The sequence below is a fragment of the Megalobrama amblycephala genome, linkage group LG2, assembly GCF_018812025.1.
Source record: "Megalobrama amblycephala isolate DHTTF-2021 linkage group LG2, ASM1881202v1, whole genome shotgun sequence".
Lineage (NCBI taxonomy): Eukaryota > Metazoa > Chordata > Actinopteri > Cypriniformes > Xenocyprididae > Megalobrama > Megalobrama amblycephala.
The window spans coordinates 24,681,055-24,753,143 of NC_063045.1; the positions used below are offsets into that span (position 1 = coordinate 24,681,055).

The 72,089-nt window shown below is 37.6% G+C and overlaps 3 protein-coding genes across 3 annotated transcripts in view; 1 reads left to right on the plus strand and 2 right to left on the minus strand.

Moving 5' to 3' along the window:
* Positions 1–12,937: 12,937 nt before the first annotated feature.
* On the minus strand, positions 12,938–22,153 carry LOC125253599. Its single transcript, XM_048167636.1, has 14 exons — positions 21,919–22,153; positions 21,687–21,828; positions 21,275–21,395; positions 20,346–20,515; positions 20,147–20,247; positions 19,566–19,707; positions 19,335–19,470; positions 19,109–19,260; positions 18,842–18,972; positions 17,395–17,584; positions 17,192–17,297; positions 17,048–17,114; positions 14,124–14,212; positions 12,938–14,009 (listed from the first exon to the last, which is right to left on the minus strand). The coding sequence occupies exons 1-14, from the start codon at positions 21,919–21,921 to the stop codon at positions 13,607–13,609; spliced, it is 1,953 nt and encodes a 650-aa protein (XP_048023593.1). The 5' UTR covers positions 21,922–22,153; the 3' UTR covers positions 12,938–13,606.
* Positions 22,154–24,867: 2,714 nt separating this feature from the next.
* On the minus strand, positions 24,868–51,768 carry ncf4 (neutrophil cytosolic factor 4). Its single transcript, XM_048167665.1, has 10 exons — positions 51,528–51,768; positions 50,791–50,875; positions 49,524–49,677; positions 44,232–44,302; positions 43,541–43,668; positions 41,910–41,958; positions 31,652–31,750; positions 28,533–28,708; positions 28,253–28,318; positions 24,868–25,919 (listed from the first exon to the last, which is right to left on the minus strand). Exons 1-10 carry the CDS (start codon positions 51,557–51,559, stop codon positions 25,712–25,714), a joined length of 1,068 nt encoding a protein of 355 aa, XP_048023622.1. The 5' UTR covers positions 51,560–51,768; the 3' UTR covers positions 24,868–25,711.
* A 17,117-nt stretch (positions 51,769–68,885) lies between these two features.
* The window catches only part of pvalb7 (parvalbumin 7), a 6,543-nt gene continuing 3,339 nt past the window's right edge, over positions 68,886–72,089 (plus strand). Inside the window, exons 1-2 of the mRNA XM_048167671.1 lie at positions 68,886–69,028; positions 71,497–71,574. Of these exons, the coding sequence (XP_048023628.1) occupies positions 71,514–71,574 (61 nt within the window). The 5' untranslated portion in view covers positions 68,886–69,028; positions 71,497–71,513. The remainder of the gene's footprint in view (positions 69,029–71,496; positions 71,575–72,089) is intronic.

Here is a 72,089-nt window from a genome sequence, read left to right on the forward strand (position 1 = left end):
TGGAAGGCACAATCATTTTGTGGGGTTCTTAAGATGAAATAAAATTTGCTTGTATAGTCGAAAGTAAGAAGGCCACCTACATTTCCTTCTCATTTTAAAGTTTGGAGAAGTTAAAAGACATCAGCTGCCTCTACTCTTCCTTTCATCCTGCCATCAAAACTTCTTTAGAAAACGAAGGAGAAGCCCAATCACGCAGTAAACATGTTCTGTATGTGGAAAAAAGCGGAACGTCTCCTAATAAAAGCCATGGGTCTCTGTGAAAGTCTTTCGAAATGTGAATTGTGAAACGTTGTGTTGTCCCTCCGGTCCTCGACTGTTGTTTTATTTAGATTCCGGTTGCCATAGAGGTGTCTGGTGTTAAAATCCGCTGATGGTTTGAGATATTTTAACCCGTCTCAGTGCTGAGAGGCTGGTGTTAATTAGATCCTTGACCTTTGACCTTCTCTTACACTCCCTGGCTTTCTACGTCTCTCGGTTTTCGTTTTGTCTCCCAAAACCCCTTAACACAACTCTATATAATCCTGAGCTGTCAACGCTACTTCCTGTTAGCAGCAACATTAGGCTTTAATTCACTCTCCTGTCGTCTCTTTCAGTTAGTAGGCCCTTTCTCTCCATTTCCCTTGTTCCCATTTGATCATGCTGGGATATTTCTGGTTTATGTGTGTGTACGTGTGCTGTGCCATACCCTCCTCAGACGCTGATTATGTGTGGAAGTCTGCTAGTGTGAGTACTTCATCAGGCCGCCGTCCACAGTCCAGTGACTCAGCCCAACAGAGCTGACTAATGAAGTGTCTGCTCCACGGCGCATTTATGACGGCAGTGCAATAACAGCCATATATATACACAACTGACACACCACGCGGGGACCTGTAAACATCAGACAAAGAATACTGGAAGTGTTTTATACACATGCTTATTTTAGCCATTAGTAAAGGTTGTGTGCAAAGAAAAAGATCAAGAATCAAGAAGAACTACACTACCTGTTAATTTGTCAATTGTAAGTTACCTTACCAAATATAGCAGAATACTTCTGTTTAACAAGACAATACATGACAATTTAAACTCAAATAAAGTATGTTTTTAGCAATTTTCCAAAAAAAAAAAAAACCATTACCTGTAAAATATACTCACTTATATCTTGTGATGCGTTATAAACTACATCTCGCGACATGTTTTTTTATAGAAAACTTATAGGAAACACAGCTGTCATTTTTTTTTAATTTATTGAAAAATAATTAAAAATAGATGAACTACACAGTAAAAGTGGTTATTAAGAGAGAGAAAATCATTTAAAAATGTTAATTAGTTAAATAGTGAAGTAATTATATTATTAGCAGCAAGAAAATATATTAAATTTAAACTATTGTAAAATGGATACATTTTTAGCATTTTTCATATTACATTATTAGCAACATACTTTATCAATATGTTGAAATATCTAATTAATTACCTTGCAAATATACCTACTTAAATTATATCCAGCAATGGTTAACGCAACACTTAAATGTTTATTTTTACTGTAAACTAAAATAGATGAACTACACTGTAAAGATAGATAGATAGATAGATAGATAGATAGATAGATAGATAGATAGATAGATAGATAGATAGATAGATAGATAGATAGATAGATAGATAGATAGATAGATAGATAGATAGATAGATAGATAGATAGATAGATAGATAGATAGATAGATAGATAGATAGATAGATAGATAGATAGATAGATGTAGAATCAAAATAAAAAATGCAATTGTATTCCCAAAGGATCTCTTGAAGTTCTTTTCTTTTGAAAAGATTGCTTGACTGATTGATTACAGCTCTTTGAAAATTCATAATAGTTAAGCAACCAAGGATTTATGACCGATGACTAAACATTTCTGAAGATTTGATTTGGAGCCCAGGCTTGAAGACATGATCACACTGAAATGGCATCAGCGTTGTGTAAGAAACAACAAGACAGTGGAAACAACAACAGCAAAGCTGAATTGAAAGCACTTGGAGGAGAGTTACGCAAGAACACAGGTGCTACTGTTCAACACCCTTATCTAATGTGCGCTCACACACACACACACACACACACACACACACACACACACACTTCTCCTGGCCCGTCTGCATCACATATTTACACCAACTTTAGAAAAACAGGAACATTGTGCTCATGAAAATATCTGCTTCCCTTTTCTCCATCCCCTCCAGCACAAGACAAAGGCATTTTTCATGAGTGAGCATGAAGGATGTGTACTCAGACATTTGGGGAACTCAGATCCGATGGGAGAGCTTGAATGTTACCCGACAAAATGAAAAACAAAGTTATGGGTGACCCCATTTGTGACCGCGAGGGTCACAGTGCCACAACGCACCATAAAACTTGTTTTGTGGTGTGTTTGTGAGTGCATGCGTGTGTGTACGTGAATATTTTGTGACTGGGTCCCGTGTTTTCCGTTTCTTGGACAGGAAATGGTACCTAGCGACAAGATGAAAACACAGGAAGTGCAAGCTACGTTCCTCACATTCCAGCATTGTGTCGGTGTGTGGACACACACACACACTTGTAAACTACAGAACAAAAGCAGACACATGTAGCAGCTGTATGATGATAAACATCAATATATATATATATATATATATATATATATATATATATATATATATATCAGCATCTCTGATTTACTCTAATAGAAATCTTGAATTTGCATATCATTAATATAGTATTAGCATACAGTCCTTATTATAATAATCCCTCTAGATCTCTGTGTTTTAATCAAGTTGACCCTGAGTCTGTCTTGCCACACAAACACACACACATACACTCATGCATTTCTGCTCATTTTAATGGAGATCAAATCTCTGCGGACTTGCATAAGCCTCTGATCTCTCTCTATCTCTCTCTTCTGAGTACTGTGAGTGATGTTATTTTCTTAGAAAGCCTCCAGTGAAGCATCTGTTCTTTCCTCATTAATTTCACCTTTTCTTTCTGTGACTTACAGTAATTCCTTATAAATTTTGCAAAGGACATTCAAATCAGGGCACCTTTGGGTTGTTTATATGTTGATAACCATTTTAAAAACTTTTTAAGAAGGATCAGTGTACTGAGATTGCCTTAGGTCAGTATCACTAATTCTATACGTTCATACTTAGTGTTAGTGATTTGAACAAAACCCCTAACGTTAAGGATCAAAGCTTTAAAAGTAAAAGTACCGTTTGCACTGTGGATATGACCGCTACATCAAATTTGTGGCCAGAACACCTTAGCAACTAAGCATGTGATAAAAAACAAAAAAAAAAAAAGCCCTACTTGCACTTGCATTCCATCATGCTAAAAAAAACACTAAAGGGCTTTCCACACTTGAAATGGGTAACCTTGGGTCATTCTAAAACAATTCTAAACGGAATCATCTGAGTCATCTTGTTTCTCGTTTTACATTGCTCAAAATTAGCGGGGTTAACAATTAATCCTTTGTATTCATATGCTACCGTTTCACACTGTACATTCCTAACCCACTAGTGTTTTCGCTCTTATTTGTTTATTTGTGTCATCCTCACATTACACATTGTAGTACACAAGTTTATCTTGAGTGGATTTTTCGGACTAAAAGGTAAAAATGAAAAAGTTTCTTCTTCACTCCAATTCATGTGTTTTCCGTCGCTGTTTGACATTTTTACTATCAAACGCCACATGAATATGAGGCATATGATTGGTTGTCGGTTGCTAAGTGTCTAGTCTAGTGTCTAGTAACATTCTATCACCGAATCGTTTCACACGTTTGGCACCACAAAAGGAGCAGGGCTCAAATAACCCTGGCTATACTGGGGCTCTTGAATGTTTGAATCTAATTGGTTGACAAATGTTCTAAGGTGTGCAATTATTTTCATGGAAACGCACGGCTAAAGTAGTTCCAGGCAGGTCTTGACCACATTACAGTTCCATATTACTTCGCCAAATTATTTCAGTTATTTCACAGGTTCTTACCGCCTTCAACAGCTGTGGGTTTTGTTTATTTTAAACAAAACCCACAATGAAACTGACCATGCAAATAAATATAATAAACAATAGGAAAAAAAGACAAATTATTTCCATGTTTTTTGCCAAAAAAGTATGTTATTTTTTTATTATGTACGGAAAGCACATACCTGTACTCCCACTCTCTTCTCTTCCACTCAAACACACAGTACGGACACATACTTGCACAGAAACATGTCAGCACTGCTCTGATGATTTTATCAGAAAAATAGTTTAGCAACTTAAAAGCTACATGATATTTCTCACTAGTGAGGTAATAACGGCACAGCTCTTGAAGCAGATAAACTTACAGTTTCGCTATTAGACGCTGCTGCCAAACACTGTTGAGAGACGCACAGACTCGGGTAATTCACACACGCTTAATCTCTCTCTCTCTCTCTCTCTCTCTCCCTCTGTAACTGCATTAATAACTGCATTATTCTGCTATCAATGGCTCAAGCCTTACTAGCTCTAAAATTACATTTTGGAATTAACAATGGAGGCGTGGGATGAGATATGTAAGAAATTAGTCAAGAGAGTTTCAATGACAAAAACCTGACAAATGTCTTGAAATACAACATCTGAACAATGTCTTGAGGTGTGGTAACCATAGTATAAGCAGAATAATTGACTCTGGTCCGTTGAATTATTAGAAAATAATGCACACTCCAATCATGGCCACATTACCACCTCAGGTATGAATTATTTCCTAATAATTCAACGGCTTGTCGTCAGTTATTCCTTACATAAAAAGCGTTGTAAACCCCGCTTTTGAATCACAAGGGTAAAACATTGCTTTACCAGTTTAGAACGACGATAACATGGGGTTAAGCACAGTATGAAAAACCCTTTATAGTGAAAGACTGTAGCAACAACTTAGCAACCAACCAGAATAACCTTGAAACTGCAGATCAACATGTTAAAAATCACTTTAAGACATGCTTTTACAGCACAGAAACGTGCTAAAAACCACTTAGAACACTTTAGCAACCACATAACACCCTGGCAACCACCACTCAGAACATTTTTGCAGCTGCATTGTAACACCTTGGCGACCACTCATCACAACATCGATACTGCATAGCAATGGGCTAAAAACCGCTTAGAAGACCCTGGAAACCGCATAACACCCTGGCAACCACCCAGAACAACCTAGAAACCACATAGTAATGTGTTCAAAACCAGTTAGAACATATTAAATGTAACTGCAAACATAGCAACACTTCGGCAACCACTCATCACAATATAGAAACTGCATAACAATAGGCTAAAAAATCACTGAGAACATCTTAACAGCCCCAGAACACCTCAGCAACTGCTTTGCAACATGCTAAAAAACACTCAGAATGTATAAAAACATATAACAAAACCCTGGCAACCACTCATAACACTCTAGCAAACATAGAGCAGCGTGCTAAAAACCACTCAGTAGACCACTGCAACTGCATAGCAACATGCTAAAAATGCTTAAAACTCGTTAAACCACGTAACAAACCTTGGAAACCACCCAGAACACCCTAGCAACTGAATAGCAGAGTGCTAAAAAACACTTATCATACTTTAGCAAACCACATATCAACACCTTAGCAACTGCATAGCAATGTGCTAAAAAAAACAACACATAGAATACCTTGGTATTCACATACCAATACCCTGGCAACCACCACAAACACCGTAGTAACCACAGAGCAATGTTTTAATAAACACTTAGAATACCTTAGTAACCACCAAGAGAGAAAGAACCATTCGAAACCCATTCCCAACTGCATAACAATACTCTGGCAACCGTCTTGAACACCCTAGCAACCATGTAACAACTCTGCAAAAAACACATAGCAACCCTAGCAACCACATAACAACTCTGCAAAAAACACATAGCAACCCTTGCAACCACATAGCAACACCCTGGCAACCACCCAAATACCCTACCATTGAAGTGCATTTTACATATAGGGTTTTTGTACAGAGCCTGATGCCTGACACCATGATAACACTAGCTGGAGAGATCATTAAGTCATTAGTCTCATGGCTAATTGTGTCTTTCCGTGGCAAATGGACCCATTTACATGATGAATCACATGAACACACTCACAGTACGGAGGTCTTGGAGCACCAGACGACCCTCATCAGTCGTTCTGCAGCTATATAAAGAGCTGTAGTCCATCACCATGATGGAAAGTGAGCATTCATGAATACTGCATGCACACTAACTTTAGCACTGAGCACAGCTAGAAGCTACAAGGAGAGTCCGACCTCAAATTTAGCTACAAGCACAACAACATCAAAAACAACAAAACCATTAACAAGAATCACAGACAAAACAACAGTTACATATATTTTCATGAATGTAGCCTTTCATGCCAAAAAGACAATCCGAGACTGATGCTAATTGGCTAATGTTAACTTAACATGTTGTACAGACATTTGTGCAGTTAGTTGAGGAGATGTGCTGTTACTTTTCAAAATGATCAGATGATCAAACAGGTGAAATAATACCAACATTAAAGAAGGGACACCTTTAACCACCTGCAACATCCAAGCAACTGCATAGTAACATGCTAAAACACTATAGAATACCTTAGCAACCGTATAATGACACCCTGGCAACCACCCAGAACCCCCTTGAAAATGCATAGTAACATGCTAAAAAAGACTCAGAACAACTCCCTAGCAACTATCCAACTGTAGCAACACCCTGGAAACGATCCAGAACACCTTAACAACTGCATAGTAACATGCTAAAAAATACTGTAGAACACCGTAGTAACCACATAATGACACCATGGCAACCAAACAATAGAACACCTTAGCAACCTTATAACACCTTGGCAACCACCAAGAATTGCATAGCATCATGCTAAAAAAAAAACAACTACCTTGCAACTGCATAGCAATGTACTAAAAAAAACATTCAGAACAACTTAGCAACCCCCTGGCAACTAAGCAGAACACTAACAACAGCATAGCAATGTGATGAATCGTTACATTTTAAATATTATAATTTACAGCCATTTATTCAGCATTTAAACTACTTAGAATACCTCAGCAACCACATAATTACACCCTAGCAACCAAACAGTACATCTTAGAATATGCATAGCATTGTGGTTAAAAAAACAAACAAACAAACACTCAGTACAACTTAGCAACACCCTGACAACCAATTCTGGCACCTGCATAGCAATGATAAAAACCACTCAGAACAACTTAGCAACACCCGGGAAACTAACCAGAACACTCTATTACATTGATTATGTTATAATTTACATCTCTTCATTCAGCATATAAACTACTTATAATACCTTAGCAACCTCATAACAACACTGTGGCAACCAGCTAATACTCTAACAACAACCACAGTACAATGTGTGCTAAAAACACTTAGGACATGTTAGCAACTGCATAACACCCTGGCAACCACCTAGTCGTTACGGTGGCGGTTGTTAAATTCCCACCCTGATGTCAACCAGTCATCACTAAAACAAAAGCAGGCTCTCAGAAAACAGTGAAAGGAATGCAAACTGAGTTGAATGGAGGCCCGTAAAGGTACATCAGAAGATATTCTGACTGTCACTACATGCTTGAGTTTGGAGGTCAGCCAAACTTAAAAAGATAGAGCATAGAGGAATGTATCGCTGAAGGGAAATTTACACTCATCATTTCTTCTTTCTTCTGATGGCCAGTTTAAGCCAGGGATGGAGGGCGAGAGTGAAGAAAGGCCATGTGCTAGACACAGTGAGGTTCATTTATAATGTTAGACATGGTTTCTTGCACCATACATTTATATCTCAGTTTTATGATCGATTTCACCCATTCCCTTAAAATTAAACACACTTTTGCTATTGTACCTTTAGGATTTAAATATGTAAATGACCTCAGTTGTGACAGACTAACCTCAGTGTTCCAGCTTCACGTTTTCAGTCACACTGCCAGGAGAAGCTAAGTTGCAAAAAGTGTAACGTATGATTCTTCAATTCTGAGAACTTTTCTGCCCTGTATGGTGATTTTAAAGTTGTTGTTGTTGTTGTTGTTTTTCATAAAAATGATTCATTTTTAAACAGTCATTCTTTTTAAGGATAGATTATTACAGAGCCCCTAAAGGAACAAATATGAAAAAAAATATGAAATGGGAGGAAAAATTATTTGGCAATGATTTTGCGTTCACTCACAAAGAACACAAAAGTTTTGTGAGCAAACCCAAAACATTTGCTTTCCCTTTAAGCGACTACACCGTATGCGACACCAACCGGATGTGATGTATTCCAATGTATTCCGATTAGATCGGTGTGAGAATTATTAATACTTTTTGTTTAACTTTATTCAAAACACTTGCTACATTTATTTATTTATTTTTTAAATGCATGGTTACTGATAAATAAGTAATCAATTAATAATTTAATTAAAAAAAAAATTATTCTGTCTGGCACCATATTTTCACTCAAAGTATTGGTGGGTATTTGTCCTATATATGAATATAGCTGTTTATTGTTTGTATTCATTTATTCATTCCACCATGGTGAAAGTTCAGAGGGTAAAGGCTAAGGGTAAAACACTACCCAACTTGAGTATCACTGTTTAGTGCAAGAGATGCACCTTAAGGCCCCGATATACTTCAAACAAAATTGAAGAACAAACTGATGTGACATAATATCGAACAAAATCAGGCCAAAACAAAGTTTGAAATAGCTTGCCAAAGTAAACAAACACCTACGTACTACATTTGGTCCATGACAATAATGTAAAAGGAGGTGTGTGGTGAGGCTCCGCCTTCTTTCACACGATTAGGACATCCGCGACATGCACACTTACGCACCATTTTAAAAAATATAGCAATACCAAAATACAAACAATGTAGAATAGCTTGAATACAGCGTGCGTCTCCCTCAGACTGTAAACGAAGCTTGGGCACACTAGATAACACGTCAGCAGCGTCACTGTCCGGAGCAGAAGGGGGCGGTAATGCACCAATAAGCTGGATGCCAACCGCCGTAAAACAGGAAAGAAGAAGAAGAAGCAGCGTCACTGTGGAGTGAAAGCGGATATACAACAGAACCGGAAGAGAAGACAATGCTGAATAAAGTCGTAGTTTTTGTTATTTTTGGACCAAAATGTATTTTAGTTGCTTCAAAAACTTCTAACTGACCCACTGATGTCACATGGACTATTTTGATGATGTTTTTATTACCTTTCTGGACATGGACAGTATACCGTACATACATTTTCAATGGAGGGACAGAAAGCTCTCGGACTAAATCTAAAATATCTTAAACTGTGTTCAGAAGATGAACGGAGGTCTTACGGGTTTGGAACAACATGAGGGTGAGTCATTAATGACATCATTTTCATTTTTGGGTCAACTAACCCTTTAACATCTTGTGCATGCGCTGTTGTACTCGCATAATCCACACAGACACAAAAATTGGGCTGCACATAAGAAGTGTGCGTAGATGTCCGCAGACCCTCCTGATGACGAAAATTGCATCAAGCAGACAGTGTGCAGACTGTCGGGAAACTCAGACAGCTGAAGTATACTTTGGACTTAAGTAAGCTTCCTTTTTAAGATTTCAAATCAAATAGTGCCTCTAATTGAAGAATCAATCATAAAGGTGGTCTAATATCCTCATAACCACAGCCATTTCTGCAGCTTGTTTTACAATAAAATGGTGAATTGGGGTGAGATCTTAACATTGTGAAAATCTTGTTTTTCATGAAATCGCTGTAAAAAGCTTCAGGTGGCACAACACAAAGAAAGAAATGGAAAAAGTCAAAATGGATGGTGGTTGATGAAAACAGGGTGACAGGGGAAGGGTGTGGAAAAACAGCAAAAGGAAAGACAGGAGAGGGCAAAACAGATGGGATGATGGTGGTGGTAGAGTTCAAGAGGCAGTTGTGAGTGACAGATCTGAAACAGGTCGTGAGAGGCATATAGGGGGACGGGTGGAAATTAAAGGAAGGTACGATGAGGGCCGAGACTTCGGGAGATCAAGAAACAGAGATTAAAGAAGAAGAGGTGCATGAAAAGGTGAAAGTGTAAGTGTAGGAAGCGAAATAGTTGGAAGAGGATGCACCTGATGGAGGAGAGGAACGAGGACGAGTGAAGGTGTAGAGAGCTGGGCCATAAATCCTGAGGAGGCCGTGGCAGACACAGCTGTTTCCGAACAAGCCAGATGTGAAAGAAGTACAAAAGGGATTTGAACTTTGGCACGTAACTTCTCCTGCACTGTCATTTACAGACATGAATTTTACCACAAATCAAACTCACTAGTGATCTACAGTAGTGTGAAAAAAAGTGTGTATTTTGGCCCACAGCCAGGTGTGGAAGATACAGGTGAGATGTCAGATGAGGTGACACACACACACACACACACATCCATCAGATTAGGAGACACATGAACCCCACATTTAAAGATTATTTTCATTGAACTCAACCTAGTTTTGAAAGTGAATCTCAGTTCTGTCTTTCAATTTTAAGGAGCGTGACGGCATATGTCTCCTTATCTCTACCTCTTTCTTTCGTGCAGTCGCTCCGTTGCTGAAATGACAGCTGTTTCCTTTGACAAGCAGACCTTCCCTGCCTGAAGAAACATATACACTCACACATAACATCTTGAAATAAGGGGGTGAATGGTAATTACTCATTCTTAAGAGTCAAACAGCTGTTTGCTGCACGCGTCTACAGTCATTCAGAAAACATACAATGAAAACAGCCGCAAGGGTGACAGCACAAAATGTGCTCTTCACAGTGGAGGAGTGAGATGTTTAAAAATCAAATGAGTTAGAAAATACAAACATAAAATTTTATCCAAGAATCAATATATTTACTAGCTCAATGCTCTATCATTTGAGCTAAAGAAGCAAAGACAGCTACAGGGCTGAAGTATACCACAATTTCATAGTTCATATTGAAAGCAATGACCTTATAATAGCAAATCTGACCACAATTTGAGACAATGTTGAGATCTCTTCCGAAACTCAGTGGTTTTCGACCAGTGGGCCTTAAAATGCTTCCAAGGGGGTCTCAAGATGCAAAGAGGAGCTATTATGCTTTTTTACATTTTCAACATTCTTTAGTGTGTAATGTTGCTGTTTGAGCATGAAAAAGATCTGAAAAGTTACAAAGCACAAAGTCACTCCAAAGGGAGTTATTCTCTACATCAGTGCTCACTGTTTCTGAACTCCCTGAAATGCCTTGATTTTAGTGTTGGGTTTTCTTTTCGGGAAAGATCACATCACAATATCCTTCATTTAAATAATTCCTGCCTAAGGCATAAGGGCCGGGGCCTGGTTGAGTTGAATAGGTAGTGTGTTGAAACTCATGGTTATGTTAAGGGGTGTGACATTTCTGAAACATGCTAGAAATGATAGACCAATCACACCACACTGATCCAACCGACCAATCAGAGCACTTTGTGCTTTTCAGAAGGAGGGGCTTCATAGAGACGGGAACTAAACAGAGTGTTACTGACAGACTGAGAAGAGAGGTGCTGCAACAATGTCAAGCATGTGGAAAATTAATGTGTTTGTGATCATTCATGCATGAAAACAGTATATTTGAGGTAGCTTTATTTTAAAAGTTTGATTTCTAGTACTGAAAAAAATGGTAAAACTCCATTAGCATTTTTATAATGATTACACATTTTTCTAGTTATACCAAGTTCTGAAATATTTCGTCACCTTGGAATTATAAGGTTCTATCTGACATTTTTGTCAAAATTGAGTTATTCACATATTCTTATTCTGACAACTTATTTACATTTTTTTAAAGGTGCCCTAGAACTTATTTTTAAAAGATGTAATATAAGTCTAAGGTGTCCCCTGAATGTGTCTGTGAAGTTTCAGCTCAAAATACCCCATAGATTTTTTTAAATTTATTTTTTTAACTGCCTATTTTGGGGCATCATTAACTATGCACCGATATATAGGTTGCGGCCCCTTTAATTCTCGTGCTCCCCCTCCCCCGGAGCTTGTGCTTACCTTGAACAGCATAAACACAGTTTACACAGCTAATATAACCCTCAAAATGGATCTTTACAAGATGTTCATCATGCATGCTGCATGCATACATCGGATCATGTAAGTATAGTATTTATTTCGATGTATTACATTTGATTCTGAATGAGTTTGAGGCTATGCTGCGTGGCTAAAGCTAACATTACACACTGATGGAGAGATTTATAAAGAATGAAGTTATGTTTATGAATTATACAGACTGCAAGTGTTTAAAAATGAAAATAGCGACGGCTCTCTTGTCTCCGTGAATACAGTAATAAACTATGGTAACTTTAACCACATTTAACAGTACATTAGCAACATGCTAACGAAACATTTAGAAAGACAATTTACAAATATCACTAAAAATATCATGTTATCATGGATCATTTCAGTTATTATTGCTCCATCTGCCATTTTTCGCTATTGTCCTTGCTTGCTTACCTAGTCTGATGATTCAGCTGTGCACAGATCCAGACGTTAATACTGGCTGCCCTTGTCTAATGTCTCGATCATGAGCTGGCATATGCAAATATTGGGGGCGTACACCCCGACTGTTACGTAACAGTCGGTGTTATGTTGAGATTCGCCTGTTCTTCGGAGGTCTTTTAAACAAATGAGATTTATATAAGAAGGAGGAAACAATGGATTTTGAAACTCAGTGTATGTCATTTCCATGTACTGAACTCTTGTTATTCAACTATGCCAATATAAATTCAATATTTAATTCTAGGGCACCTTTAAAGTACATTTTGGGAAAATTTTTTTTGGAAAACAAAAAGGTTCTATCTACAAAGGAGTATGAAACGCAAAAAAAATAAAATAAAAAAATAAATAAAGCTCATCTCAAAACTGCTCAGAATGCAGAACCTTATATTCCAAGGTGGCGATTTTATAGCGTAATTGTGAGTAAAAATATTTTTATAAAAAATAATTTTCCTTAATCCTTATCCTGTAAATAAACAACAATGGATAATGGATTTAAACAACTGTCAAAAGTAAAAGGGAATTTTATTGTGAACAGTGGGGGGCCTTGGACTCAAAAAGGTTGAGAACCACTGCTTTAGATGAGACAAAATTAAGAATAAGCAAAGTATTTTTCTCAGGAGAAAAATCAGGAGAAAAACAGGAGATGTCATGTGCTCTTCATTTAATATCATTGCTGTCTATGAGAAATAATATCAAATTTGTGATCTTACTGTCATACAGGTACTGAGGGAAACATTTAGTAGTTAAAAAACCCACCATATCAAAGATTAAAATGACTAATTTGTGACTGCAAACAACTACATTTCAATGAGTGAAACATTAATGCGCACCAAGGCTAATGGGGTGTCCAATCATGCTCCTCGAATACTTTTAGCTCCAATGTGCATTCACACACTTGGAGGCTCCTAGTAATTCACAAGGACTGTGGCCCTCCAAGAGCCGGATTGGACACCTCTGGCTTCACCCAAAGTCTCAAAATATAGTAGATAATGTAGTACTATACTACCCTCTGGTGGTCACTGTGGAAACAGCAGCCAAGAGTGTCTGTAATTTCCTTTAATTAATGTCCTTATACATGTTTGTATTCTTTAAGATGAATTAAAAAATATGCAGAATAATCACTCATAGTCTTCCTGGAGCACTTCCTGGAGAAGGTAGACAGAAAACATTTGTGTTTAAATCTGATGAATGGACCAAATGAGGATTTATCCTTCTGTTTAAATCAGGCTCAGGGCAATTAATGTAACCATCATCCATTTCTACATTCAGAGAGCAATCCTCTTGCAAAGCATTCTGGTTAGTGTTGACAGAAGTTGCAGGATTCGGCAAGTATCCCTCTGAACATGGGAGGACTGGGTCATTGAAGTTGGAGGTACAAGGCTGGAATGTACCATCTATTCCCAACACATTGCCAGAGGAACACAAGGACTCAAGGCATGGATCGTCAACATGCAAAACCACTCGATGACCCTCGATTTCTAGGCAACGGTCGTTTCCATCAGCAGTCAAGGTATTTTTTGATTCACTGCATGGAAAAAAATCATATTCATGTTCTGAATTTCCCTAATTATCACTTACTTAAGAATTTTAGGACTTCACATTCCAGAGATTCCAGGAATAAAGTCTACAGTTGACTTACAATGAGGACAACTGCTGATGGACATCCACACTCTGAGCATTGCTGATTTCTGGATCCTTCAGTTCTGTACAGCAGGGTAAGTGGTCCATCTAAGGATGTTAGTGGAAAGCAGGATGTTCACACAGCTCAGCTTATGACTGAGTACTGATTTCAGAAGATTATTGGCCTCATTTACACCTGGTATTATTGATTTGACAAGAAGAAATCGATAAATACAAGTGTCCAACAAAAATCTTGCTCAATCAATGAAACTGCATTCGGAAGTAGTCAGAAACCACATTGCATTTTTAGTGTAAATCTAATGCCACAAGTAGAAGGGCCGCCCACTTGCCTGTCAATCATCTTTTGCACCAAAACTTTGTTGGTTACGTGCAGCTTTAAAAAAAAAAAAATTATAATAATAATAAAAAGCAAGCAGGCATGAAATCACTGACAAAATCGAAGAAAGAAGTGGTCAAAGGAAATGCATTTGAGCTGGCATGATTTGGTCAATGCATATTAAGCCCAAAGTATATTTTAGCCAACAGTCCATGACAGTTTGGGTCAGTTTGCAACAGCACAAGTGGGAAGTGCGAGTGACTTGAGAACAAGGCCCTTTCCCAAATGGCACACTTCATGTGCACTTTCGGTCTTGTCGACTTACAATGGCCGCTGTATGCGTGTGTCCGTTAAGTCCACGAGACAGTAGAGTGTCCCATTCATCATTTTAGCTTTCAGAAGGGTGCTCGCAAGTGCTATGCGCCCTCGATGCACACTTCTGCTGAGCCCACAAATCTGCCTGGCAGTCAAAGCGGCATTATGTCACGAAAGTGTGGACTCAGAGGAAGACCGTGAGGGTTTAAGGTGCCGTTTGGGATAGGGCCCAAGTGGCCTGAAAAGAAAGTTCACTAAATAGTGCGCACGAATGCAGTCCGAACGCGTCTTTCCACGCTCACGGCCAAAGAAGTGTAGGCCCATTTTGAAAGGCTCACACACAAGATGAAACGTGGAAAATAGGTTGTTTGCAATCACGTGGTCCTGGTGACGCGCGAAATACCGGTGGAGGGCAAGCAGTGAAAATTAGAATGGAAGAGATGGAGAAAATTCCTTTCTGTGTTGGTTTAGAAAGATATAAACAGAAAATCACAACATTGGACGTGATCTTTATGTTATGAAGATGAGCTACTTTCCCAATGAATTGAAAGACTTTCCTGCCATCGAGGAGGTAGATTTAGAGAATGTAAAGCTGCCGTCACGCCGCGTTCAGTTCTAGTCTGGGTTTGTTTATCGCGGTGCCTTTTTACTAGTGAAGTTAGGGCAGTATTTTTGATTTTCTGTCGCGATTGTGAAAAATGTCGCCATTGTAGGTCATTTATGCTGAATCGAGAATTGCAACAGGAGCTCACATCATCGTTCAAAGAAAAAACTGGACAGTGAAATACAATTTTTACACTGCCTTTTATACGTGTAATAACACACTGGGAAGCAGGTTGAGGAAGTGACGGAAAGACGCCGTATATCAAATCTAATAATGTCACTGATTTAACCCACTCCCTCACTCAATAAAATAATCACATAGCTGAATGTTTTTGAAAGCGTTGTCTTTGTTGAATCGACGTCTGTCAGCTTGTTAAACATTTATTTATTTGGACGTTTTCTACCATATGATAGCTGAAGCAGCAGCGCGTGACACTGTTCTCATGGTAACCAGATCAACATTTGAACGAAATACTACAAAACTGAAGTGAAAACACCAAATTACCATTCAGTGGGATAAAACAGCTTCTCTTCCCTGCAGAAATACCATGAAGAATGTGGATATTTAACCAAGTCAAAAACAAATAAGGTAAGCAGGTATCCATATTCATTTCAGTATTAGCAGACGCAAAACGCTATTAAAGGCGACAACTTTTAAAGTTAAAAAACGATATAAGTTATAAAAAACAGTAGGCTATAAGTTATGTAAATGATATAAACACCTTCTGGGTTCTTGATTTTATCGATTTGAGCAACCATAAACGACGCAAAACATACGAATTTTGAGTTTTTGATAGGATTCCTATATAGAAAATACACTCCCTGCCCTCCAAACTCAATCGCGCTGCTGCTGTGACGTCATGTGCAAACAACCTATTAAGTATACCCGGGTCCTAACAGAAGATATTGTGAATGTATACGTTTTTTTTTTTTTTTTTACTTTTTTGACATAATTTTTTATTTAACACAATCTTCCAGTGAAACGACAGACTCCTCTCTGGTGACGCATGTCGAACTTCTTTTCGATCATTTTGTCAGTTTAAACCTTGCCCCTTTATTACGACAAGCTTGCATTCAGATCTACCTCCATGCAATCAAAAATAGAACAAAGTCCCCACCGGATGAACACTTAAAGGTGGAGTAAGTAGTTTTTCAAAAACACTGTTTGGAAGTTAGTCGGGCGACGCCAACAACAAATGTGTAACCAATCAGCATTAGGGGACGTATGCCGCTTTAATTTTTTGTGAAGCGTATTGTGCGTCAGCTGTGATAAACAGACATCTACTCGCATTGCATGTATAACAGTGGCCAGATAGTGAGAGTTGTGCAGGTAAACCACTGCACACTGACGACCGCTAGAGAATGCTTTGTTTAGCCTCATTTATTGTTAGTGCACTCGCCTCGCCTGCCAGCAGCCATCGGGCCATGGTTTCGAGACCAGCTCGGAGCAGGGTGGTTAGGATTGGAGGTGGAGCAATGAAGAGAGGAGTGGGTTTGTTTGGGTTGATTTCAAATATCAAAAATGTCCAACAGCGTTTTTGACAATCTATGTATCTCACCATTAAATGAACACTCATTGCACTCAGATGAAAATATCTGTTGCTACTTCCATTTCATCACGGTTTTGATACCAGATGTAAAGAGCGCCATAGTGATATGGTCTAAGTTACCAGGGCAACCTACTGTACCTGTGACACCTCTGAGACTTTGCTGTGGACAGGAGAGGGAAGAGACATGTCCCATTCTCTCAGTCTTCTGAAGAGAGAAGAAAGAATTCCACTTTCTGTCTTTGCAATTCATGAATTGAAAGGAATTAACAAAAAAAAAATTACCTCTGAAGAACAACTAGAAAGATGAAAACTGTGATAGAGACAGCTGACGCGAGGGTCGCAATGAGGAAATACAGGAGAAATGCAACCAGATTTGGTGCAAGAGGCTCTGAAACAAAAACATACATTGATAAGGTTTATATAATGTATCATGATATCTTGTAATGTAAAACTCAAGATATGTAGGTGGTGGGGTGGGCTCAGACCAGGCCGTGTGGTCCAGTAGATGGGGTCGGTCCACTCTGAGGGATATCCAGTGTAACGCCATCCTGAACGTCTGGTTGCACTCACATTACAGCGAACTTGAGCCTGGTACTCCGATGAACCCTTGAGAGAACGCTCTGATATAGCAAACACCATCTTTTCATCAGAGAGAAAGATGCTCTTTACATCCTCCTACAGACAAAGAGGCAGTTAACATACGCACTGGAAAATGAAAGTGGGTGTTTATTCAGCTACAGCACTTTTGACCTTTTGGACTTTTAGAAGATAAACTCTCTTTTAAAACACTTTAGACACAATTCTGCTAATAATGTCCAACAGTGGATATACTTTACATACATATATAATTCTGTCTTTTTCCCCATTTTTGGGGGGAAAGTTGAGAACATTTCTACCACAGTGCCAATTTCACAACATCTCAAATACGTTTTTGTGTTTAACTTATTCCTAGCCATTTACGGAATTCTCCAAGCATGTCCGACTCCATCCCACAGTACTACAAACCATGCCCCTACAAATTACGCCCCCTACAATGAAACAGCCAATTAGCACCTCTTTCTAGAATCACTGATGTCGAGTACTGCTCTTCAATTTCACTTTCCTTGCTTTTTAAGCTTCACTATCACTACCTAATGATAAGACATACAGACTGTATTGCATTTATTAGCAGATACCGTACATCATCCTGTGTGGGGTGCGACAGACCCTTCTCGAATTTTCCGGCAATCCATGTTTTCACTGTTATACGGTAGGGGAAACTATTATGCATTCTCTGAAAGAATACAGAATCTCTGGATCCAAAAACAAGCATAGAGAATGCAGAAACAAGCAATAGAAGAATGTAAGCTAACGCAATCATCAAACATATAGAGTATAGTGAACAGAACCTATTAAATCATAAATCAAAACTGGCTGGCAACAACAACAAAAAAACGCTGACAGGGAAAGAGTTAATAGCATTGTGTGATGGAAATTACATTTTGAACATTTTTGGAATAAGACAGCTGACTACTTTGTCTAAGGCTAATTTCATAGCTATCAAGTATCCTAAATACATACAAATACAAGTATACAATAGTCTACTTTCTCGAAAACAACAAATAATATTACACAGAATGCATTGTAATATACTTAAGTAATATTCTGTAAAAACAATGGATTCTGGGTAATATTTTCGAGAAAGGTTACTTTCTCGAAAACGACAAATAATACTACCTAGAATGCATTGTGGTTTTTTTACGGTATATTACTGTTTCTATGGAAAACAGTATTTTTTGTAAATTTGTTTTTACAGTTATTTTTTAGAGTGTAAATAAACATCAACTCCTTGGATGTAAAATTGCCAGTTTAAAAGTTGAAGAAACACCCTTACAAAATAATTAAACAATAATAATTAATAAATATTGCATAGAAGAATAGTCAAATACTCACAGGTGTTAGTGTGCTCCAGTATTTGAGTTCAGTAGTAAGAGGTACAGTACGGTACTTTGTTAGAGTCCAGTTCAGAATCCAGTCTTCTCCTCTCAGCTCAACGCTCAGACCCGTGGGACATGTGGGCTGGACTGCATCACAAAGACCACAGACCGGATCAATAACAATTTAATCAAAACAGCTTTCTGGAATACTTGATTGTGATTGGTCAGTCGCAGCATTCAGCGGGCAAGTGTTTCTCAAAAGGTGAATTGTAGAGGCACTAACTGTGTTCGTAAGAGCGGATCACTTTAGTCACCGGTGTTGGCGTGAGTTGCACCTGCAGCACTCCAGGTTTAAAGATGCTGAAAACACCAACCATCCTCAAAAAGTCTCCTTCATTTATGACCTCCACCTTCTCAACGCAGCTCCACGCAGCCCTGAAAAAGAGCAAATAGACCTGTCAGAGTTAAAGACACCTTTCACAGCATCCATAACCCTCTCAAACACTCACAGTGCAGTGGAGTTTGTCCGGTAGGACAACGTGTAGCTGATGTACTGGGCCAGATCTGTCTTGAGATCCCAGCTACAGCTCAAATTCTTCCCGCCACTGAACACACAGTGTAGGTTAGATGGACCAGGAAGAGTGTCTGAAATAAATAATGATCTATAGCACTCCAGGACACCAGGGGGCTCCACTTGCATAAAGATTACAGACTTTCACTGGGTTTCTTTTTATACTCACACTCAGATATCAGTTCTGGCTTGTCAAACAACAACTTGCTGACCTCGGTTATATTCTCGCTGCCTTCCACGTCTTTCTGTGTTGGTTTGGTGTGAATTTTCCCGCCTTTGTGGTCCTTGACTATTTCATAATTAAACTCCACCTCCAAAAGTGTAACAAGTCAGTTTGCTTTATCAAAACAACAAAAGCACTTTTTTTCTTAAGATTAAACCTCCAAAAACCAAAGAACTCTTGTAAAAAAACACAGTCATGGCAATTTGTAACTAGTATATGTTTTGCAGAATTTGTGGCTAATTTGTATGAATTCGTACAATGTCATTTTACGTTTTCATACGATCTGTTTATGTCCTATTGATAGTTAGGATTAGGCGTGGAACTTCATACTTTTTCTAAAAACTGTATGTTTTCGTCTGATCTACATCATACAAAGTCATACGAAATTGCCAGCTCATAAAATAGCTTTCTCATAAGAACAAGGTAGGTCTTTTTGACAAACATGAAGAAGTCATGAGGGAAGAAATACTTTCTCGTGTCAGTTTGTAGTGACCTCTGGGTGAAAGTTTGGTCATTTTGACACTCACTGAGCACTCTTGTTCATGTAGTCTGAAGGAGTCAGAGGTCAAGAGTGAGGGAGGGGGTGTATCATCTAGCTGGTACAAATTCCAGTCTGGATCTGCATCTTCTATAGGGAAGTCAAAGTAGACATAGCTTGAACTTGCATAACATAAATAGCCAGTGCATAAGTATGTCTATGGTATACAGTTACTGTACTAATTGTACCAAATTTTGTGAGTCTGAAGGTTTTGGAAATGCTGGAAGAGTGTGGTGTGTGGAAGAAGAACACGTCATCAAAGCCGATGGCAAACAGAGATGTGTTGTACCGACAACAAACTCTCTCCTGCCCAGTAGAATTCTGGGAAGGCTTAGGAGTCTGAACACAGGGAGATACTCTGGAATAAAGCAAAAATCATAAAAAATAAGCAATTAAACTATATATTTTACAGTTATAACGTGTGCTGATCATAACAGTAAGTAAAAACACTAATCATTCTTTCTTTCTTTTTACTAATTTTTACTTTACTGTAAAAATATTTGTGGAAAATATTTCCGCCTCTTTCCCCATAAATTGTAAGCTGATTAATACTTTTTACTTAGAAATGTAAATATAAATTAAATAATCAAATCATTTTAACTCTGTTTTACTGTACAAGTTTATCTATTACCTCAGTGAATATAAATGAAAAATGTAAAAATATAAATATGAATCTAAAGTAAAAACATATAAAATTCTGAACACTAAGTAAATTATTATTATTATTATTTTTTTTTTTTTACACATTTTACAGCAAAATTACATTTATTACCTTTTTTCTTTACCATTCACGGAAACTTATTTTTAACCATTTTAAATTATTAAATTATTATTTTTCTGATAAAATGACAAACATTTTAGTGTATACTGAATTATGATTGATTCACTATTATCCCTATATTAACATAACATTATTATTATTAATTATCATCATTTATATTTCACTATTATTCTGCTACTACCACTACTGAATTAATATTGTTTTACTATTTTAAGATTGTTTTACTCTTCTAGTACAACCAAATTATTATAATTTTACTATTATTGCTATAATATCACTGTATCATACAGTGTGTTATGCTATACTAATGCCTATGAACTGATGTTTTGGTCTCACCGGTGGTCATCTGGATCCATGTGGATCAGAGAGAGTGGAATATGAGGATCGTCCCTCCAGCTGCAGTGGATATGGGTACGGTAGTCATTACGGCACTCCAAAGATTCCAGAGCAGAGGATTCTGGGAATAGAAGACATAGATGACAACACGTGATGGTCTACTCTCAAACTGGGAATTATGCGTTTCTATAGCAACACTATCAATGCCAAAATGAATCTGCAGTGGTCAGAGGGTACAGTGGTCACGTGGTACAAGTAAGCTCTCAGAAGATTCCCAGCTTACAAATTGTAATTATGAGCTCTGCAAGGACATGAATGCATTTTACAAATTGAAATCTCGTAATTACGGTATATAATATACATGTCGTGAAAGAACCTTTAAACATGCACTTCAGAATAAAACAACTCTCACCTGGAGCAACTGTTCCATGTTGAGGACATCCTGTGAGGGCTGATGTCCACATTACAGCCAGAGTCAAGAAGAATGATAAGTCTGGACACATGGAAAATTCTGATTGTACAACTGCAGGTGAGGAGGAAATGTTTGATTGTCCCTAACAAAAAAGAAAAACATTCAAATGAAATAATTAAATATGAGCCAGAAACATCTGTGAATGGACACTAGCAAAAACATTTGAGCTTACCATCAAAGAGCCTGTCTCAGGAATCAGTTCGGCTCTGTTCTTCACTGCTGTGTTGAACTCGAGGCTCTGCTGGTCACACCGACATCCTCAAGTGTTATGAACTTATTTCAGCCTGTGCCAACTTGACCTCAAATTTTGTTTACTTTGCCACAAGTTTCAAAACTGCTTGGCTTGCAGATTTCAATGTGCCATATGATTGCTTCCCCAAATTTAAAACTAAATAAAAAATTGAATATGCCAGTATTTTATACATAATAATCAAACACACACACACATAGTACATTTATTATAGCTAATATATTTTATTTTCTATACTATTTTTTTATATTTAATATAAAAACATTAAAATACTAAAATATTAAATTCAGTCTATTTAATTCTATTATTAATTTAATTGCTTACATTTTTAAATATTATAATTATTAAATTATTTATATTACTAATTTAATATATAATAGATCTTATTTTCTATTCTATTTTTAATTTGTTTTTATCTAATAGTTAATATTTGAAATTATTGAAATGCTAAATTAATAGCATTTTATGTTAAATTATTAACTTAATATCTTATGGCCCAGTTTCACAGACAGGGCTTAGACTAAGCCAAGATTAAGCCTTAGTTCAATTAGTGCATTTAAGTATCTTTTAGAATCATGCCCTAGAAAACAACATGAATGTTGTGCATCTTGAGACAAAACAACAAGACAACAAAACACAGTTTTAGGATGCCTGCTTTTACGTGCACATGAACTTTAATCCCATTCTTAATCTGTAGGGTTTAATATGGAGTTGGCCCACCCTTTGCAGCTATAACAGCTTCAACTCTTCTGGAAAGGCTTTCCACAAGGTTTAGGAGTGTGTTTATGGGAATTTTTGACCATTCTTCTAGAAGTGCATTTGTGAGTTCAGGCAGTGATGTTGGCAAGAAGGCCTGGCTCACAGTCTCCGCTCTAATTCATCCCAAAGGTGTTCTGTCGGGTTGAGGTCAGGACTCTGTGCAGGCCAGTCAAGTTCCTCCACACCAAACTCACTCATCCATGTCTTTATGAACCTTACTTTGTGCACTGGTGCGCAGTCATGTTGGAACAGGAAGGGGCCATCCCCAAACTGTTCCCACAAAGTTGAGAGCATGAAATTGTCCAAATTGTCTTGGTATGCTGAAGCATTAAGAGTTCCTTTCACTGGAACTAAGGGGCCAAGCCCAGCCCCTGAAAAACCACCCGACACCATAATCCCCCCTCCACCAAATTTTACACTTGGCATAATGCAGTCAGGCAAGTACCGTTCTCCTGGCAACTGCCAAACCCAGACTTGTCCATCGGATTGCCAGACAGAGAAGCGTGATTCGTCACTCCAGAGAACACGTCTCCACTGCTCTAGATTCCAGTGGCGGCGTGCTTTACAGCACTGCATCCGACACTTTGCATTGCACTTGGTGATGTAAGGCTTGGATGGAGCTGCTCGGCCATGGAAACCCATTCCATGAAGCTCTCTACACACTGTACTTGAGCTAATCTGAAGGCCACACGAAGTTTGGAGGTCTGTAGAAAGTTGACTCTGCAGAAAGTTGGCGACTTCTGTGCTCTGTGATTTTACTGAGTTGTTGTTGTTCCCAATTGCTTCCACATTGTTATGATACCACTAACAGTTGACTGTGGAATATTTAGTAGTGAGGAAATTTCACAAATGGACTTATTGTACAGGTATTATTAATTTAATTGCTTAATTTTTAAATATTATAATTATTATATAATAAATTAATTATATGATATTATTAATTTAACTATTTAAATTTGTAATAGTTAATATTTTAAAAATATTGAAATACTAAATACTATATTATATTACATTATTAAATATTAAATTATTCATTATTATATTACTAATATGTAATATAATATATCTTATTTTCTATTTTTAATTTAATTAAGTTTTTAAAATTCATTATGAAATTATAAAATAACATTTTATTTGAAAAACCCATTGAATTATTATATGGCAATTAAATAGAATATTATGTTCAATTATTAATTTAATTGCTTTTTATTTTAAATTTTTATTTTAATATAAAAAATGAAATATTACATTAAGAATAGAATATGTTTGAAGATTATATAGTACAGTTTACAACCAGGTGAAAAGTAACAATAAACAAACAATTTTAGGTACCATTCTCAAGTTTAATACCTACAGCTAGAAGTTTGTTGAAATTACTAACTCTATGACTAACTCTATGAGCAAATACACATATACACATATATATGATCATATATCGTCTTTCACAAGTCAAGATGCACCACACATCAAGTCATCTACAATTTATAAAAAGATTTTTCCTGCAAAGAAAGGAATTGAAAGAGGAAGTTGATTAAACACTTCAAAAACCAAGAAAAGTGAAACCACTACTGCTTATAATGCAGAAGAAAATCTGTATTTATTAGCACTGAAAATTTATAAAAGATATTCAGCAATAGATCCCACTGTGAAATACTGGTTGTGTTGAAGAATTAGACACCCAGAAATTAAAATTTTGGTATTGTTTACTCACCCTCATATCCAATTTCCACTGGTTGTACTTTTCCATAAAACAACAATAAACAGAAACTTCTGATTAAGTAGTTATTATTTACAAATAATCTTTCCTTCTAGTGAGCTAGGAACTGATCATATAAGTGAATCAATAAATTGAGAACTGAATCACTCCAATTCATTTGGCTATTTTTGTTGTGCAAACCTGGCTGCCATTCTGGATTAATAAGACGCAGGAGAAGAAAGTTCAACACTCTTACTTCAGCAATAAAAAAATAAACACACATGTGATGTTTTTCTAAAGTCATTTTTGCTTATTAGTATGGCTGAATTAGATCATCGAAGGTCAGCAGCAAAGACATTTGTTAAATAAAGTAAGACTAAATACATAAAGTATATTTGTGTTAATTAACATTTAATTATTGAATACTGAATCTGTTTTTGTGCAAGTGAGATGAACAAATGCATGTTCACTACAATAACCATCATGTTTACACAGCGCACACAACGTCTTTGCACTTACGATTTCTCTCAACATGGGGACAGAAGAGGTGACAGATAATACATGGTAAAACAAAGTAACTTGCATTACTTATTTGAAAAAGTAACTAGACATTTTGTTGTAAATTTAAAAGTAATGTGTCACTTACTAGTTACTTGGAAAAAAGTAATCTGATTACATAACTCAAGTCCCCAACACTGTTCGAGAATAAGTAAATAATGCTAGAATTGTTATTTTTGGGTGTACTATAACCAAAAAATTGTTTTCAATTTGAAAACCACATAAAATAAAGAATAATGTGCAATGATTTTGACAAGAGACATGAAGAGGTCGTAGAAAAGAGAGCTTGTCTTAAAGGTGCAGTGTGTAAATTGTAGGGGCATCTAGCGGTGAGGTTGCGAATTGCAACCAATGGTTCAGGCCACCGCTCACCCCTCCCTTACGAAACGCATAGAGAAGCTACAGTGGCCGACATAGGACAAAGATGTTGTCGTCTGAGACAGCAGAGAGTAGCCAGTCAAGCAAATTCGACTCTATAGATCAGTTTGTCCGTTTAGGGTTACAGTAGAAACATGGCGGCACAAAATGGCGAATTAGATGTAAGGGGACCCACGGTGTATGTAGATATAAATGGCTCATTCTAAGGTAATAAAAACATAACGGTTCATTATGTAAGGTCTTTATACACCACTGAAAACATAGTTCTGTATATTATATTGCATTTCTGTCAATAGATCCTCCTAAATTTTACACACTGGACCTTTAATACTCTGTGTTGTAGACCGTCAGATCTTTTGCATGTGTGACCAGCAGCTCCCAAGGAAACTGATTCACGGGTCGTTTGACATTTGACCCTGTCTGTTTGCTTTCTTGCACCATGAGAGCGACGTCTTCATTGTCTAATATCCGTATCAGATCGCCCTTCGGGTCCCGGTAGTTCAAAGCAATATCTTCCACTTGAAAGAGTTCCCTGAGGGGTAGACAGAAGAGAAGAGAGAAAAACAAATTGCGCAATAGTTTAAAGGCCATGATAAGTAAAATATAATTAGTATAACGCAATTTGAGGCCTCACTGTTGTATAAGCAGTCATGTGACTTTTATGCTAATTATTTAACACTGTGCATGCATCATTCAAATGCATACAGATGCATATTCAACATAATCATGCAAATGAGGTTTATTATTAAACATTAATCCAGCACTGCTCAACACGTGGCCCTCGAGACATCATTTTGTGTGATGTTGTTTGTTGAGAAAATAAAATTACAGGGTAAATAATCCAGCGTTAAGATGTCTAATAATTTCTCATTGAAGTAGATAGTATGGATCAATCTCTTGTTTTTGAAGATTTCATTTTTTATATATATATTGCAATAAATGTTAGTGTAATTCATTTTGCTCTGTAGTTGCAAAGTTCCTTATAGTCAGTAGAATGTCTCGGACCATCAAAATAAAGTGTTAGCAGAGTTATATATATATATATATATATATATATATATATATATATATATATATTAGGGTTGTCAATCGATTAAAAATTTTAATCTAATTAATTACATACTCTGTGATTAATTAATCTAAATTAATCGCATACATAATTTTTGCTGTGAAAGTATTAAATATTTCAATTCAAATGAATCAATGCAGGGTTTTTCCTGGGTCAAAAATGGTCTTCCGTGGTGACAGACATCCACACAAACAGTAAAAAGTGCCCTACCCACGTGATCAATAAAGTACCCGTCACTCTCACTGTAATTCTTTCTTGCCCTCTTTTTCCAAAAAAATAAGTGATTTTATAGCTTTGTAAGAGAAGATGCTTTTTTGCTAAACCTGAAAAGTATCAAAAAGTAGCATTTAGAAGTTATATTAATAATATACTTTTCTACCATATACAGTTGAATGCACCTAGCTAACAACAACTTGCTTTGTTCTGGTTTCACCTCACTCCAGTCTAAACTAATTTAATGATTTTATAGGTAGGCCTAATTTACTACAAATTGTCATTTAAATAACCTGAAAATATTGTGGATTATTAAGGCTAATTTTACTAACCCTTTTTTTTACTAACTCTTGCTAAATGGGGTAAGCACTTATGTTCTCATTTCAGAGTTGTTCGAGTAAATGATTCATTATAGACCGTGTGGACAGATCAGTTGTTGTCATGATTCATTAAAATGAATCTGTTCAAATGAGTCATTAGGTCGCGAATTAGACATTAGTGGACGTTGACGAGTTGCGTGCGAATCGCGACTATTATTAGGACATCGCAGAAGATTTGTCAACACAGAAAACACTTCACCACTGGATAGGAATTTCTTTTTGTTTACTGAAAGTGTGGTTTATGTCAGCTGCACGTGCAGGGCGCCTATCAGAGAAGATGATGTGACGTTCTTTTGAGCACTATTCACACCCAGCAGTTATTCAGGAAAAACATTCTCCGAATGCACCTCGTGAAACATGGATTCGGTCTTACGAACTTTTAGCATTGTGTCAGTTGATTTAGATTATTATGTGTGAGGTAGAGAGAGTGCAAAGACGGTGCTTACTTTGAAGACAGAGAGCTCGCGCACACGAGGGAGGAGCTCTGCTCGTTCTGTCCGTCAGCGCAGCAGTCGTCTCCCTCCTTCATTTTACATTCGAATGGTGGCTAGAACGGCTCCAGGTTCAAAGGTCAATACGGAATGGATTAATCTGCGTTATTTTTTTTAACGCGTTATTTTTTCTCAGATTAATTAATCGAAATGAACACGTTATTTTGACAGCCCTAATATATATATATATATGCTGTTAAACATGAATTAATAAACAGTTTTTTGTCTGTTGTCTAGGTAGGCAGGTCACTTGGTTTTCAGAAAAGATTTGTGCTAGATATTCTCTAGGTGGATGCTTGAGAAAAGTAATTCATAATGATTGCACTGTACAAAACCTGACAACAACAACAACAAAAAAGTAAAAGTGTGTTTTTGTTTTCTAAAGGGCAAACAGAAAATTTTGACATTTAAAAAAATGTTTTTTTTTCTGTTGTTCCTTTCTTTTCTACTACACATTTTCTCCCCCTACTTGAGAAAAACATGGTGTGAATATTAAAGAGAGACACCACCTCTCTTCACTGTGAAAAGAACAGCAGAATTAAAGATGCTGATGATGAGAATGTGAAAATAAAATGGAAACATAAGCTGCTTAGGTCGTGTGACATAGTATTTTAAATGGCAGAATATTTAATTAATGAGGCTATTTTTTATTCATTTCAAGACGCATTATATGTCAAACAGGACAACCTGATTAGGACAGGGATAAAGGTACCTCATTCGGGAGAGCAGATCTTCATAAGATGGTTGAATTGAGAGATCTTCCTCAACGCAAATGTCCCTACAGCAGACAATAAATGCACATACAGAAGCAACACATTAGCTGGGAATATTCATATTCAACACTTTAGAGTGGTTGCCAGGGTGTTGCAATACGGTTGCTAGGCATGTGTTATTAGGCGTGATAGTGGTTAATTATTGGTTAAAATGATAATATCTTTAGATCAACTCATATGCACGTTCAAACAAAGGCGCTCTCTTCATATGTCTCTGACCTTGTATCGATGCCCTCTGGCTGCAGTAGATAGCAGCGCAGGCAGCTGTAGGAACTCTGAGCACGTTTCCCGTTCTTGGAAGCTCCGCCCTCTTCATCAGAGTCACTCTCGGGAAGTGGTTTAATAATCTTTACAAACGACTCGGGAAAGATTCCAGTTTTGTCCCTCACGGTGCCCTACAGGGAGGACACATGGTTTAAGCAGATGAAGACCTCTGCTTCTCGTCTATCTGTCAGTCCGTCCATCCATCCATCTACCTATATTTCTATCTATACATCTTTCTGTTCTTCGATCTATGTCTGTCCATACATCTCGTCTATCTTTTTATCTGTCCGTCCGTCCATCCATCTATCTATCATTCATCTGTCTCTGTTGGTTTATTTTTCTTTCATCCGTCCACCCATCCGAACATCATTCCATATGTCTGTCTATCTATCTGCCTATCTATCTATCCATCTATCTAGCTGTCCGTTCCTCAGTCTATCCATTAAGGATCCATCCGTCCTATCTATCTATCTATCTATCTATCTATCTATCTATCTATCTATCTATCTATCTATCTATCTATCTATCTATCTATCTATCTATCTATCTATCTATCTATCTATCTATCTATCTATCAGCTCAGAGCTGATGTGTTACTTTAGGATGGTTTCTTGGATCTGTGGCAGGGGAGAGCTGATATGATAAGTGGAGGGGACACAATAAGGCAGAGACATTAATGTTCCCAGAAGGGGGAGCAATAATGATTGCTAAGCCCCTGATCTTCAGACACATTAAGTGCATTCAAGCTAAAAAAAAAAAGTTTCAGTGGCAATGAACTAGCAAGTTACAGTCTGATCTTTCTCTTTCACCCTCTCTAATCTTGATAATGTTATTTGAGGGTCCACTGCATGTCTATGCAATCTTTCTCTCTCTCTGCAATTCAATTCAGGTCAAATCGTTCTCCTTTATTGCCATGATCCAAAAAGATTGCAGATATCTAACTCATAAAAACCATGTGTGAGTGTGTCTGTTCAGATCAGAACTTCTCCCTTTTAATGTCCCACTCCTTCACACACCCTCTAATACATTATATATATATATATATATATATATATATATATATATATATATATATATATATATATATATATATATATATATATATATATATATATATATATATATCGACCATCATCTTTCATCCATCATCTTCATTACTGAATATTTTAGTACTTCCTCCCTCGATCACGTTATCCTTTAAATGTTTTCCCTTCTTTCTTTTTCTTTCTTTCTTTCTTTCTTTCTTTCTTTCTTTCTTTCTTTCTTTCTTTCTTTCTTTCTTTCTTTCTTTCTTTAGTGAATCTTTAGTGAACATGCACATTTTCAGGAGAGACACTTACTTGTGTAATATCAATGTATGGTTTAATTTTAAAGCTTTTATGTAGGAATTGTTGAAAACACTATAAAAGAAAGACCTTTTTTATGGCACATTTATTTATAAATGAAATCCAGATGTCACATCAACATGTTTCCCCTCACTGACTTATTTGTGCTCGTGTATGTGTTTTTATGTTATATAAAGAAAATTCCTATAGCTCAAACAGTAGAGTTCAAGGTAATAATCCCCAAGGGAATTTATGAACTGATTATACCTTGAATGCAAAGTAAGTTTCTTTGAATAAAAGCATCTGCCAAGTGTAAAAAAAAAATTAAAGTGAGGTTAGAGGTGCTAAAGAGGTTCTTTTTGTCGACTGAGTTTTTGAAATGAGTGCATGGGTAAGAACAACCCCCCTCCTTCACAGCTCATTTAGAGGGAACGCCTCCCGAAACTCGTGCACGAGTATTGGAACACGAGTGTTTACCACCGGCATTCGCTGTGTTATTAAGCCGGGCACACATTTAACGACTAGCTAAAACATTCTGACTATGCTCAACATACAGCGATTGTTTCCTGCTCCTGAAGCAGATTTATATACTTTCACATGGAATTTGAACACCGACTGTAATCGCAGACTGAAAGCAACTGGCTCTGACTGGACGTGTTTGAGCGCGATCAGTCATAAGTATCAATTTACATTCATAATCAGCCTTACAATCATTAAGTGTGTGCGCGACCTAAAGCCGTGGATTCATTATGTCGGACTCACCGCAGGTAACTCATAATCTGCAGTTGTTACTTCTGTCTCTTGACAAAAACATTGCAATCAGTGCCTGTGGAGTGTGGAAACTTACTGGAGCACGCAGCCGTGCGTCTCTCACATGGATCATCATGGCAGTGATTGACAAGCCAGAGGGCCAATCGTTTACGCGATGATCGCGTAAACGATTGGCTGATGCTTTTAAGGCCCTACCTCGTGCACAGATGATGTATATTAATATTATTCCTTTCAGTGCACCTAATAAATAGTCTTTTATCAGTTAGTAAAGACAGTTTCAAGTAATATTGCAAAAATGTATAAAACAAAACATCCTCTTTAGCACCTTTCAATAAATTTCTCATATATAGTATAAAAACAATAAAATTATCTTTTGAATACAATATACTATGAAGATATTTATGCCTCAGAAGAGCAGGACAACCTATCACTCATATGAGAGCCACCAATAGCAAACCACAACCATCTAATCAATTCCCAATGGACAAAATCAAGTTTAATTCGGAAATATACATTACAATAGGGAAAAAAAGACTATCGCAACTTCTGTTTCATGCTGACTTTAAGGAGCTATTTGTACCTGATAAAATTTTAATTTAGTTTTGTTGGTGTCACAAAATGAGTTTATGTTGATTCAGTGATGTTAAATTATATATTTGATTTAAAATATATTAAATTTAGGTGTTAACACATCACACATAGCACATTTTTAGGTCAACATTTTTTTAGTGTAGACATCACACATATAAACATCTATGTGTGCTACAATCACACTTACACACAAATACCTCCAAACATAAATAAGATCATGTTGCTCCATCCTTTTTCTCTCTCCCTCCCTTTATCGCTCTTACAAACCCTCCTCCCTCCCTCTCTCTCTCTCTCTCTCTCTCTCCTCTCCTCCTGCCTACCTATCCTCTTCTACCTTTCTCTCTGCTTCTATCCTGTTATCTTTCTCCCTCTCGATCTCTCTCTTACCTCCAGCCAGTCAACGTTGACTCTCCGCAGGAGGAAGATCACGTCTCCAGCCTTCAGATTGAGCTCCAGGCGTCCGCTGCCGCTGAAGTCAAACACTGCCTAACACACACACACACAGCGAAGACACGCAAGCGGAAAACACACACACCAACGGGGAGAAAGAGAGAGAAACAAATCCTGAGTGAGACCGAGCTGCAGGTAAGAGATCCTCGTGCTTTAGGAACTTTGATGAAAATGAATAAAAGGAATGAATGAGATTAATAAAATAGGATGAAAGAATGCTGGTAAGAAACTAGAGAAAGTGACAATAAGAGAGATTCAGGAGTGAAAATGCTATTTATGAGAAGTGGGTGAGATCGATGTTTTAATTGTACTTTTCTAACACTTGCCAAAACTGTGGTAATACCAGGTTTTACTTTTTATTATTAAGTCATAGTTTTTGGACTTGCATCATGGTACTGTCAATGAATACCATGGTATTCTTCTAAGTAAGCTTTTTCAAAATATATATCCTAAAGCTGGCTTTGGACATACTGTAGTAACAGATGGTAATGCCATGTTTTGTCGGACATGTGCAATTGCAAAATCCATTGTGAACATGTACTTTAAAAAAATACCAGTTTTACCATAGTACATGTACTATGAAACATGTATTGCATATGTACTATAAGAAAATCACTTATTCTGTATCATGGCATTCTTAAACATTTACCAACATCTACCAAGTAGTTTTGGATATGTACAATAACAATTCCATGGTATTACCGTGGTATTCTTTGAAAAGTACACCAAAAAGCATATCCAAATACCATGCTTGCTGATTCTGAAATAATCTCTGAAAATCTCAATATACTCACACACACACACCATGTTATATTACCAAATATGCATTAAGAGGACTAAACATCAATGATGCGGTTAAAGGGACCATAAACTAAGAAAAAAAGAAAGAGAGTAAAAAAAGAAAAAGTGATGCAAAAGAATAGGTGGAAAGGTGTTTACGGAGGAGAGAGATAGTCTGTTTCCTCCAATGTCATTTGTCCATGTCAATCCTTCAAGCTTAGTTAAATCAAAAGAAACCAAGGTCATTTACTCCACAAAAGCTCATTTGTAGCTCAAGAGCTCTCAATTAAGTATCAGTCCGTGTTTATGAATATGATAATTTAGAGAACTTTGAGACCTCTGATATTTGATTGAAATAAAATAATGTGTGTGTGTGTGTGTGTGTGTGTGTGTGTGTGTGTGTGTATGTATATATATATATATATATATATATATATATATATATATATATTTATATATTACACACACACACACACACACACACATATATATACTTAATTATAATTACTAATTAATGAATCTTAGTTAATGTTAATTTCAGCATTTACTAATACATTATTAAAATCAAATGTTGTATTTGTTAACATTAGTTCATGCATTGTGAACTAACATGAACTAGCAATGAACTGCTGTATTTTTATTAACTAACATTAACAAAGAATAAAAACGAACACATGTATTGCTCATTGTCAGTTCACGTTAGTTAATACATTATCTAATGTTAACAATTGAGACCTTATTGTCATGCACGCTGACGCAGTCCACAATGGCCACAGGTCGCTGTAGGGTATAGTAGTGTTTTAAAGCTCTGTGTGTATCGGTACGCTAAACACACGTGTATGAGTGAGTGCGTGTGATGGGCATGAGTGGGCATCTGTTCTCACGCCGCCATCTCTGTATGTTTAGATAATGCTGTAAATCTGCTGAGCTGTGGGTCGCTTGGTTTGTTTGCATGAGTAGGAGTGTGTAGGTGAGACGTGTTAGATGTTACCAGCTAATTACATCTTGGCAGTTGCTTTAAGTGTGAGCATGCAAGTGTGTATGTCCGTGCACACTCGTAGGCAGCATCTGAACAGAAAGACACAATTTGTGCCAAAACTCAATATGAAATTCAATGGTACAGAGCAAGTATCTGAGTGCAGGCTCAGTAACATCAGATGAAGAAACTATTTCAGTACCACTGCTGCTGTGAAACCCTAAAAATGGCTTTTGGGTCATTTGTGTGGGCTAACTTTGTTATATAGTGCAGGAAAGTAACTCGGTACAATAATTGGCTTCTTCAGCCACACCACGGTGAAGCTAAACTATTTTAGGCGACTGGAATTTTGTTTGATATTCCTTATGAAAGAGGACGCTACAAATTAAACACCCTAGAAATGTGACACAACTGAACAAAACTTGAAAAATCCTGTTATGACCAACAAACTGCATGATGTCAGACCAATATCAAAAACTAACAACAAAATAACACCTTTGTTGTGTGATTTCTCCTCATATTGGACTACAGTTTCTTTTGTGCCGTCTCTTGTCTTTTTATTACATGGTTAAACCACACTGGAAATTAAACAAGACTTGGAAATGTTGGAAGTGTGAGAATGTGCAAAAAAAAAACAAAAAAAAAAACAACAACACACACTCCGCTATGTGAAATGTGACAAAGCAATTTCCTTCCCCCTGTTTTCCCAACATAATATATGTGCTAATTACCCTAGCGCTGAGAAAAGCTCTCAGTAGCATTAGCATTGCCACAGCAACTTGCAAGATATCTTTTTATTGTCTTTTTCCACTGTCTTCTAGAATTGATCTCAAACCACTAAACGCACAGGCTACATTCAAACTTTGTAGATAATTTCTTGGCTGTGCTTGCGAGTTTGGTAAACTATACTTAAAGGAACAGTTCATCCTAAAATTCAAGAACTGTAATCATTTAGTCTTCCTCGTATGACTTACTTTCTTCTGAATGAAAATTAATGTTTTTGTCCATACAATGAACATCAGTGGGGTTCAAATACAACATTAGAATTTCAATTGTAATTTTTTTTTAACTATTTACATTGAACACTTTTTTTTTGTAGAATGTTCACTACTTAAAATCTATCATACAGCGATGATGTAACTGTAATATTTGCATACTGAATGGTCTTTCATGCACTCTTTTACACAATGAATTGTGATTGGTCTTTTCTTTATTCTATCTATTCTATCTTGTATAGTCACCTAAAGCACAGAAAAAAAATGGTGTCAAGCCAACCAAAAACAAGATGTCCCCTGAGTGTCATGACAACAGCAATGGAGTAATTCATTTACAAAGAAACAACGCATAAAATCCAAGCTTTCCTACAACTTTAACACTATTAATTAGGGCTGTCATTGATTTAATTAGTTATTTATGGAAAAAAAAAATGTATTAAAATGATTAACGCTTTGACCTATGTAGGTCATTGTAAATTTCAGTTGATTAGAGAAAATTTTTGTCTCATATTTATATCATATGACATAGTTATGCAATATCACACAAGTGACGAGTACTTCATTCCTGAATGAATCAACCATTTGAATGAATCGAATGAATGAATGACTCAATGACTTATTCATTAAGACATTTACCACCACCTACTGACAGTTTTAGTTTCTTATTTAGTATGACTTTATTTCTTTTGTGGAACTTAAAAGAAGTTATGTTGAAGAATGTTGGTAACTAAACTGTTTGGGTTACCACTGGAAAAAAAAAAATACTGAAACATTTCTCAAATTATCTTCTTTTATGTTCCACAGAAGAAAGTCATACAGGTTTGAAACGACATGAGACACAGTAAATGATGACAGAATTTTCATTTTTGGGTGAACTATCTCTTTAATAATCATTTAAAACTTATTAATCACATGTATGCATTTAATTCTTATTTATGCAATTGCCATTGCAGTGTAAATGCATTCATGAGCTGCAATAAACGGTCTGTAAATATATCTAAATAACAATTCAGATGCAGCTTCTGAAAAAATTCATGGCCATTGTAGCCTAAAAGTTTATGTGTAATAAATTCTATGTTGAATAAAATAAAATATTTCTTTCTGAAGCTACTTTTTGTAATTTCTATCTGATGCTTCAGACCAGGCGACCGTTATTCATTGCTCGGTGGTCCAGTTGATGCTCACATGCCCAATGTTGGTGCGACAGGGGTCAGCATGGTCTTACAGCCCCATATGCAACAAACTGCAATGCACTGTGTTTTCTGACACTTTTCTGTCAGAACCAGCATTAACTTCTTGAGCAATTTGAGCTACAGTAGCTCTTCAGTAGCTCTCTGAGCTACAGAGCAATTTGAGCTACAGCCTTCGCTCCCCACGTGCATTAAGGAGCCTTGGCCGCCTATGACCCTGTCGCCAGTTCACCACTGTTCCTTCCTTGGACCACTTTTGATAGATACTGACCACTGCAGACCAGGAACACCTCAGCTGCAGTTTTGGAGATGCTCTGACCCAGTCGTCTAGCCATCACAATTTGGCCCTTGTCAAACTCGCTCAAATCCTTACGGTTGTCCTGCTTCTAACACATCAACTTTGAGGACAAAATGTTCACTTGCTGCCTAATATATTCCACCCACTAACAGGTGCCGTGATGAGGAGATAATCAGTGTTATTCACTTCACCTGTCAGTGGTCATAATGTTATGCCTGATCGGTGTATCTTCAAGACATCTATTGAAGAGCACTTCATATGGAAAGCATCACATCTGAGTTCAACATCTGTTAAATGTTCTTTAAAGAGCAGATTTAGATTCTCAAAGTAATTTTCTTTTATCATCCAACAGGTAATGTTTTAGAGATCGCACCGAGACACCTGGGTGACGTATGTGTCCTATGTGTCTAATTGGCATAATAGCTAAAACCTACGAATTAAGTGATATGAAGACCTCAGGGCTTGAGCTGCACTCGATATTGAAGAGAAGTAGGTCGAGAACAAACCGAGATAGACTGACTAAAAAGGTCTAAAAAGAAGTTTATGAAGAAGAAAGTGTGAGCTATGTTGGCCAAATATGTTAACTATATTAACCCTAAAAAGTCAACAAAAGACAACTATTTAGCCAAGTACAAACACAATAATACTCAAACACAAATGGCTATCAATCTCTTTCATTTAGCTGTGCTTTATTGAAGAGGTCTTTTACTGTATGTCACATTCGGAGAGTTATTTCTGCATGGGATCAAGGAGTCGGAGAACATATCTAATTATAGAGTGACTCTGGGGGTCACAAAGCACTCTGATTTCAATTAAGGAGTCAATGACCTCTGAAATGAGCTCATTAGCACGTGGCCAGCCAAAAGGGAGGAGAGGGAGGTGTTTTATCTACCTAAATGAGTGACCCAGTTTGGCTCTTTTCAACTAGGGGATCAGAGTAGGATATAAAGAGAAGAGATCACTCTCTGGGGCCATGACACATGACAAAGGAGTTTAACTAAGGAGGGGTGTCAGTTATTAACCTGCTTATCAATGCTTATAAATGGCCAAAAGTCATTAATTTGCAAATGTAATGGGAGGAGAAAAAAAAATCATAACAGATAACCATCCAAAACAAGAACTCTGGGACTCTCGCCCCAAGCTATCAGCCAAGATCAGGTGTGAAATAGCTGTCCTTTGCGAAACAGACCATGAAAATAACCATGAAAGTACAATAAGTGTGAATGCATATAATCAGTCATAACCGTCTTTAATGCTTAAACGCTATTATATGTGACAATTCGGTGCTTAAAATATCTTCTCTCAGATAATTCACACCGGTAACAATGTTTCTAATAGCCAAAGTGCAGGACTTGAAACAGTATCTCCAATCTCTCTATAATGGACTCTCTCTTACTGTCTAAACTCCTTACAGTGATACAGAGGAAAGAAAAGGCTTTGATTTTCAATCAAGCTCTCTGTCTTGTATCTTATGAGTTCCAGGAAATGGCCATATTCTTCTCAGAGCCGTCACACAGCAAATGAAGCAATAGAATTGGTGATATCCAAATGACACTTTTATCCTTAGTGACTTGACATGCATTTTTACTACAGGTTCAGTCCCACTTGAGAAGTTGAGGAGTTAAGACTAATTCATTTACTCATCCTCATGTTGTTCCAAACCCCTTTGAGATTCTTTCTTCAAAATCCGTGGAACACAAAAGAAGAAATTTTACAGAATGTTCTGCTCTTTTCCATACAATGAAAGCGGATGGGGATCAGCTCCAGAAACGACAAAGAAGGACCATAAAAGCACCATAAAAGTAGTCAGCGTGACTTGTGTATTATAGTCTTCTGAAGCAACCAAAATCTTTCACTGTTCACTAAAAATCCGGCTCTCAAATTTAACATTCACTTTCATATTTTCAAATTTGGCACGTCACAATACAATTTTTGGCGCCACTGATGTCAAATCTGGTGTTCAAAAGATCTGAAACATAGCACACAATTCATATGCACCACTCTTATAGTTTTATTTTTTGGTAGCCTGTGGTCACTGTATGATTTGTGTTGAAAAGAGCAGCATGAACATCCTGCTGAACATCTCCTTTTGTTCTCTACTGAAGAAAGGACTAGAACAACATAAGCATGCAAAAGTGATGACAGAATCTTAATTTTTGGGTGAATTCTCCTAAATAACAGCATCTTGCTCAAGGCTGCAATAGTGACAGCGCATGAATCACCCCTTTTGAAATTCGAACCTGCAACCTTTCCCATAAATTTAACTGCAAAGCAACACCACCCACATGTCTATCTTTCCCGGTCTTGCTTTCCAGATCTTTTGTTGTTCTATCTGGTGTTATGAGAAGTGTAATCTGTCACTTTCTCCCTCTCTCGGCCACACATACACACCAGAATAAGGCAGGAGTCTCCTCCACTGTGATCTCCATGTGTAGAGCAGCGTGCTTTGAATCATGTGCTCTCACATGAGCATATGAAGACAAATGTCCAGCACTGTGTGAGATTTATCAACACACCTGCTACATTGATCTACATCAGGACGAGACATAATGGGAGAATGTTTTGAGGAGATAATAAAGATGGGTGTGTGTGTCAAGGTCAAAAAAAAAAAAAAGTGACAGAATATGACTTTTTGCCTCAACCAATGGCATTTCAATAATTTGTGATTAGCTGTTTGTCGAAAAGATAAAAGAGAAAGAAAGAATAGTAATTGAAATTACTATAGAAATCAATCAACCCATCTCATGAGAAAACATAACTATTGTATCAAAGCAATTTAGTATGAATTTGTAAAATGAGATTTGTATGAAAAAAAATTGTAAGCATGAAGGTCCACCCTAAACCTAATTGTGATGAAATACAAATGAGGTATGAATTCATACAAATTCACTAAAATGTAAAACGAATTGGCATGAGTGTGTTGAATCAATTGCAAATGTCTGTTTTTTTTTTTACAATAGCTCCACATTTTTGAGTGCAGATTAGTGTTAATTTCGTTAAAGGTGCCTTCGAATGAAAAATTGAATTTATCTTGGCATAGTTAAATAACAAGAGTTCAGTACATGGAAATGACATACAGTGAGTCTCAAACACCATTGTTTCCTCCTTCTTATATAAATCTCATTTGTTTAAAAGACCTCCGAAGAACAGGCGAATCTCAACATAACACCGACTGTTACGTAACAGTCAGGGTGTACGCCCCCAATATTTGCATATGCCAGCTCATGTTCAAGGCATTAGACAAGGAACAGCTGAATCATCAGACTAGGTAAGCAAGCAAGAACAATAGCGAAAAATGGCAGATGGAGCAATAATAACTGACATGATCCATGATATCATGATATTTTTAGTGATATTTGTAAATTGTCTTTCTAAATGTTTCGTTAGCATGTTGCTAATGTACTGTTAAATGCGGTTAAAGTTACCATCGTTTCTTACTGTATTCACGGAGACAAGAGAGCCGTCGCTATTTTCATTATTAAACACTTGCAGTCTGTATAATGCTTAAACACAACTTTATTCTTTATAAATCTCTCCAACAGTGTAGCATTAGCCGTTAGCCACGGAGCACAGCCTCAAATTCATTCAGAATCAAATGTAAACAATATAACAGTATGCAATACTCACATAATCCGACGCATACATGCCGCATGCATGACAAACACTTTGTAAAGATCCATTTGAGGGTTATATTAGCTGTGTAAACTTTGTTTAGGCACTGTTTAAGGCAAGCGCGAGCTCCATGGGTGGAGAGCACGAGATTTAAAGGGGCCGCACAGCTTAAATCGGCTCATATTTAATGATGCCCCAAAATAGGCAATTAAAAAAAATTAATTAAAAAAATCTATGGGGTATTTTGAGCTGAAACTTCACAGACACATTCAGGGGACACCTTAGACTTATATTACATCTTGTAAAAAAACGTTCGATGGCACCTTTAACAAAATCTATGACAAAAAATGTTAGTGGACGACTTTATTTTTCATGACTAAGACGAGATGATTTATTTTAATATTTTGTTTTATTTTACATTGTTAAACTGACTTTAAACTGACTTACACACATTCAAATTCGCACACCCTTCTGCCCTCACCTACAGTTGGGCGTGAGGTATAATCATGTTTTATATAATTACTTTGTGGTCGTTGCAGAATGTGTGAATGGAATGACATGAAGCCAATCTGGTCTGACAGCATCAGAAGCCACAAAGACAGAAATGAAACTGTCTTGAAAGTGTGCAGGTACTCCAAAAGACAAAGAGGGAGAGATGCATTAAGGGATGGCGTGAGAAAGTGAAAGAAGGAAGCAAGACTGATGGGTGAAGGAGGAGGACTGGAGGATAAAGTGAACAGTGGAAAAAAAGAGCAAAGAATATATTAAGACAAGGAGAAAGATAAGATAAAGAGACTGAAGAAACATGACTGAGAAGTAGGTGGAAGAGAGAGGGTGAAAGGAAAGCATTAAAGAGATCATTCCCCTAAAAATGGAAAGAAGCAATAATTTATTCAACCTCTTGTCATTCCAAAACCCTATCTTTCTTCCATGAAACACAAAAGGAAAAATAGTGAAGAATGTCTTGGTTGCTTTTTTCCATGCAATTACAATAGTTGAAGATTGAAGCTTTCAAGCTTCAAAAAGGATGCAAAAGCATATCATAGTACATACGACTAGTTCATTACGATTAATCAGTGAACTGAACGTTTTCTGAACAAATTGTTCAAAAACAAATCACTGTTTTTGAGTCATATTTTCAAAGAATCAGTTCAGCTGTTTCATAAACCCAGTATGAATGATTTGTCCACGAATCGGACAGATCTAGTTCACAAGTTCAACTCACTGATTCAATGATTCAGATGCTATGTAAGTCATATGTACTATTATAACACTTTTATGGCGCTTGTGTCATTTTGAAGCTTGAAATACACATATATTAAATGCATGGAAAATATCTACTACCACATAAGAAATTAAGTCATACAGATTTGGAATGACATGAGGGTGCGTAAATTATCATAGATTTTTAATTTTCAGGTGAACTATCCCTTTAAAAAGCAGCTCAGGAAAAAAGGTGATGATGAATAAAGAAATTAGCAAAAGTGGAACAGGACAGCAACCATTAATGGGGCAAAGATTTGACCCAGAAAACAGAGATACACATGTCTCTTTTTGAGTCTGTATTAGAGGAATGTTAGAGATTTAGTGTCATCACTGTAAATCTATCACAAGACTCAAAATCACAACTACAGTACCTCTAGATTTTGACATTTTCTCAATAAAATGTGTGGTGTTTGCCGATACGAAACTCGCTGCTGTGATGCCGGGGTGTTTTGGGTGGTTGCCAGGGCTTGCTGTGTGGCTGCTGGGGTGTTCAGAGTGGATTTTAGTGGACTGCTGTGAGGATGCTAGGGTGTTCAGCATAGGGTGTTGTGGGTGGTTGCTTACAGGCCTAAGTCAAAAGATTTCACCCTCAAGCCTCTTTCTAGTACTAAATATAGAAAGTGTCCTTCCTTCAATCTAAGCCAATGAGATTTTTTAGACAAAGCAGAAAATTGTGAAGAAAAGTAACAGCACACTTCTCAACACACTGCATAATTTGAGGTATAATTCCTGTTCGTAACACAAATCCCTAACCATAAGTATTATTAATATTTCCTATCTGTGTGAATTACAGATACATATTCAAATTCCTCGATAAATGGAGCACTTGGAATCATGCAAAGCAAAGTGTGAGTAAGTGTTACTGAGTCTCAGCCTTCACAGAGTTTTCATAAACTTCTGACAAAATGTTTTGTAACAAAAGTTTGAGGTGTTCATGTGCAATTGTTGTGTAATAACCTCAGGACCAAATGTCAGAGCTTTGTGTGGTGCCTGCATGCTTGAGTATGTACTGTGAGTATGTGTAGTATGTAGTGTGTAGGCTGTTACTGTGAGCGTTTCCAAGGAAACGCTGATGTACCTCTGCTCTGGGCGAGGAAAAAAGGTCCGTTTTGGGCTTTACGGTTTTTCTAGAGAGAGAGAGAGAGAAAAGAAAGAGCAGTGTGAACTTCAGATGAACAACAGAAGAAGAAGTGGTTTTTATAACATTTTCTTGCAGTTTTCAACGACAAGAAGTCAAAGTGAAAGGCTGACAAACCAAAGGAGAATTTTATTGCTCTGAAGTTCTATCATAGCTCAAAAGCCCTAGGTTGTGGGTCGTTTTAAATATCAGCTTTGTCCCAAATGGTTCCTAGCTCAGATAATTTGGTCTTAGAATAATATGATGAGAAATCTTTGGGCACGCACACACTGTAAAGTTTCAGGAGTGACAACCGCATTTAAATGCAGGTGTGAGTCCCCTAAATTATCGTTCCATGTGTGTCCTGAAAATGACTCACTCACAAAACTACAATGACTGACACCGTGGTAACCATAGCAATGTTCTTGCGTCTCACATGTTTAGTATCCACTATTCTGACCAAAGAAATATTACAGTGACAAAAGACTCATTGTGTTTTTAACTAAAGCACAGTCGACTGAGGCGTCATGCTTATTTATGCTTAAAGGCTGCTTCACAGAGCGCACTGTTGCAGTGTTGCCATGTCCACTTATTATAAGCATCTTTGGGCTTGTTGTTTAAGCTTGGCTCACACAGCAATGGAGTTTGTTATATACCAACGATATTGGTATACAATATTTTGTTCTTATTTTCAGCATTAAAGGGATAGTTCACTCAAAAATAAAAATTATCCCATGATATACTCACCCTCAAGCCATCCTATATGTATATGACTATCTTCTTTCAGACAAACACAATCTGAGATATTTATTTAAAAATATCCTGGCTCTTCCAAGCTTTATAATGGTAGTGAAGGATGGGCAAGTCAACTAGACCCCCTGAAGCAATATATGACGCAGAATGTAGGAGTATTGTAAGCTTAGACGCCTCTCGCGGTTCAAACAAATAGGGCTGGGCAACAAATTCAAGCTCCTCTTCTCTTATATCAAAATCCTTTGATATTTGTTTTTACAAATTCTCATTTTAGACTTCTAATTCATGACAGGTGTTTTGTTTTGCTCTATCCTCTGAGCTTCTGCGTTCGTCATTACATCATGCGTCAGGTCAGGGGTTACTCTTCCGCCTTAAATCGATGCGTATGCCCGTCTGCCAGAAGTTTTATAAAGCTTATAAAGTTTTCTTACAAAAATGCATTGCTTCGCTTCAGAAGGCCTTTATTAACCCCCTTGGAGCTTTGTGTATTTCATTTCATAATGGATGGATGCATTTTTTTTGTGCTTAAAAGTCTGCCCTTTTGACCACATAGTTTGGGACATTATTGAGATCACAAACTATCAAACACAGAAGCTGGTTAACTAAGCAAAAGTCTCCATTTGCTCTTCATTAATCACATTGCTGTCTGGGAAAAACAAATGAGAAATTACATAGATCTCCCTTGTGGTTTTCCTTTTTTATGCAAAGAGATGATTGACAAAGCCACAGAACTTTTCTTTTGAATAATCGCAGTAGAAAGTTAGCAGAACAGCAGTATGGTGTAAAGTATGCAGTGAAGTGCTGGAAGGAGAAGTGAGGGATTGTGGGAAGGCTCCTACACTTTGCGTGTGGGGGGTCGCAGGCGGCGCAGGGCCCGGGGGACCTGTTGGCTGTCCGTCTCAGTCTGGTAGAAAAACATCCGTATCAGATCATCCAAAAGTACCCAGGTAGGCAGACAAAGCAACCTCTAAAGAAGAGAGAGAGTTATATGACATGTATAGTAGGATGGTTTTCCCTGAAATTAAATGAGTCATGATTGTTTCAGATGAATGTCATATTTAAATCCAGTAATGAATGCTATTATAGACAAAATGTCATTTGAGATGACGAAAGCGACACTGTGGAGGGAATTTCCATGACTTTCAGAATAAGGAACAAATGACATAATTCACCTGCACGTCATGTATGTATATATACTGTACCGTATATACAAATTAAAGTGTGAAAAGTGTATTTATTCTAAAGTCTACAGGGTCAAATGTGCCCAAATTTGAAGAAACAACCTTAAAATTAAATCAGAACTGACAAGTTAAGCTGACAGACATTGACTTAGGATGTGCACAAAAGAGAAGTAACGAAAAAGGGAACTGTTTTTTTTTTTTCCTGGTAATTCAACACAGTGCTGTTTGCATTGCAAAGATTACAACCACCGATGCACATGAGTGCAACAATTACCAAACGCAACTCCCACCAATGCAACATGACCAAGATACAACCCAAAACGTTAACAAAATTTCAAGACTGACTCACCTTCATGTAATTGTTTAGCTCTGGGATTCTGCTTTCTGCAATCTCCTTTTTGTTTCCCATAAATACCTTACCTGTGGTGAAACAAACAAGTGGAAGAAATAAGTATTAATGTCTCAAAACAAATTAGTTTGTAAACGAAACAATCAAAAGCTAGCCGGAGGGTGCTTATGAATCTCTTTATTAGTGCTTAGCATAATGTGTGCCCAAATATTATGCTAAATTACTTTCTCATTTCTATTTTTGATATACACCCAATGGAAATGTTAATAATGTACGTGTTGGACAATGATGAGAGGTCTGTTAGTAGCACAAGAGGGTCATTCTCAAAAGCACTTTATGGGATCCGATAGGGATAAAAAAAAAAAAAGCATTTTAAGCATTTCAATACCATTTTAATGGATACGCCATAATTTCCTTTCATTTTAAATAATTCTCCTAATTCTCATTACTGTCTCTTGAGCCATCAGAGCAGACATTGATAATGTCCTCATATAAACTTGCCAGTTATCTTTACATTGCATAATACTGAATAATCATATTACTCATTGACTTGAGCAATCAACTGTCATGAAGACAGTTACATCCAGGGCTACTTTGTAATATAATTTGAATTTAATAAACATGGTTCTACTGGGTTCAGATTTAGCTGGTAGGGAGCTTTGAAGAAGCCTTGGTGGGAAGTCACAGAAAGACAGCGAAGCCCATCAGCTCTCAGTCTTTAGGTGACCTTAATGTAACAGTGGGTAGTGTGCCAAAGAACGACCTCTCCTTCCTGCTGAATTCAATTATACACATATTTGTTTGGTCAAAGACAGAGAAAGGGACAGACAGGGGAAAAGAACATGAGACAAAGAGAGAGACAGCGAGAGACCTGAGACATAAGACTGATTAAAAAGGGATCAGAGAAGAGGTTAAAGACATTAGAAACTAGAATGAAACAAGGGTAGATAACACTACTACGATGACACAGACGACATTACTACTTCTTCTATAGGGTTGGTGTTGAATCAATTATTGTTTTTTATTCAGACACAGTTCCATTTAAAAAAAAAAAAATTGATGATGACGTTGGGTTCTATCAATTCCCAAGTGGTTTCAGACTTTTGTGACCTTTCAAACAAATTCAAACAAGTTTGAAAACTTCTGTATTTTTTGTGTGAGGATAGATAAAGCAGAAGGAGATGAGGACAGGTTTCAGTGTCAGTCAAAAGGATGCTACCCGTCTCATTTTCCTAACAATATCCCTTTCTTTTGTCTCTGCTATTCTCCCTCACAATCTTAGGAGATCTGGCTAATCAGTAACTTTGTGGGAAACACTTCAAGTACTTAAAGGACAAAGTCCACCTAAGAAGTCAACTTTCACTCTGAAGGAACAGCATTGGAGAGAATCATAATTGTCAAAATTGAGAATGATAATTGTCAACTGATTACATTGAGGTGTGGGACAGTGGAAGGTGGTGTAGTGGTTAGGCCTAAGGGGCCCTACAAGGAGTGATCAATGATCTTGAGATCTTTCCTCCAACCCTAAAATTGGTTCCTTCATCTAGCCCAGGAGTTTCCAATCCTAGTCCTGCAGAGTTTAGCTCCAACTTGTCTTAACATACCTGCCTGTGAGATACTAATAATCCTGAAGACCTTGCTTACCTTGATTTAGGTGCGATTAATTAAGGTTGAAGCTAAACTCTGCAGGAAGAAGTTACAGCTTTCATCCATGTCGACAGTAATTTAAGGTTGAAGGTTGAGGTTTTGGAGTTGGGTTAAACTGTCAGAGAGATGATTTTTTTTACTGGCTGTCATCAGTTTGTTGACATTCCCGATTCATGAATATTGCGCCCTTGAGTGGGTCACTTAACCTCAGGTTGTTCAAGGACAGGCGTGTCCAATCCTGATCCTTGAGGGCCATATTTCTGCATTTCAGTTCGGCACCAACTGTAAGCAACACACCTGAACCAGCAAATCAAGGTCTTCAGGATAATATATATAAACTTACAGGCAGGTGTAGAAGGGTAGCCCTCTAGGAGCAGGACTGGACACCCCTGCTTAATGTGGACAGGTCCTATAATAAGTTCATGGTGTCGTTGTACAGTGAACCTTAATAGGGTCATACAATGCTTTTTAATGTTTTCCTTTAGTGTGTAATGTATCTGTTTGTGCATGTATAAGATCTGCAAAATTACAAAGCTCATAGTAACAGAGAACTAACAGAGAACACTGATCCAGACCTGCCTAAAATTCCTCGATACAAGTCCAGCTATTACTTCCTCAAACGTCCATGTCACAATGTGAAATATTAGCATAATGACCACCCAATGGCATACACAAAGAAGACGACGAGGCTTCAGTGAATTATAGACGCTGTGTGTTTGGATGTGACAGAAAAACGCCTTTGTTAGGCTGGCCACACACTTGAAGATTTTAAGCCCAATTCTGGGCCCAATTTGCAACCCACAACAATCTGGGGAGTGTGGCCCGATTCAAGGCTTCTCGCAACTGAGTTTTTGTCCAAAAAATCCTCAATTCTGTGGTGTCATTACGATTATTTTACTGCTCCTGATCACATCGGAGCCCACATGATCCCAAGTCGTAAATATCAAACATGTTTCAAAACAAAACTCACGCCAGGAGAACCAGTTGACGACATCAATCATCCTCCAATACACTGTGAAATTGTTACTACTATCAACAGGTGTGTGGTCTCGCAGCCTGGACAAATCTTCTAGTGTGTGTATTCGGAGAATTACAATGCTAAAAATTAGTTGAAACTGCCCTTATGTCTGTGGTCTCCAACATTGTTAAAATTAAAGGTGCAATATGTAAGAATTTTGTAGTAAAATATCCAAAAACCACTAGGCCAGTGTTATATATTTTGTTCACTTGAGTAGTTACAACATCCCAAATGTTTGCAACTATTTGTAAATAGTTAGAAAATTGCAATTTTAACCAAGGCTCCAGGACGCGTGAGGAGTCGCCTCTCAATTGCGTCATACCCGCGTTACCCTCGGTTTCCAGTTTTATTTTGTAGAAACCATGGAAACACCATTAATATTTACATGTTTTAATAGGCAAGGGAACAACTGTTTTGAAATATTTATAGACAGAAAACTAATTATTGTTATATAGCTCAACACGTTTAGTCTTATGTTTCAATCTAATTTTCTTGATTTTTTGCGAGTACTATGCTTTACCATGCCTCAGAGGAAAACACTATTTTTTGAAGTAGCTAACATAGCATAATCAGATGCAGTTTTATTTTTAGTAACAGTAATAAAAATTAAATGCATGCCATTTAACAACACAAGCCATCCAGCATTTAATATGATATTCTAAAATCGATCTATCTTACTGCAGTGTGAAACAAGTGTCTCACATCAGCCGCCAAGCGAACGCACAGAGTAACGTTATAACATTTTCAACACACTCAAATGTATCTAATATGATAAACAAAGCTGTGTTACCTCATACTCCTGACCGGAAAAGCGGAAGCGACGCTGGCGACTGTGGCATAATAAAAGTTCCGCTGCTCGTGGCGTATGTTGCGCAATCGCAAATGTTCTATCCCAATTCTTTTCCACCGGCCGTTGAGGTGAAGACCTCATGTCCCAAGATTCCGCGCTCAAACTTGGCATCATCAAGCTACGCCTTTGTTTTGGATAGGCCTCTAGCGGACAGAAAATCTTACATAGTGCACCTTTAAGATTTGAGGATCATTTGAAAATCGGTAAAGATTTTTAAATCATCTAGTGTAGTGTGTCCTAGGCCTTAGGAATCAGTGGTTAAGGTTTATTTATAAAGCTGTTCCTGGCAGTACGACCCAAAAGTTTGCTTGTGCACAGCACATTTTTCAGAGGGCAGCTTCCTGAACCTTGGAGAGTACAGCTCCGGCTATATATAAAGACTTCTTACCAACGTTAAGAAACGTTAAACGTTTCTTAATGTTCCGATTGACCAGCTTGATCATCCGCATTTTCAAAACCAACTTAAGCTTGAACTGATACGGTAAAACCAATGACATTATTGACTGTGTGTTTAAAATTACTTAAAGGGTTAGTTCACCCAAAAATGAAAATTCTGACATTTATTACTCACCCTCATGGTGTTCCACACCCGTAAGACCTTCGTTAATCTTCGGAACGCAAATTAAGATATTTTTGTTGAAATCTGATGGCTCGTGAGGCCTGGATAGGGAGCAATGACATTTCCTCTCTCAAGATCCATAAAGGCCGATTTCAAAACACTGCTTCAGAAAGCTTCGGAGCATAATGAATCAGCGTGTCAAATCAGTGTTTCAGACCGCCAAAGTCATGTGATTTCAGCAGTTTGGCGGTTTCACACGCGATCCGAATCATGAATCGACACAGAAGAATCATAACACTCATAAGCTTCCTGAAGCAGTGTTTTGAAATCGGCCATCACTAAATAAGTCATTATTTTGTTTTTTTTTGGCGCACCAAAAATATTCTCGTCACTTTATAATATTAATATTGAACCACTGTACTCACATGAACTGATTTAAATATGTTTTTAGTACATTAATGGATCTTGAGAGAGGAAATGTCATTGCTTGCTATGGAGGCCTCACTGAGCCATCTGATTTCAACAAAAATATCTTAATTTGTGTTCCGAAGATTAACGAAAGTCTTATGGGTGTGGAACGGCATGAGAGTGAGTAATAAATTACATTATTTTCATTTTTGGGTGAACTAACCCTTTAAAGCCTCGGAAGCTGAAACTCGCGATTATGATAAAGGCTTTACATTTCCAACACATGTTTGAGGGGTTTGGCAAATCACAACTCACTGGGTCAGCTGGCCTTTCAGAGCACTATGAGTTTTTCAGAAGGAGGGGTTTTGTAGAAATCAGCGCGTTTCAGACAGACTGAGAATAGAGGAGGTGCAATAATGTACAGTATGTGAACAATAAAGTGTTTTTTGGCATTAAAGCATGTTAACCTGTTTTATCACACCCAATAAACAAAATAATGAACTTTAAAATAGCATCATATGACCCCTTTAAGCAAAAAGTTATCTAAGTTAATCTAACTAATTGTTCAGTTCTGTATACACTGCACAAATGTAATGATACTTTGTTTGTCACAACCTTTTCGGGAGTTAAATTCAGTTATAGAATGTGGCTGTCATTCTGAATGGGATTAAGCGCTTACAGTAGTATAGAAGTGATAACCATATTTAGCTTCAGTGTGTATGTGGCTTGTGCTACTGAAGCTAGATTTCCACAGAGCTCTACTACCACATTGTTATTTAGTTGAGGCTGTGCAGCTGCTACTTCACAGACCTGGCAGGACAGGTAGTTGGCAGGTGTAGTATCCCGGCTGGGCTTCAACTGAGTACTTCAGCTCCAAACTCTGGTGCAGAGTGAAGAACTGTCGATACCTTCTGTAGATCAGGTACTTACTGTTGCCTTTGGTCTTTACCTCAATCACGAACCTCTGCAAAAAGATTATAAAGAACAAACAAGTCAAAGACTAGGTGTGTAGTAGTGTGAAAAAAAATAAAAGTTGAAAAAAAAAAAAAACATTGAGATGTGACACAATGGCAAAAGACATCCCCTTAAATGAATGCATTCCCTTGAAGGCACAATATGTAATATTTTGCTGCTAGAGGTCGCTTACTCAAAACAAAGGCGTAGCTTGATTTTGCGGAATCACGGAAGGTGTTGTCTTTACGTCTACAGCCGGAAATAATCAGGATGGGACTCAGGCAGAAATCATGTTCATGGATGAGATTATTAACGTTACTGTATTATGAAGCAGAGGAGGGCTGAGTGCTATGCGAGCAGAAATTAGGCCGCTGGAATGATTGCAAAAGAGAGACGAGCTTGACACAAGGCTTGAGAGCAGTGGAACTTTTATTATGCTGCAGTCACAGCTTCCGCTTCTTCCAGTCAAGTGTATGTGGGGTAAAGCAGTGCTGTTTTATCATATTAGATACATTTGTGTGTTGAAAATTGGTATAGTGCTACTCTGAGTTCACTCGTCGGCTGCTGAGACACTTGTTGCTCTCTGAAGTAAGCTAGATCGACATTAGGCATGGTAAAAAATGGTACTTGCTGAAAATCAAGAAAATGAGATTTAAACTATAAGACTTACTGTGTTGAGCTATATAACATGATTAGTTTTCTGTCAATGAATGTCTCATAAAACATAATATACTAAAGTGCCTTTGGTGTTTCCATGGTTTCTACAAAATAAAGCCGGAAATCGAGGGTAACGCGGGTATGATGTAATCGATAGGCGACGCACGGACAAAATTGCTTATTTCTCTGGATTTAAACATTCTTGGAAACATTTGGAATAAAGTACACAAGTCAACAAAATATATAACATAGTTGTAGTGGTTTTTAGATATTTTACTCCAAAAATCTTACATATTGTGCCTTAAAGACAAAATTTATGATTGCCATTTTATAGATATCTGTAAAAACTAATCCTTTGTAGGTGTATACTGTTGGTTAAACACAAGCCACAGGTAATAGGCAAATATTAGACTATAAGGCAAACAAGTAGACTAAACGAAAGGTCAACAGGGTTCAGAAAACTCACAAAGTAATCAATGAAACCTTTCTTCTCCTCAATATCAGCAATGGTTGCAGTGACTGGGATGTTGCCTGGAAGCTGGTCAAAATCACTGTAGGGTGAACAAAAGTTACAAACAATTTGATTACCACAGAAAATACTATGTCTTGAGAATTTGTTATTGTTTGCATTTACAATGAAGTAATCTGTTCCAGCCTTAAAAGCAGAATGTTTTGTGTACACATACTGTGTAACTTATAATTTTTTGTTAAAACACTTAAGTTTTGTTCATGATTTAAGCTTATTTTAAACTTGTCTGAATTAGCCTACTTTTTGAGATGGGAATACTTTACTATAAATCAGTTTCTGACACAATTGTAATTTTTTTAAGAGCCTACATTTTTTCTAAATAGACATTATGCCACAAATAAACTTATCCTGAACACATTAATTTACCCCACTTTGGGGGAGGTTCATCTATTTTTTTTTTTTTTTACGTGATTAGTACTGTATAGTAAGGCATGAGGTGGACAGGTCTTGACATAGTAGAGGTTTAGTGTACTAGACTGAGTAGTTGTTTCACAGTTTACACAGTGCAATACAGTCGTAGATTATAGTATAGTAGCTATACCACAGCATATTTTAAAGTATTGCTACAAGATAAACCGAATAGTACACAAACACTACGCCCTGAAAGCGACTCTTCTTTGATTTCATGAATATTAATGAGTAAATTGTAATAATAAAGACATGATTCCGCTCACCTTTCATCTCGCAACTGCTGAGGGAGAGACATGCTGGATTATGTGAAATTCGGAGCTCTTCAAACCCACACGGAGAGAGGCAGACAGAGAGATTGTTCAGTGAAGTGGAAGTGAAGCTACTCGTGGTTTTCTGAGGCGGGTTTACAGTTGCACGTACATCAAAGGGGAACTGAAAGAGTTTTGTATGATTTCACGCAGGACGCGTTTTTAGTGAGTTCAGAAACACAACGATGGAGCTCAACGGTATGGAGACGCGCTTGAAATGTTTCAAGTGGAAACAAACTTGAAATGTTTTTTACATGACGCTCAAGAATAAAAAAAATAAACGCTTAGCGAAACGCGACGCAACAACGTGCAAGGTGCATCATGTATGCGTCCTGTGTAACGCCCACTTACCTGGCAAGAAAGAAAGAAAGAAAGAAAGAATAATTCTGTTAGCCTATTAAAACCGACAACCTGTCGTTGATTCATTCTCGCCGTGTAGTTGAATCTTTTTTCTCTTTCAATTCAATAGTTGGCTATGTTCGAGTATTAGAGGAATTCACTTGCAGCTCACCTGAGACAATTGTAAATTTAAATCACTGTGGTTGTATTACTCGGCTTTGTGAACACTGGATCAGTTCTTATTAACCCTTCAGATGAAATCATGTAATCAGTTAATTTCTTTCGCAGGTCTCAAAACAATTCAACAGTAGGCCTATAAGCCTATAAAGTTGAATTATGTAAATTCTGGTCAAGGTCAGCGTCGCATGTCCTGATTTTGCTGAGTTAGATGCGTTCCAGGGTCAACATATTTTGTTGATCCTGGAACAACATTCTAGTCTGAAAATTTAGTCTTAACCATATTCCTACCCCTAAACCTAATCCTACCGATATAATATGTCCGAAGAGGGAAATGACAGATGAATAACACTGATGTAGAAGCACCAATTCATGATTTTAAGCCTAAACTTGACATAATCTGTAAACTTGTCCCTCAGATCTGATTGGTTGATTTGAATGTTCCAGGATCAACAAAAATGTTGACCCAGGAACATGTTGAACTCAGCAATATCAGGTTATGCTTTAGGGTCAGCAAATTGAGTTGCAAAAATATTGAACATTCCTCTCCCATCTGCCATTGGGCAGGCAAACAGATAGCCCCGCCCACAACTCACGCTATTGGTTGAACCAATGTTGCTATTAGTCGGGCTGTTCAAACAAACAGAATTTTAATAGGGCCATTGTGAATGTTTTTCAATGATACTTAAAATACTACTATCATATTATTTTATATATATATAGCTATGAAGAGTTTCGTTGCAAAACGAGATAACTCCGTTTTTAATATTTTTGTCAAAACATGTTTATTATTATGTTATCATGTTATTATTTTGTTTTATGGTGCTACTTAGCTGTATTTTTTAAGTTATGAAGGTTTAAATCAAAACAAACCAACTGCAGTTGAATTTATATTAATTGGAATGCACAACCAAAAAACAAGATTTTTGAAAAATTTAAAAAACAGAGTTATCTCGTTTTGCAACGAAACTCTTCATATATATATATATATATATATATATATATATATATATATATATATATATATATATATATATATATATAGTTAAAATATTACTACTATTTGGGAAACCAATTTGAAAGCAAGACTTAATTTTGCATTTTTAATACTTTTTTTGTAATTGATCAGAAATATTAGAAATACTTCAACTTTAAAGGTTCACTCAATTTTAATTTTAGTATTTGATAAAAAGCAGCAAGGGGATTTAAAATGGCATGAGGGTGAGGAAATTTTTATTTAATCTTTGGCTTAACTATTCCTCTAAAGAGCAGCAGAATTAAAGGTTAGTTCACCCAAAAATGAAAATATCTCATGATTTACTCACCTTCAAGCATTCTGCGCGCGGTCATTCGCCGGAAGCTATTTATTTGAATTTATAAAGTTGTAAATATTGCTGAAAGAAGCAATATTTCGTCTGAAAGAAGATAGTCATATACACCTACGATGGCTTGAGGGTGAGTAAATCATGGGATATTTTTCATTTTTGGGTCAACTATCCCATTAATGGCTTGTAAAGAATTGAGATGCGGTGATAATGAGTGGCCACTAGGTGGCAGCAAACAGAACAGACCATCTGAAAAGTAACAAATGATTTAAAGATCTTAGATATATTTCTCAAGATATTCTCTTGTATATAATATTCAAATATAACAGAATAAATATTTATATTAATATAGCACCTCTATAATATTTTTTTCTTTTTCGATATTTTCGAAATATATTTGAAGCAATTCTTTTGTCCAGACTTTTCTTCTCTGGAGTCTTGTTACTGGACTGTGTAACAGACTCTATATTTACAGTTCTGTATGAACTATCACTATCACTCTACAAATGTACTTCTAAGGTCCCTTAAGCCTGGGAATGCCAACAACGTCCTGGCACTTTTAATCCAAGAGGGTGAACCATACAACATTGCAATCATAGGCTATATGTACACATAAGGACTACATTAAGTTCAAGGTCATGGCAGCTGTGATGTTTTGTTTTTTTCCTTTCAGCTCCAGTCAGGGATCATGTGTGTGTGTGATGTTTCACATTGCCACTTCAGCGAGAAATAGCGACTGTGTCATGATGTCAATTCAAGGCCATTCGCTGCAAACTAAACCTACAGGTTACACGTCTGTGTTGTTTACTGCTCGCACATATGTTCTCACAGAATGAGAGGAGGAGAGTGTAAAGATTTGACTGACAGGGCTTTGAATCCAGAGATTGTTTTCCAAAGTGTTGTGCGCTTGTATTAATAGGTAGGTCAGAGGACACGTTGCCTACACGTTCATAAAGTGCCTGAAATGCGGTTTCATGCATAACATGTAAGTATAGTGTATTAACTAGGGCTGTCAAAAAAAAAAAAAAAAAAAAAAGAAGATTTTTTGAAAAGTCCCACCTTTTTCTAATTGAAATTTCTATTTTAAATGGGTTATAAACAATATTTCATGTTGACTCATCATGCATTGGCCTGTCCAGCCGGAAAAATGCAGTTGTTATCTTTTTGATGTTATCTATTTGATGTTTCCCCATTCAAATGACTGAAATAGCTGCCCAAGAGGTGTTTCAAAGATGGTCGCTGAGTGAAATGAGTTGCCTGAAAGGGACTTTGACCAAAACTATTCACATCATAGACTGTGTGGATTCACATTAATATCAAGATCATAATGAATGAAGCTTTAGACATGGATTATTATGGCAACCAGGGGCGCAGGAAGTCTGGGCTGGTTTTACAGGATTGTAAAGCAAAGCAATTTTTTTTTTTCAAAATGAATCATTTTTAGCTTTTAGCAATTTATTTGTAATAAACACTTTAAATGAGCTATTAAAAAAGTGTCATTACGTTTTAGCGCAGAGTGTGACGTCATATTGTGACCGTTGGTCGCAGTTTGCTTTTAAAGAATTCGCCGCTCTACTCCTGAGGGTAAGTCCACTTTCACTGTTGTGTTAAAACCCCTCCTAAATAGCAGAAAAAGTTCTTAGGTAATAGTTTTCTCTCAAAACCTATTCACAAAGCTGCTTAGACAAACTTTTACTAAGGAATAGAGAGAAGTCTTATGCCGGGTTCAGACTACACAGTATTTTTGTCGGTCACGTTAGTCACTTTGTCAGATTATACGATTTTGACTCCTAAAATCTTTCGTGTCGTGGACAAGAAATATGTCAGACTACATGTTGCTACCAGTGCCCAAGGAAGTCGACCGGAAGTTGAAGTCGGCCGGGTGCCGCCATCTTGTAGCAGAACTTCACTTGCGTTAGCATCCCCATTGACTCCCATTCATTTTGGCGTCACTTTGACAGTGAATAACTTTACATCTGAGGCGTTTAAAGACTCCATTTGTCCATTATTTATTTCTAAAGATACACGACAATGTATAAAGGGCTCCATTACCTTCTATGTTACATTATGGCCCCGTAGATACAGTTTTTGTAAAAATAGGCTAACGATTGCGTCATAACCACTCGACTCTCTGTCGCACAGTAGAGAAATTACCGTACAGACAGGAGGAGAAGCTCGCAGGCAATCGGGGAGATGTCAAGAGAGATGGCGTACTGGCGTTACATTTTAAAATACTATACAAAATAATTAATCAGAATACTTACTCCTGCTTACTCACGCCAAAGAACTCCCCGCTCAAGCTCGCCGTCTCTGCAAGATTAACGATGGCAGTTTGCACGCACAGCTACTAGAAGATTTACATCTGTCAGACAGGTTGCGGACGTCATCAAGCTTAGTTTGAGTCTGCGCGTCAGAAACGGAAGTGCTAAAAATCGCTAAAAATGGGCTTCACTTGTCTCAATTGAGTTCCAATGGGGTCGCTGTGTCCATTTCTTTTACTGTCTATGGTTGCTACCCGACCATTCATCGCGTAAAAGCGTTTTAAAGGGGCCACACACCGGACGCGAAGCTCAGCGCCGCGCCACGTCTTTAAAGGTGCCATCGAATTGAAAATTGAATTACCTCGGCATAGTTGAATAACAAGAGCTCAGTACATGGAAATGACATACAGTGAGTCTCAAACTCCATTGTTTCCTCCTTCTTATTGTCATGATCATGAGTTGGAGTGCCCTCTAGTGGCTAAACAGGGCACTCCAACTCATGATCATGACACTTATATAAATCTCATTTGTTTAAAAGACCTCCGAAGAACAGGCGACATAACACCGATTGTTACGTAACAGTCGGGCATTAATATGTACGCCCCCAATATTTGCATATGCCAGCTCATGATCGAGGCATTACACAAGGGCAGCCAGTATTAAAGGATTACTCCACTTTTAAATAAACTTTTGCTGATAATTTACTCACCCCTATGTCATCCAAGATGTCCATGTCTTTCTTTCTTCAGTCGAACAGAAATGAAGGTTTTTGATGTAACGTTAAACATTCTAGGATTTTTCTCCATATCATTCATTTCAATGGGCACCAAAGGGTTGAAGGTCCAAATGGCAGTTTCAGTGCAGCTTCAAAGGGCTTTAAACGACACCAGACGATACCAGACGACGAATAAGTGTCTTATCTAGCGAAACGATTGGTCTTTTAAAAAAAAAAAAAAGTTTAAGTTTTATAAGCACAAATGCTGGCCTTGCGCGTTCGTGACGTCACGTAATACGCAATTACGTTGAAAAGGTCACGGTTGACGTAGGCGGAAGTATCGAGTCAGTGTTTACATTACAAATGTGCAGAAGGAGGATCGTATACACATATTCAAATGTCGTTGTGTCAGTTTATTGTTTAACCCTTTGAGCGGTACGTTCCCACATATGGGATGTCTATTTCTGTGCCCCTGGGCGTACGGTTCCACATATGGGATTTAGAATGTTCAGCGACGTCACATAACTGCTAGATTCAAACTGTGCTCTGGCTGCGAGACGGACGCGCGCTCTCTTGTCATCACAGCTATGCAGTGTTTTCAGCCACATAATGTTTCTTTTAATGTTTCAGACATTTAAATACGCATAAGCACCATTAAACAATACATTTGGAGTTTATAAAATACACACTGATGTCAGACGTCAGTGGAAGCATCAATAAACAGTGAATTCAAATATAATTTGCCGACATTTATTCATATCAGACACACATAATGGGTCTAAGTAACTATAAAGTTTACTCTCTTATTCTTCCAATTCACCAGCCACTTAATTGCATATATTTCAGGAGAAACTGATGTATTCACCTGCTGTAAATCAGACTGACAGAACTCTGTGAACTGCAGTGCAAACTAAGATGGCGGCGCCCATCTCGCATTATAGATCAAGATAAAGATCATTTATAAAGGTTTTTAAACGACAAAACACACTCACTCACACATATTTGAGAATCGGAATATCATATAGTTGAAGACATGTAAGCAAGTTTGCGAATATTTTAAATAAAAAAGGGAAAACAAAATAATAGTGATCCATCTCTCATACAGTGTTATTGTGGCTACGTTCAGCGCTCGTGACACGCACGCGTCGCCATGGAAACAATAAGGGCAAACATTCTAAAATAAGGGTCGCCTTAAAAAAAACTCACTCTGGCGGTCAGTTGGAATATTTTAAACTCACGCTTGAAAGGTGTGCGTATCCTGGGTGTTTTAATATTAGAAAGCCTAAAAGAAAATTTTTTGTCAGGACAGAAATTTGTGACTTTTCATAGATTTCCTATACACAATCCTGAGCGAATGAAACTGTGGTTGCTACGCCTACGTCAACCGTGACCTTTTCAACGTAATTGCGTATTAGGTGACGTCACGAACGCGCATCGGAGAAAAGAGCAAAGCCAGCATTTGTGCTTATAAAACTTAATTTTTTTTTTAAATGACCAATCGTTTCACTAGATAAGACCCTTATTCATCGTCTGGTATCGTCTGGTGTCGCTTAAAGCCCTTTGAAGCTGCCATTTGGACCTTCAACCGTTTGGTGCCCATTGAAATGAATGATACGGAGAAAAATCCTAGAATGTTTACATCAAAAACCTTAATTTCTTTTCGACTGAAGAAAGAAAGACATGGACATCTTGGATGACATGGGGGTGAGTAAATTATCAGCAAAAGTTTATTTAAAGCTGCTGTCCGCAACTTTTCCTCTTTGTCGCCATCTCTGTTTGAAACATGCGATTGCAGTCATATGCGGAACAGTTATCTGTACGTGCGTTGTGCTTCGGCACAGCTCGTCAGCGCGGACAAATCTAATGCTTGCTGTCAGTCACCGCACCGGTGTGGATACTGAACTTAAGAATCACAGATTCTACGTCTTGAAAGTATGACCAATATAAGAATTTTCACTGGAAAATATCATCTGAACAAGTAAGTAACATGTCTGCCACTTTTGTTTTGACCAACTGAGGAAAAAAGCATTAACGTTAGGCCTACAATAAATCGCGCTGCCAATGATGATTAAATCTAATGATCATTTAGCTCGGATCATGCCAAACCGTGCAAATTATTATTACTGTTATACTTTGCTCTCAAATTGTTATTGTTAACAACATAAGCATTGCGTGACTATGTGTATTTAGTGTGTATTAGTGTTACCTGTAGATTTCAATGTCTGTAGCCACTCCACAGTCCAGAGTCTTTTGCTTTTTGACTACGGGTGAATCTCCAATTGTCACTGATTATTGTCATTTGGATCTTTCTGGATTACAATCCGCCATCAAAATGATAAGTTTAATTATTTCAGCTGCTGTGAGAACAGGCTATAAATGTGCCGCTACCGATAGCGTCCTCACGTGATTAAACCGATTAGCCTGAACTCCTTCCTTTGTTTACGGACGTGACGTAATGACGCACAGAGGAACTGCTGCATGCTCAAATTTCCCGCGGAAATCCGCCAGTTCGCTCTTATTATAAAACATTATTACAAGCTAACGGTCGTGAATCGAGACAAGATAATTAGATAGTTTTGAACACTGGCTGGTTATGTACTTGTTCAAAAGTTGATTTTGGATAATTTTTAACCCAAAAAAGTTGCGGACAGCAGCTTTAAAAGTGAACTAATCCTTTAATGTCTGGATCTGTGCACAGCTGAATCATCAGACTAGGTAAGCAAGCAAGAACAACAGTGAAAAATGGAAGATGGAGCAATAATAATTGACATGATCCATGATAACATGATATTTTTAGTGATATTTGTAAATTGTCTTTCTAAATGTTTCGTTAGCATGTTGCTAATGTACTGTTAAATGTGGTTAAAGTTACCATCATTTATTACTGTATTCACGAAGACAAGAGAGCCGTCGCTATTTTCATTTTTAAACACTTGCAGTCTGTATAATGCATAAACACAACTTCATTCTTTATAAATCTCTCCAACAGTGTAGCATTAGCCGTTAGCCACGGAGCACTATCAAACTCATTCAGAATCAAATGTAAACATCCAAATAAATACCATACTTACGCGATTAGACATGCTGCATGACGAACACTTTGTAAAGATCCATTTTGAGGGTTATATTAGCTGTGTGAACTTTGTTTATGCAGTGATAGATTCGAGAGCTCGGGAGGGGGCGGAGAGCGCGAGCAATTAAAGGGGCCATAGCCTGAATCGGCGCATTTCTAATTATGCCTCAAAATAGGCAGTTAAAAAAAATTAATTAAAAAAAAATCTATGGGGTATTTTGAGCTGCAACTTCACAGACACATTCAGGGGACACCTTAGACTTATATTACATCTTGTAAAACAGCGTTCGATGGCACCTTTAAAATTCGAACGCATTGTTTTCTATGAGTGTACACATACCGGCCGCGACATTCGGCGCCTGTCCGCCGTGCCACAGAGCGCCATGTACATTGTTTTACATTAAATGTATATTATATTTCTCTCAAATCGTCATTAATGTACATACTGACTTCACCCTGTGCTGCAAGATACATTAGTTTTACATTTTTAGTTTAACAGCTTGAATAAAGTCTAAAAATGTGTAATAAACATAGCCATCTCGAGAGATTGCAGAATTCAAGCAACAGATTATATTTTTTTAAGAAATGTTCGGGAGGAACACGTTCAAATTGTCTATGTAATCAGCTCGAGAGGAGGCATATAATACACAGCCGACTCACTTTAGTTACCTCAACACTTTTCACCTTTTTGATGTGTCATCGTAGATTAAAATATATAAATCAAAATATTTATTGCATTTATAATGAAAAGTCTCTGCACCCGATTCTGTATTGCCTACTGCCTCAATGGTGTACAGTGTCTTTGGGCAGATTACCAGCAACAGCCATTTTAGGGTTGTTTGTAATTTGGTCTTAGTGACTTAGAAGTCCTCTTGACTACTCCTAACTTTTCACAGATTTAGGAGCTGGATTTAGCGCTGTGGAGGGTGGTGAACCCCCACAGTTGAACTACTTTAAAGTTGAGCTACTTTAAACTTAAGCGCCAAGGTTTTTATTAGTGCGAGATGCTGCAAAAGACGCAAGTGCAATGGTCAAACACGTTTGTCTAGCACGTTTACATTGATAATCAATGTAAAATCAGTGCAGTGGAATGGAAAAACGCATTCAGTGTGAACGAAACGTTCTTTCTGACCAATTACTATGTTCATACTCCCTTTTCTGGCCTCTCATCACTCCTTATTTATTAGCATGAAGGACAGTCCATTTGTGGATCCGTTTTCTTTCTATTTCTGTCTCTCTGTCTTTTTTCAGTCTTCGTTTTTCTCTTCCACAGCCAATGCTGTGTGCGAGTAATGCTGAGGCAAGGTAATGTAATAGGGCGGGTAGACATAGTGAAGCACCCTTGCATGGTGAGAGAACAGAGGGTCAAACAGTACAGAAAGAGTGTGTGTGTTTGTGTGTGTGTGTGTGAGAGAGAGAGAGAGAGAGAGAGAGAGAGAGAGAGAGACCCTGGATTAGTCATTTGGGCAGGATCAAGCTACAGTACAATATTTCGATTTCTGACAGATGGGAAGTGCTGTGTTAAAAGGGAATCCCTGAGAGGAAGGCAGATTTTTGACTCGTCGTCAGGACTTATATATATATATATATATATATATATATATATATAAGTCAGGACTTATACATATATATGCACACACACACACATTTGTTTTTGTGAATTGTGGGGACATTCCATAGGCGTAATGGTTTTTATACTGTACAAACTGTATATTCTATCCCCCTACACTACCCCTACCCCTAAACCTACCCATCACAGGAAACTGTGCACATTTTTACTTTCTCAAAACTCATTCTGTATGATTTGTAAGCCTTTTGAAAAATGGGGACATGGGGTAATGTCCTCATAAGTCACCCTCTCCTTGTAATACCTATGTAATACCCATGTCATTATACAAATTTGTGTCCTGATATGTCACAAAAACTTGCGCACACACACACAATGTCCAGTATCAAATAAAACAAAATAAATAAATAAGTACATACAGACTGCATGAGAAAAGACTGAAAATACAGTATGCGTGTATGCGTGTTTATGCAGTAAGTATTTCCCATCAGTTAGCTGAGATGACAGGATTGAGTGCCACTTTCCGAGGTGCCAAAGAGAAACTGCTGAGAGTTGACAAGCACACACAGTCATTCACATTAATCTCGATATGACAGACTGCACTGTGAATAACACTGTAAAAGTCACAATACATAAAATATATTAAATAATAAAAAAACTAAACTCAAGCTCATACATATTATACCAACATAGAGGTGTAGCCACATTTGGTTTGGCCCCCTCACATTGACCAACATGAGGAAAACCAATACATTTAGTCCCACTAAGAAAGATAAGTGGAGCGACAAATACCTTGGTTAAAGTGCTAGTACATACTAAAGAACCTTGAGAAGCACCGTGAGACTGCAAAGAGGAAAAGAAGCTGATGGAGGAATGTTAGAATAGCTATAGAAAGTCATTTATAGGACAAGGAACATCTGAAATCCAGCTGGTTTGATATAGATGCTCTTAATACAGTGTCACATTACGGGGGATCACGCAAGGCTATGTATACCGACCATGCACTGGTGTTGAGTGTAAACATTTGTAAAGAGTTTCTCACTGTCTTTCGTCAGGCGTCTTATGTATGCGTTAAACATGAGTGAAACCCATCCCAGGTCTTTTTCGTTGGGGACACATGGCTCAATCACCGTAAATCTTGGACAAAGATATTTCAACACCAGGGCTTAAATGGTGATGACAAGTGCCTGGAAACATAATTAATGGCATGTTCCTTTCAACTCTAAAAGTCTGAATTCGGAACTCTCTTTAAAAAAAAAAATTTTAATTGAAAGTCACATCATGTCACACTAGAACTCTGATGTCACTGAGATGAATGTGTATGATGTCATGTTACACATTCGAAACATTCTACAGCATTCTGAGGACATAAAAAATCTTTCTCAATTGACGGCAATTCCAAAGTAGCTATTTGCATGCCATCATTGTGACTGAATTTTGTTTACAGAGACTGCTTTTTCATCACACTGCAAAGAAAACTGGCCAACCAAATGGGTTTTTGCTTTTGGTCACATGCCCAGAGCTGCTGCCGTTAAATAAAACTACAACAAAAATCGTAACAAATTTTTGAAAACAATAATTAAAAATAATTTCAATATGCGCCAGAACGGATTTTGTGAGACTATGGTGGGTGGACGTCGGTCCCTCTAGGGGGTCCGGGGGTATGCCTCCCTGGAGGAAAATTTTGTACATTTTAAATTTAAATGCATGAATCTGATGTATTCTGAGAGCAAAATTTAAGTGACTAGATCAATGAAGAAATTTGTTCTCTTGTAAACAATTTTGTGCTCTAATTGTAATTTATTTATTGGTGATGGTAGGGCACAGTAGTCACGTATACAACATATAGTAGGCTAAATGATAGTTCATAAGTGGTCGAACAGGTCGAATAGAGTATACAATTAAAACCATTAAAAATATGTAGCAAAAGAGGTTACCTTTGTTGAATTAATATATTTCTAGAATAATTAGTGGGGGCCTGTATCTATACATCTGTATTTGTGGAACTAATAGTCACTCTTTGATTTGTTAAACACAAACCAGAATGCACTAAACACACTACTTCATTATAGAGAAAAATAACAAATGAATAAAAATATATAATCATAAGCTGATCAATAAATAAATAAATAAATAAAAACAAGGTGACTATATAATTCAGTAGCAAAAAGTATGTTAGCCTAATTCTTGAAAAAAAAAAAAAAACTTAGCACAGTAATTTTATAAAATCTAAAATTTTCAAAATCTAAAAGTTTAAAATTACTATTTGTATTCTTATTAAATGAAAAAACTATATTTGATTTATATGTATATATGAATGTAAAGACTTATATGTAGGCCTATTTATAATAATATAAGATTAAAAGACGTTTATTTTAAATGTATTGTGCAGCTTTTTAATGGGGCAACATGATATGATAGATACAACAGAACAAAACAGGCTATTATAATCTTTCAGTGTGCAAAACCATGATAATATGAAACGCTTCAAAACCGCAGCACAAACCGCTTATGCGCATCACAGGTGCAGAATGATGTGTTTAAAGCAATATGGAGTCATGGCGCACAGTTGCGCTGCGCATTGAAAAATTCACAGCACAAAGAGAATCCCTGTGTATGTCTGCTAACAGTTTATTAATCAGCTGCAGGGAAGACGAGTTTCCTTGAACTTAAATTTAACGATGTACATATTCTTCCGTCTGTCACATGAAGCTATGCAATGGCTTCAGATGACTTTGAATTGAATATAGTACACGAAAACCTAATTGTTGCTATTATTGCTCTATGACTCCCACTTTTGCCGTAAACACAATAATCAATCGGTTATTTAAATATCGCGGCAGACCTAATTTCCGTTTAATTTTGAGACTAGTTAAAGTCCCTGTAAAGTCATTTTAGAGTATGTGTTCTGAGTTTGTCACACTGCAGAAAAATGTGTTATTAACCACCCAGCCAAATTTGAATGATTAAAAAAATCTGCAAGTAAATGAAATAATTTATCAAAATCTTGAAAAAATATGCAGCGCTCTCTGCTCTCAAACGCTGGGGGCGTGTCCAGTGTCGGCGCTGAAACCACACCCACTCGAGAGAACTGCAGCCTCAACTGACTTGTCTAAAGCTGCGCACACACTTAACGATTGTAAAAGGCCGATTATGAATGTAAATTGATACTTATGACTGATCGTGCTCAAACGCGTCCAGTCAGAGCCAGTTGCGTTCAGTCTGTGATTACAGTCGGTGTTCAAATTCCATGTGTAAGTATTTAAATTGGCTTGAGTTGCAGGAAACAATCGCTGTGTGTTGTGCACAGTCTTAGAATGTTTTATCTAGTCGTTAAATGTGTGCCCGGCATAATGAGTCAAACATACTGATGCATATAAAAAAATCATGTTAGAGGGTTGCAAATTTTAGTAGAGTTACTGTGGACTACCTGCTTATTATAACATAAGCACACAAGGCAACTTACACTCATTGGTGGGCACTGGGCACGTACTGCTGACTGTTGTCGAGTCGACAAATGACGGCGCCGCGAGACGGGAGGATGAAGGCCGGGACAGGAGAGACTCTGTCCGGCTCCATATCATATCATCGGTTGTCGGTGGGATGGTAGGAAGGCCGAGGCGGGAGGGGGGCCGAGGTCTGTTCAGTCACATTCACCAAAAACAGTGGATTATGTGTGAATCCCAGCTGTCTGATGAAAGTTTGTAAAACTATCCGGTGTAGAACGATCACTTTAGAATCCTTCATATCATCGTTTTAGGAAATTTAAATAAGGAGACCGAGCATATTGTATATTATAGCAACCACGTAATATGCATTTGCGTGACGAAGGCATTACTAGCTAAATGTGCAAAGGGCTGTATAACTAACGGTAATGACACTGGAGATTGAGTGGGGGAGCTGCTGTAGCGTTAGGGGCGGCGCCACGCTCGGTGCATCATCGACAGTTATATAGTGTTAGGGGCGGCGCCACGCTCGGTGCATCATCGACAGTTATAGTGTTAGGGGCGGGCCAAAAAATCCTGAACAGAGACTTGGTGAAAAACTGTTTAACGCTCTAACTTCACAATTAAGCATTACACAATTCACAGTCTTTGTAATGTGTTTCAGCAATACATTTGTAACATTTACAATGCGTTTAGAAATAATTCTCAGAATTGACTTTACAGGGACTTTACATGGGAAACACTGCTGTTTATTTTGGATACTCCTTTGTTTCGTCATGCTTTCTACAGTCACACCTAAAAGAAGACCGAATTATACAATAATGGATTTACCAGCTAATCTACCGGCCAGCAATCTCTCAAGGACCACACCCGCGGATTTTCACAACTGGCGTGCTTAATGAACTTCCCAGATGTGCACAAGCCTTAACGAGAGAACAAAAGCACGCTTTCCCTGTGTTGTTCATCACGGGACATTTGCCGCATTTGGGGAGTGGGTGCTGGTGAACAATAGATCGGCATTCACCATCTGCCCTGAGGATGGCATCACCAGCCCGCTCCAGACCCAGAGCACAGCCGGCCACTGCCCATAAACTGCACGGAGCGAACGCCAGAGCCCACCCCAGATAGTCAGCCCGAGTCTGACGCAGTGCACGAGCTGGTAAAGAGGACTAAGCTAACCATTACCCCGGAGCCCAAGCCTCATGGTGAGTCTGACCAGGTGCATGAGCCGGAAACACTGTGCATCCCAGTGGGCATGCTCTTGGAGTTTGTGGGTATGAAGGAAAGCCCCGCCTACAATACCACCATTAAAGGTGAGCTGCAGCTGGCCTTTGCAAATATTTATTAGGAAATGGAAGAGGATGTTTCCCTGGTTCTCCCGTCCCCGCTGGTTCGGCCCAGCTCAAAGTTTCTTGTGTCTCCAGCCTCCCTCTCCCACTTCCTCTTCCAAAGTCAGCCAGTTCCTCAGCCTCACCTCTTCTGTTTCCCTTCAGTCCCTCAGCTCCTCCTCTGAGGCCACTCTACTGTTACCCCTTTTCCACCAGAATGGTTCCGGTTCTAGAGCCAGAGCCTGTTTTTGGCCAAGCAAACTGGAGCCTGTTGCAAACTGGCTGCGTGTTTCCACAGACTTGAGGAACAAACGGTGACGTAACGCTACTGTGTGTTGTTTATCTGCCTATAACCAGTCTAAAAAAACATAGCACATCTTGGTGTTTGTGCAGTCCGGGGAATGATCCTAGAGAACCGGCAGTTTTATGCTCATAAACTGCCGGTACTCTCGTCTGTCCTTTTTGAAGATAAACTGAAACTGAAATGTTGATTCACTCACTCTCTCACAAACTGGGTCTCTCTCGCACACATAGTTTTATATATTTAGATATAAAGAGCAATGTAGTGCAAAGTTATTACATTGCTCAACGAGACAGCTCCAGTATTTCTCCGCTCCAAAAGTCACGTGATTTCAGCAGTTTGGCGGTTTGATACGCAATCTGAATCATGATTCGATACGCTGATTCATTATGCTCCGAATCTTCGTGAAGCAGTTTTTTGAAATCAGCCTCTTTTTTTTTTTGCCGCACCAAAAATATTCTCGTCGCTTTATAATATTAATATTGAACCACTGTACTCACATGAACTGATTTAAATATGTTTTTAGTACATTAATGGGTCTTGAGAGAGGAAATGTCATTGCTGGCTATGGTGGCCTCACTGAGTCATCGGATTTCAACCAAAATATCTTAATTTGTGTTCCGAAGATCAACAAAGGTCTTACGGGTGTAAAATGGCATGAGGGTGAGTAATAAATGACAGAATTTTCATTTTTGGGTGAACTAACCCTTTAAACCGATCTTTCTGGCCTGGAACCCCCTTTTTTGCAGTGAAAATGCGTGGAACAGTTCAAGAACAGACAAAGGCCTAGTACCTGCACCAGAACCGTGTCGGTGGAAAAGGGGTATGTGTGGATTTGCCTCGGGTCTTCTGGTCTCCAGCTCTGCCTAGGCAAGAGGATCCCCTGACTCCCCCTGAAGCCTCGAGCCCATCACTCTACCTTGGCCTGTTGACCTGTCTGATCCACCTTGGCTCTTCCTTCCCTCAGCTCCACTTAGGACCATCGTCCTTATGGCTCCACCGGGCTCTAACGTTTCTCCGGCTCTGCCTTGGTCAGATGTCGCCCTGCCTGCGCCACAGAATTATGGGCCTTCAGATACACTTTATCCCTCCACCCCTTTGGATACTTCAGGCTCTGCCTTCCCTCCGCCTCAGTCCTCTGGTGCCATGGCTCCACCTTGAACGCTCATTGCTGCGGCTCTGCCTCAGTCTCCAGAGCCATTAATGTCGCATGGGCTCATTGGCTCTTCAGCTCTGCCTGGGTCTCTACATCCAACGGCTTCGTTTGCAAATCACATGTAGACCAAATTTTCATACTAAACGTGTTGTGTGAACATGACTTAAGGTTCAAATATATTGTATTTTATACTTATAATCACTGACTTGATAGTCTTTGATAGTTTTATATTGTACCATCATTTAATTGATTCGATTTTGTCAAGTCAAGTCATCTTCATTTATATAGCGCTTTTCACAATACAGATTGTTTCTAAGCAGCTTCACAGTGATAATAGGAAAATTAATTGACAGAGATTGTTTTGGCTTTACAGCAGCTCTAAGAAAATATTATCAAGCTAAAGTAGGTTTTTTATTGAATCACTTCAATTATAAAAATTGTTAATTATTAACTTACTTAAAGCTGCAGTCCGTAACTTTTTTTTGGTTAAAAATGATCCAAAATAAATTTTTGAGCAAGTATATAACCAGCCAGTGTTCAAAACTATCTCATTATCTTAGCTTGATTCACAACAGTAAGCTTGTAATAATGTTTTATAATAAGAGCGACATGGTGGATTTCCGTGGGATTATCCTCTGTGTGTCATTACATCACGTCCGTAAACAGAAAGGAAGGAGTCCAGGCTAATCGGTTTTATCACGTGAGGACGCTGCTGGTAGCGGATCATTTATAGCCTGTTCTCACAGCAGTTGAAATAATTAAACTTATCATTTTGATGGTGGATTGTAATCTAAGTTCCAAATGACAATCAGATATCTATTCCGCATATGACTGCAATTGCAGGTTTCAAACAAGAGATGGCGACAAAGAGGAAAAATCGCAGACTGCAGCTTTAAGGGACGCTAAAATAACACCTTTCCTACTGAAAACCGAAGTCCTTAAATGCATTCTTGCCTTTCATTTACATGTTTGAACGTGTATGTGCACAGACGCTTGGTCTTTTTTACAAAGTGATATTGCCAAATTACTTGTCTGGTCCGCATAATACAGAAAAATTAGTGGTGTCCGCGGATCTCTGCGAACTGGAATCATTTTAATAAATTTACATTTTATCTATACATAGGGAAAGGAAAGGGAAGGAGGCTTTCGTCTCCCTCGTCTTTTGTCATATGCAGTGCTTTGTGGGATAAGTAAACTTTTTTTCTTTGGCAAATTTTGCCTCAAATCAAATGTTGTATTATAAGTTCTCTAAATAAGTGTCTACTTGCCATTGAGCTCCATTGGAATAAATTGTGAGTCAATCTGAATCTACTGAGAAGAAAATCGAGTCCCCTGTGGCATGTAGAGTTGCTGTATAGGAGGAGCGTATCAAATCCGTCACCTATTTCCATTTCAGTCAGGATGTAGGCAGAAGACAGCAAGGCAGTTCATTAGGGTTTGGAACAGAGCTTGAAGAGAGAGAAGTAGACAGTGAAGTAAAAGACAGTGATTTACTGAGAGGACACAAGAGGTCAAATGAGACCTGATTATTAATAGTAGCATTTGATTCGTTAGTGCCACCAAGAAAGTGATCTCTCTCTCTCACACACACACACACACACACATACAATCCATCATTCTCCTGCGTGTTGCATTATGACCCAGTCTGTCCTGAAATAGACATAGGGTAAGCCAGAGTATATAAGACCCCAAGTGGACCCCCATCTCTCACCTTTGGCACTTTCTCTCTCTCCAAGTCTCTCCCCCCACCAGCTTTCCCTCCACACTGGTAAGGAAAGAGTTTAGACATATCATTTTCTTAGATAATTTCTTTAAAAAATTGGACATTAATGAAACAATTGCTAACATTAACTAACAGTAAATAATTTGGTCTTGAAATAATGATGAGAAGTGTTTGAGGACATATTGAGATCAACTGAATTTTGATTCCAGTCTATTATCCTGGGAAGTCTAATCATGTTTTGAGAAGAGAAACAGATTATTGTGGTCTTTTTCTTCAGCAAAAGTCTCCATTTGATCATTTAATATCATTCCTGTCAAGGAGAAGCATTTTATTATTTTGCATAACCTGGCTTACCATATAAACAAGAGCAACCACTGTAAAATTTAAAGCTACTTGAGGGACTAATAGGGGTTCCTCAGATCTCCAAACTGGCTGTAACCTCTGTAGAACCACTAAACACCTTTTGTAAAATTCAAAGCTACTTGAGGGACTATTAGGGGTTCTTCAGATCTCCAAACTGGCTGAACCCTCTGTAGAACCACTAAACACCTTTTGTAAAATTTAAAGCTACTTGAGGGACTATTAGGGGTTCTTCAGATCTCCAAACTGGCTGAACCCTCTGTAGAACCACTAAACACCTTTTGTAAAATTTAAAGCTACTTGAGGGACTATTAGGGATTCTTCAGATTTTCAAACTGGCTGAACCCTCTGTAGAACCTCTAATCACCTTTTGAAGGTACCTCAGATATCCTAATTGTGTTCTTGAGGAACTTCTTTGTATATTTTAAATGACCTTTAAAATTTCTTGCAGGAGCTTATGGGTTTTGTAGGTTTCTCAAAGAATTGACATTCATACAAAAGTGTCTAGAAGTTCTCCAGAGGTTTCTACTGGTGTGATCCCAAATGGTGCCTCAATTATCTTTATTTCCACTGTGTAAATTGAGCTTGTGACTTTTTAAACCACTGGTTGTCAGAAAGTCCAAAATTCTTACAATCTTTCTCTACAGTGATTATGCATCAGAATGTCCTGCATGATTTATATCTATTTGCTGAAGTAATTTTCATTGGCTAAGTTACTGTGACAGCTGAATAGTTGCATAGAGCCTGTAAACACCTGCTGCGCAAGGAAAAATCATTAACAAAACACCATCTCATCTGTCATGCCATATATTTTTATTTTTGAATATATATATATTTAAATTATCCACATTTGTTGTGCTAGTGTTTGCTAGCTAATGATTTCTCTTAGCATTCTGTTGTTTCTTGTGATTTTAGCCCTGGAGTTTTAAAATAAGTTTTTTTTTTGGTGTTGTTGTAGTTTACTTGTAAATAGTAAAGTTCACACTTTTGAAGTGGAAAGCCTGGTTCAACATCTGGTTTTAAACACCAAACTCTGATTGGCTGCTGCAGTTGTGTTAAGTGTTAAATGAGGTTAAGCAGTCAGATCTCTCTTACAGTTACAAGGGAGACACCTCAAATGTCACTTCACTTTATAATCTGTGATCTCACTCCCTCACACACATATATAGTTCAAACTACAGAAGGATAGAGTTTCTCAAGAGAGCAAACACATTCTTCTCTGAAGGCCTTTCCGCCCAACCCAACACACTTGGATGAAACATACCTCAACTTAAATAGACAAACATACAAACACATACACAGCTGTCATGCCCTATGCATGCCACCTTTGCAATGTATGAATGCTGTAAAGTTATTTACGGGCGACAGGAACTCTTGCAATCGTAAGAGGCCGAGATGAGAGCAATCGAATCTGTTCTCTTGGCAGTGGATCTCATTGTTGGTTAGTGTTCCTTACAGCAGTTGCCTGAGCTTGGACACTAAAGGATCTAATAGTAAGCTGATACAGCAGGAGAAGGATTTTGTTCTACATCAGTATCTTTGGATATTAACTGCCATTTGCCATTTGAGTTTTGGCGCATCAACACATGAAACTGCTTGAAATTACAGCTGGTTTGTGTTCATTTACTTGTGTACAAGTATGTTTTAGGTCATAGAGAATTTCAAAAATCAGATGTACAGCAGGCATTAGGTAAAATATTCATTATTATAGAAAACCTGCATGTAGTTGTTAAACTCTTAAAGAAAGGCATGACTAAAATAAACAGATAAACCGAGACAACACAATAAAATTAGCATTGGATTAGAGACTTCGCTGTAAAATCCCTGCCAATAAAAATAAACACAACCTACTTCCATTTCATAAGACTACAATTGCATAAGTGTATGCTGTAATGCATTTCACATGCATATATGGAAAAAAACAGAATGTAATGAATTAGATACGAGTTTTTCTGGCATTTAACTGTAAACGGAAAAAGACTAAATGACTGTTTTTCAGTCTGGGTCCCTGTGCTGATCAGAGCCTGCTGGGAAATACTGTAGTGTTGATTCACACGCACACATTTTGGCACCCATTTCGTTTATATCAGTTATTAGCATCTAATATTTCTCTCTCTCTCTCTCTCTCTCTCTCTCTCTCTCTCTCTCTCTAGCTCCTCTAGCTTTCAAGATGGCCATGAAAAACCTTTTGAAAGATGATGATATCAAAAAAGCCCTTGATCAATTCAAAGGTGAGTTTAGTAAAAAAATAATAATTGGTAACACTTTACAATAAGGTCTCGGCAGAGAGTGGGACTAAATATCCTCCACAACTAAATACAAACTGACATTCAGATCTGCCTCCATTTAGTTAGCAACTTACTACAATCTAATCAACTCCTGAGGATGAAATTCAGTCCCTCCCTACTTTTTTTTCTCATTCTAGAAGCCGTTTCCCTCAGATATGCATCACAATAGGGAAGAAAAGACTATCGCAACTTATGTTTCATGCCGACTTAAATGTTAATTTCAACATTTTCATTATTATGATCAGAAGTTGCATATGTTAATATAATTTAATGGACCTGAGCTAACATGAACTAACAAAAAACAGTTGTACTTATGCTAACAAAGATTAATAAATACTGTAACAAATTTATTGCTCATAGCTAATGGTAGTTAAAGCAGAACTAAGTAACTTTTCTTACCTTCATAAATAGTTTTCTAAGTCCTTACGATGGTTAATTGACTTGTAGTGGTGTGTTTG

What these genes read in the sequence shown, in the direction of transcription:
- LOC125253599 (XM_048167636.1), bottom strand. An exon ending in CTTCAGACTCACAAAATTTG is followed by an intron (nt 20,248 to 20,345) that starts GTACAATTAGTA and finishes ACTTCCCTATAG; the next exon opens with AAGATGCAGATCCAGACTGG. An exon ending in GATCCGCTCTTACGAACACA is followed by an intron (nt 18,973 to 19,108) that starts GTTAGTGCCTCT and finishes TTTGTGATGCAG; the next exon opens with TCCAGCCCACATGTCCCACG.
- ncf4 (XM_048167665.1), bottom strand. Translation starts at nt 51,559, where the DNA reads ATGTCTCTCCCTCAGCAGTTGCGAGATGAAAG. An exon ending in CAGCAGTTGCGAGATGAAAG is followed by an intron (nt 50,876 to 51,527) that starts GTGAGCGGAATC and finishes TTCACCCTACAG; the next exon opens with TGATTTTGACCAGCTTCCAG. An exon ending in AAGGTTTCATTGATTACTTT is followed by an intron (nt 49,678 to 50,790) that starts GTGAGTTTTCTG and finishes ATCTTTTTGCAG; the next exon opens with AGGTTCGTGATTGAGGTAAA.